Below are 71,532 nucleotides of genomic sequence, written 5' to 3' on the forward strand. Positions count from 1 at the left end.
AGCCCATGCTTTGAAGAGCAAGACCCTACCTAGACCAGGCATCTTTCTGGGCACTAGTGACATTTTGGGCTGGAGAACTCTGCTGTAGGGACAGTTGTGGGCACTGTAGGAAGTTCAGCAGCAACCCTGGCCTCTACCCAGTAGATGCCAGTAATGACATCTTCTCTGTGCCCCAGTTGTGACAACCAAAAATGCCTCTAGACATAGCCCAATGTCCCCTGTGGGGACCAAATTACCCCAAGGGGTAATGACCGGTGAGATGACCACAGAAGAGAAGGAAATAAATGTTGGCCAAGCGCGCTGCCCCGGTCCACCAGGAGCCCAGACAGCCTGATGCTGGGACGTTGGGTTTGTGGATGAAGGGGAAGAACGGCTGAGCAGAGGCGGGGTCCCCGGGAGGCAGTGGGTTCTCTGAGGAGCCAGGCGGCTGCTCTGTGGCTCCCGCTCCCCCGGCTGCCGGGACAGTGAGCGCAGTCGGTGACTCACTGGCGAGAGCAGACCCGCCACTCAGGCAGAAGCCAGCGCCCACTCAGCTCCATGTGTCACCCAACAGGGAGGGGAGGCAGCCTCCCGTTGCGTGTGCAGACTCGATGTGGGTAAGTTTACCGACACGACGTGGGTAAGTTTACGGTTGGTTATGTTGAGGTTGGCTTTGAAGGGAAGCCACCCGAGACAGTAACCAAACAAACACGCCTCTAGGCCAGGGCCCGGAATTGCCAACCTAAACCTCGAGGACCTGTGCGCATGGTGGCTGAGCGGTCGCGTCTCAGCATGTCGTGGGAAGACACGCGATCACATTTATGCACTCACCCTGGCGACCACACATCGCGGGCGGTGACTCTCCAGAAACACTGCGAGGTGGCGTTTTGTTTTACCTGAGATTCGAACCCGTGACCACCCGACTCCATAGCCCAGTTTTCAGAGCTCTGCAATCAAAGCCATGTACCTTCTTTGCCAAAGGGCAGCAGTAATAATACGGCTACTTTCACTGCACGTTCACGTTGCACCTCCGTCACTCGTCACCAGAGTGGCACCGGAAGCGCCAGCTGGCAGGTGAGCGGAGAGGCTGGGCAGCGCCCAAGGCCACAGGCTCCCAGCGGTGAGGCCGGGCTCCCATGCCAGCCTGCCCCATTCGCAAGTCCAAGCTCATGATCACGACACTGCTCAGGTTTCCCCTGGACCCGAGGGCCTCCCGGCTCCAGCGTGGTCCCGGGTACGAGCTTTATCACAGGGGAGCTTCAGAAATGCAGACACCTGGGCCCCTGGACCTGCGGAAGCACAGCTTGCACTCCGACCCAACCATCTGAGGTTTATGGGGTGACAGAATGACACCCTGACTCCTGGGGTCCCACAGTCACTCATCTCCACGTATTAAGGGGCCCTTGAGATTCAGTTTTCAAAAACTCATCCAAGAAATTTATGCTCATAGTTTAAAGAACACCACATATGGTGCAGGGGGACTTATGACAACAGGCAAAGTCTCCCCTCCCCTTCCCTACTCGGGGACAACGCCTAGAGGACGGGCTCTTCCCAGCTACCTGTCTAAGGAACGTGCGATGGCCCAGGCCCCACGGTGGCGGTTGGAGGTGGATGAGCATTCGGGTCACGTCCATAACCACCTGCGTGTGCGTTCTCACCACTGTCCCGAGCCCCGGCAGTCCCTCTAAGTGCGGATGGGTCATCAAGCTCGTGGTCCTTGTTTCCCCACGTGTCAGTGGAGCCCCATCAGCCCACTCCTGTGAGATGGGAATACTGGTGCCCCCCCTCTCCTTTCACCTGTCCTTTCCTCTCCTGCAGTGGATGGGGGGCTCGCCGAGGGGCAGCAGGGGACAGCTCTTAGGGCTGAGCCAGGTGAGACGCTGAAGTCAAGAGCAGTGACAGAGGACTCGGGGGGGGGGGGGGGTTGAGTCCAGTCAGTTCGTTTGTGTCTCTAAACCTGATCTCCAGGCCCGATGTTCTCATGCGAGCTCTGGCTCCCCTCTGCTCCCTAGTGGGCAGGACCCTTCTCCAACCTGAGCCTCAGTTTCCCCATCTGTAAGATGAGAGGGGGTCCGGGGTTGCTCGAGTCAGGAACAATGGCTCTCACCGTTTCCAGCACTGATACTGTGATCTTGCAGCCCCTCTCTAGCTACAGCCCCCACCCTGGCCTGCTGTCCCTGAGGCCCACTGAGACCTGTTCCTTTCTTCCACCCCTTTGTGCCCTGACAGCCAGGCTGATGCCAGTACGGGTGCTTCTGTGATGCGGAGGGCAGCCACAGTTCTCTCCCCCGGCAGGGGATTGTGTCAGAGTTAAGGGAGAGAGGCGTGTCCTCTCAGCACCTTTGAGCACATTCCTCCGGGCTGCTCCCAGCTCACCCACCTGAGGCGGGCGGCAGGGAAGCCTCGAGCCCTCCCCCCCGCGCGCCTCTGCTTGGCGGCTGCCGTTCGCTGACCGGAGGAACGCTGCCAAGCTTTGTGTGGGTATGTCACATCATCACCCGGCTCGCTCGCTCCCAGGCAAACCAAAGTGCTCTCAGGGCCGACTTGGCTGCAGGCTGCGGGCTGTCAGGGAAAGTTACTTGCAGTGCTTGACTGTCCCTTATTGAGGAAACACTAACTGGAACATCTTCAGCTCCTGACGTGGGCTTTGTGGGCTGCTTTAAGATTCTCTTGTCCCTGGATTACGAGTGTTAACCATCCGTGTGGGATCTGTGATGCCCTTGCTTGGTGGGATGGCAGGTTTGCAGGAGGGAAGCTGAGTCTCTCTGCGAGACCGACATCAAGGAACAGGCCAGAAGTGGACGGGGGAGAATGCCATGTGTCCAGACCCCTGCCAGGGCTCCCGTCTGGCCAAGCAAAAGCTTTGCCAGGGCCTCCAGAGCCCGACAGGGTCCCCTCACTCCCCTTGCTCTGCGGCTTCAGCCACACTTGCTGCCCCTCTAACCTGCCTCAGGGCCTTTGTACTTGTTGTTCTGTCTGCCTGAAATGATCATCCCCACAAAAAGAACATGGCTCACTCCCTGCTTCTCGACCCTGCAAAGAACAGGAACCCCACCCCACCCTGGCGCTCCCTGTGCCCCTCACCCCCTTTATATCGTGTGGGGGACCATCACCCTCCACATGTCATACACAGTCGTTTATTTGACTTTTGGCTCACCAGTTATATGCTCTGAGAGAGCAGGTTATCGTGTACTTAGTTCATTGATGTTCCCCAACTCTAGAATGTCTGCGCAGTGGACACTTTGTCAAAGGAACGGATTCAGGTTGGCCGTTTAGAGTGAGAAGTGGAGATTATTTAAAATAAGGAGAGGGCTGTCCGAGGGCCCCCGGGCAGGCCGGTTCTGGGGGGATGGGGAAGACTGGCTGGGTGTGACCCTTCTTTGTGGAGTTAGCTCCACTGCCAGCGACAGCCCTTGACACACAGCACGCAATGACCACTGACTCCCAGCTCACTGCACATCCTCGGTCCCCAGGACGGAGCTCCCACATGGTGACACCATAGAATATTTGTCTAGTGACTGAAATTGTTTCATTTTCAGTCCCCACAAATCCCCATGAGGTGGGGTCTGTTATCTTTGTCTTGGAGATGAGGAGACTGGAGTGGTGGGGCCTGGACGCCAAGCCTGCTCATCAGACTCCAAAGCCATCAGCTGCCACTTCCATGTGATAAAGTCTATCAGGGTGGTCCCAGTTTCAGGGTGGGACCCCAGCCAGACCCGGGATTTAGGGCAAGGTGTAGTGACTGTGGGGCTGGCTAGGCAGGCCCAGGATCCACGAGGCAGGCCTTCGGGGAAGGTTGGAACCCTCAGACACAGGTGAGGCTGCTGTCCACATGCAGTTTCTCCTTCACCCGTGAGCCCAAGTCCAGCTCCTAAAGCCTTTCAACTGATTGGGCCAGGCCCACCCAGACCATCTAGGAGTCTCCCTCACTTAAAGTCAACTGATTGTGGATGTTAATCGCATCTGCGAAATACCTCCAATGCAGCACCTAAGTGAGTGTTTGATTGGATAACTGGGGGCTGTAGCCTTACCAGTTGATATCTCAAACTGTCCTTAACAGATGGCAGGGCCTACAGCGCTGCCTGGCTCTGCTCCCTGCCTGCATCTCCCACATGCACTCCCTGGCTCATCTCCCCCAGGCACACTGGCCTCCTGCTATTCCTCCAACCAGCAGGCACACTCCCACCCCAGGGCTTTTGCACTTACCAAGCTCCTGTTCCCTCCCAGATAAAAGCAGGGCTCCCTCCTTTACCTCCTTCAGCTCACCCACATCCCTCTTTGCCTGCAATATTTTTATCAATAAGCGAGAATCACTCCCTGACGTTATATATTTATTTGCCTAATACTGATTCTTAGAGAGCAGGCCCTTGTTTTGCAACTAAAGGTTGTATCTTTAGACTTTATTATTTTATTTATTTATTCATTTATTTATTTGTGTGTGTGTGTGTGTGTGTCTTTTGACTTTAGATCTTGGCTCCTGGGAAGAGCATAATTCACATTTTGTGAATGAGCGAATGAATGAATGGGAATTAAAACATGGTTCATATTCACTTGATTGGGTCTTATCAGCTTCTGCCTTTCGCCATGACCATGATCAGACTACTCAAACATTGCCCCCTCCTTTAAACACACACGTGCGCGCACACACATGCACACACACACACACGCACACGCACACGCACATGCACACCAAACCTTTTGCTTCAGTGAGCAAAGCTTTTAAGACATTCAGTAATCAGGGAGGGGAGGAGGCTCTGAGCACAAGATGGGAAGTTGCTGAGCTTTGTCAACATAAAAGCCGGTCTATACTGTGTCCCAACTCACAGAAAGTTCACAGGGCCACACACAGAATTCCCTGTAGAACCGGGTCCCCTCCGCTCCTCAACCCACCTCACCCCCACCCCCTTGACAAATCACCCTGTTTCTCAGCTCTGTTAGAACTCCGCACACCTTTCAAGGTTTGGAAAAGTGGGATCACCAAAGGCCATGGCAGCCCACGTAGGGCCCTGTTCCAGGGGCGGCTAAACCACATATGCTCGTGAAGACTGGGGGATTCTTTCCCACGCCCCAAGCAAGAAGTTCCTCCTTTGGCTCTTGGCTTCTGGGAATTAGTTACCTGCCCTTACAATGAGCTTGAGAATCGAGCCCCTTCCATCCTGGAGATTTTTTGAAGTGAGGTTTTGGGGCTGGTGGTGTGGGGAGAACAGAAATAGCGACATTTACTTATTGGAATCAAGGCACCTGGTCTTCTTGATACTACTGCCCCCCCCCCCCAATCCCCTCCAGAAAGGTCTAGGTCCAACTTTATCTCTCAAAAGCTCATTTTACAGAAATCTACTTCAAAACGCTCCCTGACATGAAATAACAAATATTGCAGAGTTAAAACTACTCAAAATCACGCTGGCAGTGAGAGCCACTGTCCTGGGGGAAATGCGTGTTTTCAAATAGGATTCCGGAGGAGAGAGCGGATTGGTCCTGAGATTCAGCCGCTGCTCCTCAGCGGGAGGAGAGAGATGAGAGAAAAGGTTCAGGGGGCTTGGAGCCAAGTCGGGACTTAAGTTCGTCTTTAAAATTCATTCCCCAAAGTTTCTAATTCCGGGGCAGAAGGGACAGGACTCTCACCTTCACATTCAGAATTCATCAGTCCAGTGATTGGAGTTGATCTCCAAGATGGCCCAGCAGAAAGAAAATTCTCTGCCTTTTTCCGCCTTAGACCTAAAGGTGACACCAATGGTGACGAACAGGGAAAGGTATTCTCGGGCCCCAGGTCTGCCGCGTGAACTGCTGTATATTAAGTATCGCCCTTGTGGTGAGAGCTGTCAAAACAGCTTCATGTAATCTTCCCGGGAGAACGATCTCTGTGACACCGCATAACTCAGATCGTACAAATAACTGTCAAAAGCCGTTAAAATCAGCGGCGGGGCGGGGGGTGGGGGAGGAAGGTGCGCCTGGGAACCCTTTCTTCACGTGAAGAGAAAACTCAAGGTGCAGTACCTGTTCACGTCCACGATCAAGAGGCCCTCCTCGTCTGAAGTCCTGGTGGAGCGGTTCCTGGGCTTGCGCCCCTGGGAGAGAGAAGGTTGAGCGCAGGCGAGGAGCGTGGGCCCTGAACGATTGAATCCTGGGGCCAACCTGTCTGTGGCTTTGGAGGGGCTGCGGAAGCCCTCCTGCATCAGTTCCTCGTTCCTGATACGGCTGTGATCCCAGAGTTGCTGACGCCTCGGTGTGAGAAGGAGCTGGGCTGATGGGGGCGCTGATAGCCGCTGATGGCCCCTCTCCCCTCATATCTGCACCCCGATCCTCGAGGCACGGCCGGGGAGATTCGCCTGGTGCAACGCAGACCCGGGGCTACCTTTCTTCTCCATGCTGTGTGGTCCAGACAGACTCAGACTTCTAGGACATGTGGGCCACAAGCCCGAGAAGGCAGCGAACATCTTTGCTGCCACTGACCTTTCAAGCATGTGGTGTTGTCGGGAAGTGGAAACGAGGCCTGGACCTCGAGATGACACTCCCTGGTCCCTGGGTAATGAGAGCCAGTCCCGGTGCCCGAGTGATTGCGCAGCAGACTCTCAGGACACACAGTTCAACTTGAGGCCTGGCTTCCTTGACACCAGCCCCCAGGAGGGATGGGGGAACTGGTCCCTTCCCCGCACTCCTGCTGGGTCTCAAAGCAGAAACAGCTGTGGGAATGGAGCCGGCTTTCGTGATTAAAATGCTTCCATGCAGCCATATAATCTTCCACTCTGGGTGGTTAGGCGCTGAATTCCTTGCTGTCCCTCTCGGCAGGTGTATCCCCATGTTCTTTCTGCAGGAGCCAGGGCTCAGCCTGGTCTCTGAGCCTCAGCAAGGCCCTCACCCTCCTCTGTGGACCCACCCCTAGCGACACACAGGCTGGCCCGGTCTCTGCCCAGAAGCCAGAGTGATCATTCCAGAACAGAGTCCCACGTGAGTTCCCTCCCTGGGATAATCCAGTGGCTGCCTGACATGTGGGGGCAGGCCTCAGAGGAGCTGACTGCCACCAGCCTGGGGTCCTCTCCTGCAGACCCCGCTTCACTCTTAGCCTCCAGCGCCCCCTCACCAGGCCGGGAGTGCAGCACCTCCCCCAGGCGCTCCTTTTCATTCTGGTTGCCTTGCCCTTTCACCCCTCCCCTTGGAATGCTAGCCCTCAGTCTCCACCAACTTCTCTGGTTAATTTTTACTCATTTTATTGCTGAACTGGGGACCCTCTGTGAAAATGCCTTCCTGACACCCCCAGTCTGGGCCAAGCCTCCCTCTCCCCCAGGACAAGTGGGTCTGGACCCCAGGGAGCTTTGAACTGAGCCAGTGCTGGGACTGCGGCGGGACCCTGTGGCTGTCAGTGCAGTTAGAGTCTCAGGGCGGGCCTGGCACCCCGTTTCCCAGGCCTGGCTATGGGGGAGCGGTGAGGCCTGCGAGCCCAGCCTCCCCAGGGCGGAGGCTCCATCCCCTGAGCCAGAGCACACCCCGAATCCTGCCCACAGGGGGTGCTCAGCGGCCACTGGGAGACGCCGGAGGAGGCAGGGAGGGACCTTAGTCCACAAGCGGAGGATTGAGAGAGATCCCTGCTCATCTTTAATGAAACTTCACTTTTTACTCCAAACCCCCTCTCCTGGGCGAGTAGTGAATATGCCCTGGTTCGAGGGCATGAGGGAAAGGGACACATGGCTCTCAGTGAGTCACGCATGCCGGTTGCCATGGCAATGTGGGCATCCCTGTCCGAGGGCCCCTTGAGCTCTGGTTTTCTCCTGCTTCGGTGCGAGCTCCAGCCCGGGGTGAGGACTTCGGGAGGGTGCTGACGGCTCCACGTGCCCGCCTGCCCCGGGCCAGTCTTGTGGCTGCAGCGGCGCCCAGAGCACAGCTCTCTCTTCTCAGCCTGGGCTCGGGGGCAGCATTCCCCTCCCGGTTTCTCAGGGACAGTGTGTGCCTGTCCACAACCCCCCCTTTCCGCTGCTCTGTGATCTCTCTACATCCCCCTTTGCCTTTGGGGAAAAAGCCAGAAAGACAAGGAGGCCCCTTCTTTTCTTGTCACTCCTCTGGGACAAGGGAGCACCGGGGAGGGAGGCAGAGGGGCTGCAGGGGGTAAAAAGGCAAATCCCTAAACGTAACACCTGGCCGCAGCACAAGCCGTAGCTAACAGCATCTCATTCCATCCTCAGTCCGTGACAGTTACTAGTATTATGCGTAGTTGGCAGGTGAGGAAAGCTGGGGCTCAGAGAGGCGGAGTCACCGGCCCAGAGTCACACAGCTCACATGTGGAAGAGCCCCTGTCAGCGGCCATGCTGTCCCGTCCTGGACAGGAATCAGCCCCTCCGGTGTCCCTATTTTCAGTGAGAATTTTCTGTTTTTTTTCCGTCCTTGATTTATTTTTCTGTTTTTACTTTATTTATATGTGAATGGATTGGCAGTCATTCTTTAAACAATTCACTGGCATCAAGATAACATCTGGAATGTGAGAGTAAAGGACTGAGAGTAATTTTTATAGCTCAAAAAAGGTTGCTGTGCACATTAAAATGGTGAATAGAGTTTCCAGCGTGTCTTCCCTGAGACTTCACCTGTGAAAGTCTGTGTTTGTAAGAGTTCTAATTCAGTCCCTTTCTACGTCAGAGAGCGAAAAACCAATTTATAAAACCGCCGTCTTGTTACTACCCTTCTTGTCCCCATTTAAAACCCTTCTCTCTCCCCCTCTCCCCCTCTCGGTGTTCCCCTCTCCCCCCCATCAAATTATGGTTAATCTGAGTTGCACATGGCTCACTTTTATTCCCACAATACTATATAAAATATTTGTTTTCAGGAGGGCAAAAGTTTTTAATTGTTTTTTATTTTGTTTTTACAAAAGTAAATGTTTCTCTGAGTCAGCACTTTCCCCCGTGTTTTTCTTTCTTCTTATTTTCTGATTTGAATTCCTTGGTTGCTTAAAAGAAATTGTTTTGGTTTTTTTGCCCAGTTATTTCGGTCCATTTTAGCATCTCTTTTTCCAGGTTGTGGAGTTTGAGAAAATGCCAGCTAGGTCAGTGAGTACCTGCTGCTGGGGAGAATCTTCTGGAATGCCATTTTGATTGGGTGTGACCTTTGTCAGCAAGTTCATGCCAGAGGGTCATGTCAAAGGGGTACATATAGTGGGGGGTCCACCAAAGCCCAAACAAGTGGCTGTCAAAAGCAATTTTTTTTGAAAGTGCTTCCCTCACGAGCAAGCTGTTGGCCCCAGCGGTGCGTGTCCCGTTGCATTCGAGATGCTTCTCATTGGGGCTGCAGGAGCCACCCCTCCAGCTGTCTTCCAGAAGGTCCCAGTGGTCACCTGCTGTTCTCCAGCGGGTCACTGCACTGCCTTAGCGTCAGCTGCCGGGGGGTGTTTACTGAGCTGAGTTTGCTCGCAGTTAATTTACTCATGAAGTTAGTTGCTGCCGCCCAGGGACGGACGTTTCTGCCAGGACTGCACCCAGTGCCTTTCACTTGGGCATTTCCCTCCAATCTGCTGGCAGTTCTCATGCCTCCCCTCGCCCCCCCCAGCCCAAATGCTGCACCCCACCCCTAATGGCTTCAAATCCTTTGTGTGGATAGGGCATCTTGTATTGCGAAACTCCATTTACTTCTTTGAATAGATAAATTTCATATTCTTCAATGTTCAAATGTGCTAGAGAAGGGAAAAGACAACTCCATGCTCCCTTGCACTTCAGCGGCTGGCTCCTCGCCCCAGCGGCAAACACTGCGAACAGGCAGTTTCTGGTGCCTTTCAAGGATGCCTTGTGGCTGTGCCAGCGAGCCCGGGTCTGTATTCTTCCTCCCTCCTTTCTGCACCCTGGCAGCCTCCTTCCCACTGCCCACGGAAGCTGGGTGGTGCCCTGGGCGGGGGCTCCCTGCCACGCCCGCACGTCTGATCACCACGGCGGCCGTTTACAGGGCCTCTGGGCCCAGCAGGGGCTAAGCCTCCCGCGTTCGTTTTCTCACTTCGTTCTCACCGTAACTAATGAGATGGCCGCTATTATAATCTCCACGATGGAGGTTTAGAGAGACTCACTGGAGTATCTTAGTGATGCAACACACGGCTAAGAAGTGGCAGAGGTGGGATGTGAACCCAGGTCGGTCTGATGCCAGAGGTTTCAGTAATATGAAATGGGAGTCCTCAGGCAGGCCAGATTCTTAAAGTTTGCATAAATCAGAACAGACCTCAGGGATACAGCTCTGTATCGGGTATTTATTGCTCGCCCGCTGTGAGCCAGACATGGAGCTGAGGTTCAAAGAGTTGGCTTCTCCAGAAGGAAAGCACCCCATGCTGCCAGCCTCTGTCTAGCAAAGACAAGTGAAGTGTTAGACATCGTGGGTAAACGTTAAGAAGTCCTTGCCTTTGGACCGGAGCCAGGCGAACTCCAGGCCACTTCCTGGAAATCCCAGTGAGTTCAAATGAGCATAAGCCTTAGGAATGTGGAAACAGAAACTTTGGAAAAGGCCTGTTGGAACTAGAGTCATCTTTCCAACGGCCCTCAGAAGGAAAGGAGGGACTCAAGTGAGAGCCCTTGGATTTGGAGGAATAAGTGGCGAGTCAACGCAGGAGCTTTTCCCTCTCTCTCCCCCTCCCAGTGACGATCCCCTAGGGTGTGCGGTGCAGGAAGCAGACGTGGGGTTGATGCAAGAAGAAAGTTGACATCGTGGGGCCCTGAATCTTGGGGATGACCTTATTCATCTTTCCCATTTCAACGTCCTTACCGCTTCCTCCAGGAAGCTTTCCTTCCTGAGCTCCAGGTGGAGCTGCTTTTCCCCCCTCTGAGTTCCTGGAGTGGTGTACTTTTTAAAGTTTAGCAATTGTCTTTTAGAATGGTAACCGACTAGTACTTATGTGTGTTACCCTAAACCAGAGGACTGCAGACTTTGTTTTCCTGTGAAGAGCCAGATGATAAATATTGCAGGCTTTGTGGGCCATATGTTCTCTGTCACAGCTATTCAGGGCTGCCGTCACAGCATGAAAGCAGCCCCAGACAAAACAAACAGTCTGTGGCTCTGTTCCAATAAAACTTTATGTGTGGACAACGAAATTTGAATTTCATATCATTTTTACAAGTCACAAAGTCTTCTTCTTCTTTTGATCCCTACCCCCCGCCATTTAAAACTGTGCAACACTTTCTTAGCCAGGGATTGTCCAGACGCAGGCCATGGGCTGATCTGGCCACAGCCCTGGATCCCTGGTCTAAGCCGCAGCTCAGCTCGGGGAGGGCCCAGATTCAGGTGCCGCTGTGACTTCAGCCAGTGAATTCCCGGTGATCAAGGCTGCACGTGGAGTGCAGCTCGACAAATAGTTGTTGAAGGAATAAATTACATAAAGGGGTGGGGGAGGTAATGGTTGGAGACATTAACTCGTCAGAATAATGTTAAATTTGCAAATGGGTTTATTTGCTCTAGAGAGTCATTGCTTTTTCTCTCCCGCTGAATGTTATGAAATGCTAATTAGTTCCCATCACAACCGTGGTTTGCAAATCTGTTTGATCGGCTCTGTGGGGTGTGCACCCCACGCCCTGCACTGCGGACCCAGATAACTCAGCCCAGCTCCCTGGCACAGACACTGTCCAACCAGGGAGGCGGCGCAGGGCGGCCCCCCAAACGGAAATCAAATGCACCTCAGAAACATCTTCCAACTTCACGGGGCCGGGCTATTGGTGCGCTCCCCCAAACGTCGGGAAAGTAGGTGCCGGCATGCAAAGGTCTCCCGGACCAAGTTGGGGGGTCAGAGGACCAGGCTTCCTTGCCCCTCCAGTGTGCATGCGGAGTGTTGATGAGTCCGTCCCCCCCCCCCCCGCGGGCGCTGCTGACATTTGGGGAGTGATCCTTCTCCATGTGGGGCGTCCTGTGCCCTGTAGGGTGTTCGCAGCATCCCTGGGCTCTACCCACTGGATGCCAGCAGCAAACCCTTCTCCCACCCCCAGCTTGTAAAACAAAAAACTGTCTCCAAGCATTGCTAGATGTCCCCTAGGGAGCAAAATCCGCTGCTCACCCCCACTCCAGGCCCAGACTGGGCAGCAGTTCTCGCAAATGCAGATCCCAGGGTGGGTCTGGGATGGAATGTTCCCCAGGCCTTGAGAAAATGAGAAAGAAAAACACGGGATACCAGAATGAGTTTTATAAAGTGAGATGTGATTGATGTAAAGAAATGCCTTTTCCGGGCCTTTCCTTCCTATGTGCTCCTGCAAAACTATCTTTTATGAAATGAGGACACCAGCAGATGCCAGCCTGTGTTTTTTCCGTTAAGTGCTCATACCTGGCAAAACCAAGAGCTGGCAATCCTCTGTCAACCCGCTCTTCTTTTTGAAGTTTTACTGGTGAAATTCCAGAATCTAGGAATGGCTGCGTTTGTGAAAGAGAAATCAGGTTTTCCATTCTCCCAAGTCTAGTAATTCCTAGAGAGTCACCTCCGTTTTCTCAACTATAAAGCGAACACAATCACTGTGCCCATCTCCTAAGGTTTTTTTGAAGAGAAAGTGAGAAATCGCACTTAAACCACAGGCCTTAGTTTATATCCTGAAGATCCTTCTGCTTAGAGCCTGTAATTCTCCTGGATTCCCGTAAGCCTGGGATAAATGTTAGGGATCATTATTATTAAGGATATTGTCCGACTCTGTAGGATATGTAGTGTGGTTATATCTGCTCTGTGGAGAGGCTCCAGTTCTAGCAGGTTCTACAGCCCGACAGGCACCGTTCGGTGCAAAATAAAACAAGGAAGGTCCCTGTGTGTCCCAAGGTTCCGCACTCGTGGGAGGCAGTCAGCAGTGGGATGTTTCTACCAGTCCTTTCTCCCTGCGAACTCGCCCGCTTAAGCGCAGCAGCCGGGGAGAGAAGGGGAGAGGAGGTGTGATTACCAACACCGTGGTCCCGAACAGCCAACATGTCTGCACTGGAAGCACCCTTTAAAGAGGGTGTCATTCGGATGTCGACACCACTAATTACAGGGATTGGGAAAATGAAAGTTGGAGGGGAGTGGGGAGGTGGTCAGCCAGCGCCCTGCCCCCTTCCTTTTAAGTGCTCATTATGAAATATTCGTTTCTCAGGGGACTGACAATCCTGACAGCTCCACCTCCTTGCCGACTTCTGTGAAGGCTACTGAAGGGCCTCCCCACTTGGCTGTGCTGTCCCTGAGCCCCGACCGGGAGGGAGGGGACAGGGCTGGGGTGGGCCACGGGAGGCACGAACCCTGGACCTCCTGGGAGCCCAGGTGCCAATGTCACCCGACGTTTGGGAGCATACTTACCCACGTTCAATTTTGGTGTGTTTCCCCGAAGGAAGGGTGCTGGATAGACAATATGTATCCACCACATGATGAAAACCATCAACACAAAAAGTGCATGGCTGGGAGTGGGTTGTGTTTTACACACACTCATGCTCACCCCTGCGCACACCCCTGTACACGAGCCTCTCTCCACCCTGAGGCGCTTCTAGCTGTGAGCGGAGGGCAGGCCTTCAGGGGAGCTGCGGGCTCAGAAGGCCTCACAGGGTGCAGCACCAGAGTTCTGTGGGTGCCGGCAACGGCAACGGCAACGGCAACGGCAACGGACGGATCCTCGCTAACAGAGAGGAGAGAGCTTATGCGCAGGGCGTAGGGAAGTTATGGAACTGTGTTGAAAGGATGAACGAACGAACGAATCTGATGTCTCCTTGGGAATCGAGGACTGGCTGCTTGAGGAACCACCGAGGTTGTCCTGGTGAGCAGCTGCTCAGTTTCCCCCTTATATTTACTGTATGTGGTTGTGGCCTCGGAGTCATTCACTGTACACACAATAAGGAGGCATTTTCATCTGATGCCCTCGCGGTCACTGCAGATGGCTGTCACACCCTCCCCAGAAAGGTGCAGGAGGTGTGACTGTCCCACCGCCTTCCCACCCGGAGCAGAGGTGCAGCTCCCGGCTCAGCCCCGCGTGACTCCGGCCTCGGTTTTGAGTGCTTTATCTGGAGTAGTTGAGTCCACGCCTTAGATGCCACCGAGATCCCAGCAAGGGGGGGAGCATTCGTGGCTTTCCTCCAACTGTGTCATCCCCCTGGGGAAGTGGGGGTGGGAGTATGACCCCCCAAAGATCCCAAGGCATTCTCAATGAAGTTTCATGAGTACCCTCAACATGTGCTCCAGCTCACCAACCCTTCCCAGGCTACCTCGAGAACCTCAGGGACCCGACTACTCTTTCCACATGACTTCCAAAACGTGCTTGGTAAAAACAGGCAAAACCCAAACAGACACACAGACGCTTCCCAGCACGCCTCGGCTGCGCAGCCGAGCTCAGGTGCAAGCCTGCAGGTGTCGGAAGGACGCTTTCCTTCTCCCTCCTCAATTTCAAGGCTTCACGTGACTTAGGTGGTAATTCACTTGATAGATGAAGAAAAATTTAAACGTTCAAAGAGGCCGCGACGTCCCTTCATCAGAGATCTTTGCGAGTAATTCTCTGTGTCTCCCAGTTACAATCTCCAAATCTCAACGCTGCACACAGAGGAACACCCCTTGCCTCAAAAGATAATTCTCGAACCACGTTGAAATCCGGACTCCAGCAGCTTTGGGCTTGTCCCGGAAGACACAGCCAGGAAACGGTTTCCATGGGTACCGATTCTGACATTATCAACTGCAAATGTTCACCACCCCACGATGACAAAACTCCAGCAACTTCAAAGCTGCGAAGGATAGCTGTAGGGCAAATTTTAATTAAAATGAGCTAGCGTATATGAAAAGCATCCAATTTGTACTCTATAAGAGTTTGGGGAGCAGCCTGCTCTCGGAGCCTCAGGACGGGCTGTGACAGTTCTGTTGCGACTTCTCACAGCACAATCACAACATGTTAATTTGTTAACGAGTCAGTCAGAGCAGGAGAGAGCTCCTGACGGCCGGAGGAAAACTCACAGCTTCTATTTCCATTTCTATTTTTAAATGAATTAAATGTTTCAAGTCAAACTCAAACTTCACATCAAAGTTTTGAATTTCTACTGATTTTTGTTTAGACTCAGATTTCCCGCTGAGACGAGAGTATTAAGGTGGGATTTCTCAGAGAGAACGCAGAGATTTCTTTATTGGATCCTGGCTGCAATGACCCACGTGTTAAATGGGGCCATGTGGAGGGGGAGGGGAGGCTCTTTTTTCGCTCTCCCTCAGTGATGTTCTGGCCCTTACCATCACGGGGACTCAGGAAGGAGAGGCAGCAACAACAGGGACCGAGAAGTTTCCTCGTTAGTGACTTTATTTCTCAATGTGATAAAAAGAAAGAACGTGGAAGGAGAGAGGACACAGAGCCACTCAAACTAAGCGTATCCAATAACGATCCACCGTCCTCAGAGTCACCTGACACGGGGGGTGTGGTGAGGGGACTTGAAGTGGGAAGATTTAGTGAATGTCTGCAGAGTTTACATAAAGCACGTGGCTGCGAGATGACACGGCAGAGGCCCCTCCCAGGGCCTCGGAAGGACCCGTGGGCCAGGAGCGTCCAGTCAGACCACCTCTGTGTCCATCATCTCACGGGTTCTTCCCCAGACCCCGGGAGACAGACACGGTCGTTAGCCCACGCAGGGCGGGGAAGAGACTGAGGCCCACACCGCTAGTGTTTGCAGAGCTGAGCTTTGAGCTCAGTTGTGCGGAGCCAGAGCCCGTGCTCTCACCTCCGCTGGCTCTGTCCCCAGGGAAGGACCTCTGTGCACGCTTTTTCTAAAAGGAAGAGCAGAGGGTGCAGTTGCGCAACGCACACGGGGTAGCAAGCGGAGGTGCGGCCAGAACAGGAGACCGGGAGAGCCAAGCACAGGTGTGCCAAGCGCAGGTGTAACACACACAGGAGCGCAGAAGAGTGTGACCAGCACAGGTGTAACCCGCAGAGGTGTAGCGAGTACGGGAGAATAGAATTGAAGCTGTTGTCACTGTGTGCCATTGAGTTGACTGACTCCCGGCCATCCTATGAGTGCCTGATGTGATGTCCACGACATCCTGTCCTCAGCAGCCCTTCCCAGCTCCTGAGGACGCGTGTCCGTGGCTTTTTTCATGGAGTCGTCCAGCTCATAGTGTCACCCCCAAAGCTGATGTGAAACCAGACTCCAGCAGAGAAGAACCATCTTTCCCTGGCTGGTCTGATGCGGGATTAGGAGCAAGTGAGCGGCCCAGCCAAGGAGATGATGGGCTGGAAAGGCTGGGCAGGGAGGAGGGAGGAGCCCTCCCTAATCCTGGGGCTGGTTCTTAAATTGTTTTTGAACCTCTATGTTCCTGGATTAACCAGATATGATATTACTTATTTCTGAAGGAAATGGGAAGATTAAGTTAAGGAATCTTAGTGTAGTGGAAAGGTTATTTTTTCTTCCAATCTTTCAGCATCTACTCCTTGGAATAGCTGCTTCCCCCTGCTCTTTGCGGTCCAAAGGGCGGGCGCAGAAGCGCTGGCCAATGAGAGTGCTCCGTTTCCGTGGACTCAGTGGTTGACCCAGAGGTGGGTCCAAAACCCAAGCAGACTGATCAGAGTCCTTCCCCGGATTGAAATGCAGATGTGGCTGAAGAAGGTTGCTGCAAGGACACCTTTGGATCGGGCCACCAAAGCCCGCCTTTCCTTGCCTGTGATGGAAGCCTGATTGAGGCTGAGTCACAGAATTGAGGGAAGCACAGCCTGAAAGCTGAGAGACACGAGAGAGCCCTGGTAACGGAGCCACGCGGGAAGCTTCTCGCTGAATCCGCACACAGCCTCCGGGAGGAAATGCCATCACCATCAACCTGGTTCCCAAATGAGGCAACACAAAGCCAATTATCTGCTCAAAGGTCCCATAGCAAGTAAATGGTGGTGGACGGGGTTGGCCTGCCTGCCTGCGAGCCCACGGCCAGCCCGTTGAATTGTTCTGCTGGTACCTACTGAGACCCTGCAGGAGCCCACGGCCTAGTGGCAGGAGATGTGTGAGCCAAATGGTAAAAGTGAGACGTTATGGGGAATGCGAGGGTCCGTGGAGGAATCAGCCCACTTTGTCCAGGGAGTTGGGGGGGGGGGCAGGGCAGGGCTACTCCAAGGAGGAGACGTGTAGACTGAGTCTTTGTTGTTGTTAATCCTCACATGAAGATATTTTTTTCCATTGCTTTTGGGGGGGGGGGTGAGAAACATCGATGTGAGAGAGATACATTGACTGGCTGCCTCCCGCACGCACCCAGACTGGGAGTGGGGAGCAAACCTGCAACCCAGGTCCTGCTCTTGACTGGAAATCAAATTCTTGACCCTTGGGTGCTTGGCTGATACCCTAACCACTGGGCAACAGCAGCCAGGGCTGTATACTGAGTCCAAAGTTGGATTTGGAGAGAGGGATGTGGGCAGAGGACACAGAAGAGTGAGGGCTTGAGGGAGGTGGGGACTGAGATGCATACCTGCGCTGACAAATCAGAAAGAGGAGACAGAGGCTGGGAGGACCCATCAAGGTGGTTTTATTTGCAAGGAATCAAAATCCACCCCCAAAAACTGAAGGAAAGAGGTACTAGACCGGTTGTGTTACTGGAGAGGGCCTGGAGCACACACCCAAGATACGGGATCCGGAAGGCACCAGGTCCCTGGGACTACAACAGGGGATTCCCCACCCCTCTGGCTCTCTCTCTTCTCTGCTGGTCTCAACCTGCTCTGCTTCTCTGCCTCACTCTTGGCTCCAGCAGGTGAGACTTCCTGTGGGGAAGAGCACGGTTGCCTACTGGCCAGCTTCAGTGGAAACAGAAGTCTTTCTCCCAGCAAGTGCCCATCAGTCCCAGAGAGGTTCTCATGGGTCACTTGGGTTACATGACAACCCACTGGACCAATCACTAATGCCACGGGCGTGGGCTACTATGGCCAACCTAAACCTTGGAGCAGACCCTATGACCTGGAGGGAAATGCAAGAGTTTGCTGAACTGGTTAAATAAATAAAGAAAATGACCTACCTAGCTACCTACCTACTGGCCAATTCAGTCCACTGGGTAGAATAGGACAGTAAGGGACTCACCATCCTTGTCCACAGGGGATTTGTAATAGAGCTTGAGAGACAAGTAATATTTAGTGATTTAAAATGACCTCCAGCCTTGGATAATTTAGCAATGGACTTTTAGGTGTGACACAAAAAGTGTGAGCAACAAAAGAAAAATACGTACATTGGATTAAGCAACATTAAAAACTTTTACGCATCAAAGGACATTATCAGGAAAGTGAAACAACCACCTATAGAACGAGAGAAAATATTTGCAACTCAGGTATCTGATGAGGGTTTCTTTATCCAGCATATAGAAAGAACTCCTACAGCTCAACCACAGAAAGACAAACAACCAAATTTAAAAAGTGGGCAGAGCGCTTGGATGGGCATGTCTCCAGAGAAGGTATGCACGTGACCAACTGGCACCTGAAAATGTTCTCGATTTCGTTAGTCAGTAGGGAAATGCAAACCAAAGCCATAATGTGGTACCACTGCACACCCACTGGGATGGCTATAATTTTTTTTTTTTTTAAGGAAAATAAGTGTTGATGAGGGTATGGTTAATTTGGGATCCTGGCACATTGCTGGCGGGAATGCAAACTGGTGCAGCCACTGTGGAAAAGAGTTTGGCATTCCTCCCAAGTTAAACATAGATTTACCATATGACCCAGCAGTTCCACTCCCACATCTATGCCAAAAAGAAAAAAAGAAAAGAAAAAGAAAACAGGCCCAAGCAGATACCTGCACACCAGCACTCACTGCGGCATTATTCACGACAGCCAAGGGGGGAGGTAGCCCAGTGTCCAGCGACAGACGCAGGGACAGACGAGTGTGGTGCCTGCACAAAACGGAGTATTATCCTGCCCTAAAAAGGAATGAAGTTCTGATCCTGCTACACCGAGGCTGAATCTTGCAATACCAAGTGAAATACGCCAGACACAAAGGACAAATATTGTATCATTTCACTTATGTGAAAACTCAAGTAGGAAAATTCATAAATACAAACGTGGTGGAATTGGCAGGGGCTGGGGTGCGCAGGAGTTACTGCGTAACCGGTACAGCTTCTGTCTGGGGTGATGAAAAAGTTTTCGGAATCCTAGGGGTGGTGATTGCACAGCATTGCAAACTTAATTAATGCCACTGAATTAAACAGCAGATCTTATGTTGTATATGTTTTACCATAATAATAACTTTTTTTTACATGATCTCTAAGGGTTGTGCTAAAGAGTCTGGTCTTATTGCACATTCAAAAACCCCACAGAGTGTCCCAGGGGGTAGTCTTTCGGTGACTTGCTTTTCCTCTCGGGGCAGTGAATTGTTTTGGTCCAACTACCTGCATCCCACAGTGAGTCACAGAAGAAAATCCAAACATGAGCACACAGGCGGGGTTTTGTTTTGCCGATGCTGTCCTCAGTGAGCTGCAGTTGACCTGGAAGGAATGAAAAGAAACAGACATTTTGGCCAAATTCTGTTGAGATGACAGCAGATCTGGTGGGGCGGGGGCAGACTGGCCTGGTTAGCTGGACACCCTCTCGGCAAACCCCAGGCTCCTCCTACAGCAGCAGCCCCTCCATCCGAAGGTAGACCCCCGGACAACCCTTCCTATTTGTTTTTGGTTTTCACTGCAGCATTGTTTATTTAAAAAACAAACACAATTTCAAAAGTTCGATAACAAAAGGTTGAATAAACAAAGCATGGCACAACCAGGTAATGAGATATTCTGCAGCCAAGAAACAGCGTTGCAGAACCAAAATCAATAACCACAGTGCATCGACGTCAACATGCTACGTCCTGAATAGGCCTTATCATATTTAATCCCCCCAACTACACTGTGGTGAAGACACCACAAACACCCCGTCTACAGATGGGTAAACTGAGGTGCTGAGAGTCTACAGAACTCAGTGAGCCCTGTCTCATTCCAAATCTACCACTCCTAATACCTGCTCTGTAGTCTTTAGAAAGGCATCCATTGAGCTGGAAAGCAGCTCATAATATATTTACTGGACAAAGTTTAAAACGTTATTTATTTCTGAAAGAAGTTTAGTAGTGAGTTGATGTGCACAGAACAAAACACGCAAGGATATAAACGGAGTTTAATGTTAGTTGTGCCTTTGAGGTCATGTCTGTGTTGAAGAGCAATGGGTGTTTCCCAGGAGCCCTCGGCAGCCTGTCTTTGTGCCTCACTGGCCAGAGGTCCATCAAATGCCCACATCTGAGCAATCACAACTCAGTGGAATGGGATTGCCGCATCTGGCTTAGGGGGCCAAGATTCACCCCTAAGCTGGGGATAGGGTTGCTTCTCAGGGGTTCATGAGATTGGGGAGAGCATTAATGTTTCTGAACACCAATAGTGTCTGCTACTAAGTGCAAGCGACAGAAAACTTGTGCAGCCTGGCTTAACCCAAAAACAAAGTGCAGGTTCACCCACTGGGAGCAGATGCCTCTTAATTCCAGACTCAAACAATGACACCAGGGTTGGAGTATTTGTTTACAAAGTGGCTGCAGAAGCTCCGGCTGTCATGTCCTGATTACCATCCCAAGAAAGAGAGATCTTTTAGCCCCAGTAAACATCTCAGCAGGCATTATTAATTCTTCCCTCCTTGGGTCACTGGGTGGCCCTGAACCAATCAGAGAAGCCTCAGGATTTCCCCAAAGCAGTGAGCTAAGAATGAGGGAGGGGCATCCAAAGACAAGTATTGCACTTTCTACTAGAAGCAGAAAAGAACAGATCTAGGCAGCTAGCGCTAGTTCCACTGCGAGCTAGTGGAACCCAACAGCAAGATCAGGCAAGCACAGGTTTGGAGGCCACCTGCCCTCCTCTCCTGAGAGTGGGTCCCCCTGGCTGTGGACAGACAGGGCCAGTTACAGGGGGACAGTGAGAGTGGAGACAGAGAGGGCTGAGGACTTTGTTTCTAAATTACACCAAGGAGGAGTTTTCAGAGGGCACCTGAGCAAGGGAAGAAGGAAAGAACATCGCCGAGCCTCCCATCGGAGAAAGGGCCCATTTCTTTGAGTGTTTGTCTAACCTTTTCTTTAACCAGGAAATCACCACGGGATTAGCAATTTTCTGCAAGAAACTTTTTGGGTGACCTTCTCTAGGAACAAATTTGAGTGGCACCATATGCAAGCTGCATTTTTTTTTTTTCACCTTAATGGATTAGGCATGCCTGAAGAGAGATCTTTCCATACACTTGTATATCTGTTTCTATCTCACTATCTCACTGATCGCATATCCACCCACCCATTCGTCCATCCATCTGTCCGTCCACCCACCCAGCCACCCATTCATCCATCCATCCATCCTTCTAAATGTTCTATCTGCCCTTCACCTTTATGGATGTCATCTGATCTGAGGGTCTTTGGGGGGTGGTTGACTCCCTCTGCTTTGCCCCCGAGTAGACAAGAGTCTATGCCATGATTCTTCATAGTGAGAGCTGAGAACAGGCTGTGAATCATTTATTCTCAGACATTTTTGCTGCTTCACAAGCTGAGCACCGTCCTCCTAGCCCTCAAGCGAGTTCTCTGGAGCATAAATGTGGCTTTCCGGGGCTTCGGGGATTTGGCTCATATCTCCTCCGAGCGCAGCACCATGCGGCCCCCCACTCAGAGGTGCAAGCCAGGGCTCCTTTTAATTTGCGACAGAACTAAGGTGCGCCTTGAAGTCAACAGGTACAGTTGCTGTGGAATTGCCTCCCGGCCCCAGCTGCAAGAGTTCTTGTTAAATTGAAGTCTGAGTTACCATTAAGGTCTCTTAGAATCAAGGAGACACAGCATGTATGACTCTAGAAATGTATTAAGGTCTCTTAGAATCAAGGAGACACAGTATATATGACTCTAGGGATGTATTCAACCACAGTTCCTGTGACACGTTCCGCCCTGAGTTAAAACATTCCTTTCTGGGGCAGCAGATACACAAAAGATCCTCTGCACCAACGTCCCAGCAAAGGAGGGAGACAGGAAGGAGCGTGGACTGACTGAGCTCCCCCACCTCCAGGCTCAGCACCCGGGCCTGGCACCACAGTCTCCCTGGGGTCACAGAGCCCTCAGGCAGCTCATGATTGGCCCAACTTACAGATACAGACACAGCACCCGAGGCTCAGAGAGGGGCAGGTCTTGGCTGAGGTCCTGAGCGTAGCTGGGGTCCTCTCCCCTGTGTCATTTGCCTATAACAGGTCTCTCGACCACGGCACTGTGACACCGGGACAGGATGATTCACTGTGGTGGAGCTGTCCTGTGCACTGTGGGACGTTCAGCATCATCCCTGACCTCCACCCATGGATGCAAGGAGCATCTTCCCCAAGCAGAGACCACCAAAGTGTGTTGAGGTACTGCCAGATGTGCTCGGGGGGGTGGGGCAAAACTCCCTGCCTCCTTGCCCTGTGCTGAGTACCTTGGGTGTTGCCAGGTGTTTGACCGTGGGAAGGGCGCCTGCCCACTCAGCGCTCTCCCCTTGCCCCCACCAGCATCCAGAACTGCACTTTAGAGAGCAGGTACTTTAATAAACTTCAGAAATGAATGCGAAAATCAACCCTCCCTAACTGGAAGCCGAAAGGATTATAACACACCAGCAAAGGGAAGAACCCTGTTGGTGCCTCAGTTTCCCCATCTGTAAAAGGGTGATAATAACAGTATCCACCTTGTTAGGCTATTATGGGAAGTGAATGAACTAAGATTTGTCATGCCCTTAGAACCATATCTGGTCTGTAGTAATTGCTCATTAAATAAAACCTACAGGTATGTCCCAGAGTAAGAGGTCAACTGGAGAAGGCCAAGAGAAGGCCAAAAGAACACTGATGGCCGAGGTGGCAGCCCCCAGACCCCAGGGGGTCCGGTGGTGCATTTGGTTGGGCCCCTAGTGACATCATGACATTTGAAAATTGGAAGGCTTCATGCAGAATGTAAATTCCTGGTTTTGTCTGAAGAATCCGGAAGAGCTGGCGTCCATCCCAGTGCCCGCCTGTCCACTGGCTGCATCTGAGTGTGGGCCCTGCTGGGCCTTAAATGGAACAGGATTTGGGCAGCCCCACCCCGTGTCCTTGAAAACATCCATGGCCTCTGGAACCCCAGCCCTTCAGGGGACTCTGGGCTGGGAAACAGTCCCTGGCTCAGAAGGAACACCCCTTCCGGCCCCCGACCCGTCGTGGCCCTCATCAGGCCCAGGTAAACCCACATGCTGGGCACTCGGGGAGGACAGTGCCGGCGACCCCAAGCTCCCTCTTTCCATTTGAGCTTCCCAGGCTCTCTTGGCTCTCAGTTTATATTTGCACGATTTTATCTCATCAGGAGAGCAAAACATGCTGAAGAATTTGGAGAATTGAAACCAAATGGGCAGGGAGAGAGCGTGCGTGGAGCGGTTCCTGTTTATCCTCACAAAGGCTTAGAACTTCACCCCGGTTTGCACAGGCCACAGCCCAGGAGGGGTGGGCGCTCGCGGTCCGGGTGCCCCGGGAACGACGGCTGGTGGGAAATGCAATCCACACACTTCGGAGCTGCAAGGACATTCAGAGGTTTCCTGCCACCTTGGCGTGTTTGAGAGGAAGAGACTTGCCACATGTCACCCAAAGTGGCAGAGGGAAGAGCTGCTGCGATTTCTTCAGCTTCCTGGGGTGGGGATTCTTTCAGACAAGTTCCTTCTGGTCCGTTTTGTTTGGGGTCAGACAGGTCTGGGTTAAAACGCCAGGGCTGCCTCTGAAGACCTTGGGAAGGTCATCTTACTGTCCCCAGCACTGGTTTCCCCACCTGTAAGATGGGAGGGATAATGTCCCCCGTTAAGAAGGGGTTGTTCAGGCCCAGTGGCTGCTCTCGGGTAGGATGGCTCTGGCTGTAAGTGACAGGGAGGCCAAGGGCCTGCAGAGTCGGGTGCTGGTGCGGGCAGGAAGAACACACGGCCGCCCGCAGGAGCCCTGCCCTCGCTCGGCAGATGCTGACTGAGCATCCTCTGTGTCCTGGGCGTCACCTAGGCCTGGGGACACAGCTCTGTGCTGCTGTAGTGACATCGAGGAACAGGGGTTCCAAGCCTGTGTGGGCAGCACTAGCTGGTGGTGGCAGCTGGGAGGCCAGAGAGGAGGGAAGGGGACAGGGAAGGAGAAAGCTGGGACTGAGGTAATGGAGCTCATCCAGGGACAGCTCTGTACCCCCACCTCCACCCCAGGGGACATCTGGCCATGTCCGGAAACATTTTCAGTTGTCAAAACCGGGGAGAGGGAAGCGTTGCAACTGGCACCTGGTGGGTCCCCCACAGCAGAGACCCCTCCCACCTCAATGTCACTAGTCAGAGTGTGCCTGAGGGACAGCAGAGGGTAGAGTGAAGGGGTCCAATCTGGGAGACCAGAACTAGTTGGAATAAACGGGACGTGGGCTGTGGGCTCCCTGGGTTTGTGCTTGCATTATATCATGTGTCCTTGGCTTGCCGCTCCTTCTTTGGCCCACTTTCCATTCTTTCTGGAAAGTACCAGCCGCAGGAGCTCTGGGAGCCACAGCCCGAGACTCCTCCCCTCCCCCATCCTGGCTCCTGCTGCAAAGGGTGGCCCAACTCCCGGGTGCAGTTTGGAGCTGCTGGGGAAGAGATAGCATCAAACATTTTTTAAGAGTCAAACTCAGGTCTTGTTTTTCAGGTTACAAATAATTGGTGGTGGGCAGTTGAGAGCATATTACCTAGAAAGGTGTTTGTGTCTCCTTTGAGATGAGCATGTGCTTGTGCTGAGGAAAAGGGGGGTGGGTGCCCTCCGACTATATTCCTGGGGAGACTGGACACTTTCTTACTCCCCAAAGACGTGAACCCAAACAGCCATGAAGTACCCAACCCAGAGCTGAAACAACTCAGTAAGTGGCTTTTAGGAAAATAAAAACAAATGGGAAGACCCCAAAGAGGAAATACACTCATCCCGTGGGGCGTTTGGAAGGTCTGGGACCAGAAAGCAGAAGCCTTGGCCCTGCCCTGTGAATCTACGCTTTGCACACGGGGACAATGAACACGGTGACGGATCATGGCCTTCACTAGCTCAGTAGACACAGTGACATGGTGCCCGGGCCCAGGACAAAGATGGTGGCACACAGCAGAAGCCACAGCCCCATCCTTACGCCTGTGTGCTCCTCTGTCACTTGACAGGTAGTGTCCAGCTGGAAACTAAGCCTCGAGAGAAGCCACCGAACAAGGACAGGGCGGGTGTCCCCCCGAGGAGGCTGCCGGGCTTTGCTCCGGCCCCAGAGGCTGGTCTGTCCCAGGGCCTGAGCTGGATGCTCCTGCCCCCCTTTACCTGGCTAACTGCAGCCTGGAGGTGACTTGGGCATGCACCCCACAGGGCTGTGTCCTCCTGGGTGGCACTGAGCACAGTCCAGCCAATTGTCTTGAGTGTCGCTGGGCGATGAGGTTCATGGGGCCAAGGGGCCAGAGGCCACGAGTGTTCTGTTCACTTCTGGGCCCGGCTTCAGAACTGTGCTGGGATGCTCGCTGAGTGTGTGTTACATGAATGAAGGAGCAAACGAATGAATGAATGAGTGAATGAATGGAGAGCAGGAAGGTAAAACCAGAGCTTCTGAGAACCAAGAGAGCCCGAGGATGACTGCACGCACAGAGGACGTCCCTCACCCATCCTAACGACCCGGCCTCTATTCACCACCTGGACCCGTCCTCGCCTCACCTCCCCTGGCAGAGAGCTGAGCCATCTCCTAGAAGACAGGGAGCCAACATCGGCCTGTCATTGGGGGAAGATTCAGGGAACACCTTTCAGTTGCCATGGCAACTTTAATTGTCAGACCTCCCTGCGTAGCCTTTAGGGGTGTGTGTGTGTGTGTGTGTGTGTGTGTTTGGGGGGGGGGGGGTTATAGTTTAGTATGAAGCTAGGAAAATTCCAGGACAAGCAGAACAGGGAAACTGAGACAGTTAAACAGCAGTTTGCAGCCACCCAGTAAATCCTACCTCCCCTACACCCAGGGCACAAGAGTAAATGGTTTGCACTTCTCCTCCCAGCCAGAAGGTAAAGAGCTTAGATCACCCCACTCAGGGAGACAGATACAGTTCTTGTCTTCTTGAGGGAAATATTTCAATCAAGAGACAAAGTGTAGGAAAGAAAGCAAGAATTGATTGACAGTAGCAGAACCATCCTTAGGACAAGGAAACAAGGAAGGGCGTAGAAGTAATTGGGGACCCGGGCTGGGCTGCTCTGGCTCCCTGGGAAGTCAGAGAGAGAAGGGGGCCTTGGAGACAGGTTCAGAGCGTAAGCCCAGGACGAGCTGCCGCTGCCCATTGCTCCCCTGGTTGCAAGTGTAGTGGGTCCCCTTGGAAGGGAGGAGATGATGCTAGTGTGCTTTCTGGGCGGGAGAGAGCACATGCATTGGGACCTTCATTTTCTGGGGTTTTGAAGGCTGGGCATTTAGGGGAGGTCTTATATTCATCAGCTTTATGCTGACGTACCAAAATGAGGCTTATTCTCCTAATTCATCTGTCCTTAGGTGTGGTTGGCAATGGCGTTAATTGGATTTCTGCTGTCTGTCTCCCTGAGTGGGGTGATCTAAGCTCTTTACCCTCTGGCTGGGAGGAGAAGTGCAAACCATTTACTCATGAATGTCCTGGGTGTAGGGAAGGGAGGATTTACTGGGTGGCTGCAAACTGCTGTTTAACTCTCTGTCTCGGTCTCCCTGTTCCGCCTGTCCGGGAATATTCCTAGCTTTTACTCCGCTATAACAGGGTGACTAGCACTTTTGAGTTCAGACAAATACTGAGACACTGGCAGGGCAGGTGAGCTAAGTCTTTTGGATCTTGAAGGGTGTCAAAGGGTGAACTTGAACTTGTTTCCCAAAACCCAAAGCACCAAATCTCCCAGCCTTGTTTTGAGGTAAATAAATAAATAGCTAACGAGTAGCAATCTCACAAAACCCAACATTAAGAGTGGCTTGAAACAGAAGTTAACATCCAGCTGGGAGGCAGGGGTGTGGCAAGGAGGCGGACTTTGGAGATAGGAAGATGAAATTCTAGCCCCCGACTCTACTTCTTATCAGCCCATTGACTTCAGGCAAGTGACTTAGTTCCTCCAAATCTCAGTTTCTACACTTGTAAAATGGCAGTAATCACTCTACCTCCCTCCCTAGGTCATGGGGATGGGGTGGGGCAGGGTTCCTGGCAGGAGACAGCATGTGCAAAGGCCCTGTGAGGATGTGGGAAGAGTTTTTTGAGGACCTGCAGGGAGGCCAGTGAGCAAGGGACAGCAGTGGGGGATTAACTAGAGGGGGTGCCAGGAGCTGGACCACAGAGGGCTGTGTGGGGCACGGGCGGGAAGGATGTTGGACGGTCAGAAGATGTGGACCTGGGACCAGCATTCCCCTCCAGGAACTCGTTAGAGATACAAATTCCCGGGCTCACCCCAGGCCTGCTGAGTAGGGAGCTAGCAGAGGGACTCAACCACTCATCTTTGAACAAGTCCTCCGGTGCATCAATTTCACACATACTCAGAGCTTGCAAAGAACAGCAAACTCTGAGCCATGGTCACGGGATTTTAATCAAGGCAGCGAGGAGATAGATTGGTTTTGGAAGTCCTCTTCTGTCTTGTAGAGTTTTGCTAGGTGTGTGTTTCCTTTGCTCAGAGAAGGAGAATGGTGTAAGGCAGGGTTGCCAGATAAAATATAAGACGGGATGCTCAGCAAAATTTGAATTTCAGATGAACAACAAATACTTTTTGGTCTAAGTATGTCCCATACATAGTATGTATGTTTTATCTGGCAACCCTCCCCAACTGCTGAATTCAGACATTCTCCCCTTCTCCCCACTGCCCCCCGTTCCACGCCCCGGGCTGGTTGGGTAATGATTTGTTTCCTTGGAATTATCTGGAAGCTGAGCGTCCACTCTGAGATGTGCTGGTTGCTCGATGCACTGTCACTTCGGGGGAATGGTCTCAGATTCTGCAGTGACTCATGCTGAACTGATTAGTTTCAGAAAAAGATAAATAAAACTGACGGAGTGGTTGCTGGTGGCTGGGCTGGGTGTCAGACAGCTCCGTGTTGCAATCACTTGATTTACAGCTTTCTGCCCGGCTAACCTGAGAGGTGTGCTCCGCCCCGGAGCCCTTCTCTCTGTTGGGCACCTGTGGAGCTGTTGACACTTCCCTTGTTTACAGAGGCTGGCGTGGCTCCCAGGGGGCTATGGCCTTGGCCTCCCTGCAGACCCACCCTGGGCAGTGGGCATGTGCAGTCCATCACTGTGATCTTTGTTTGCCACCCATCAGCCAAACTAAATATATCCCTCGCTTCATAACGCCAGAGTTTTTACCTGTTTTCCAGGTAAATGTCAATCCAGGGCTCCACTCTCATCTGCACAATTCCACAAAGGTTTGGCAGAAGAGAGATTGACACTGAATATTGCCTTCACCTCTTTCTGGCTGGGGAGCGTGTGCCATCTCCTCTATCCCTCGGAGCCTTGGTTTCCCACTCCGTAAAATGGGAGTAAGGAATCTGGCACTCGCTGCTGTGAGGTCTGAATAAGCGAAGGCCATCCTGTGCGTCTTTGGTGCAGAAGCATGTGGGAAGGGGGATGGAGGGGGGGCCCCCTTGGGTGAGGGCGGGTCACAGCCAAGCGCTCAGGGGATCAGCACTGGGCTGAAAACGGGCTTCAGGGACACGCTGGTGAAACCCAGGACACCTTAAAAGTTGCCGCAGCTTGTTCCGGTTCCAACAGTAGGAGGGGAGGAGGGAGAAGGGAACAACTTAGCAAGAAACTAAGATAAAGTCTCGTTTCTGTGCTTTTGAAGATCTAAGGAGATTCAGCTTTTCTTCTAGTTGGCATTTTGTTTTATGTGCTTTGTGGTTTAATATCTCCCAGGAGCTCAGGGTTGTGAAGGTGCCGATGCTCCCAAACCCGCCTTGTGCCCCACCTTCAGCGGCGAACTTCTTCCCGCCGCTGATTAGGTCCCTTCCCCTGCCCCCTGAGCTAGGGGACAAACGTTCTGTTCTTTCCCCAGGAAACGAAATGAGCCGCAAGCTTGTCCTCTACACTGGAAGTTAAAGAAGACATCGCTCGGATTCCAACCACTCAAAGATACTCATCCTTTTAAAATAACATTCTTGTTCCTGATTATTATCTGAAGTTAAAGGTTATTGAAGTGGAACTTCGGAAAATAAAGATATAAAAAATAAAATAAAATTCCACTACCCAGAAATAATTACCGTTAAACCTGTTCAAGCTTAGTTACTTCCATCCTCTCTCTCTCCCTCTCTCCACATTCGAGATGTAATTGTATAAACTCCTTTCATTACTTACAGCTTAGAAGGCAGTTTTTAATCATCTCATTTCAAACCAGGAGAATTTTCCCATGTCCTTTTGTCCTGGAAAACAATCCCTCCCGCGGTTGCACAGGGCCCATTCCTTCCTGTGGCTTGGCCGCAATGTGAGCATCCCCACTGCTGGGCTTTTAGCTTGTTTCCAGCCTCACACCACTGCTCGCCGAGCCCGGCCCACTCATCTTCGCCTACGTTTCTCACGATGGCCCAAGGACAGATTTTTCAGACATCTGAGTCTTCAGAGAATGAATGCATCTATTTTAAAGTTAAAAGGAATTAACTGGGACTCTTCTAACTTTCTGCTGATGCTTGCGGAGCGAACTGGAATTCCTGGGGTGGAGCAGAGTTAGGGGATAGAGGAGAACAGGGCTGGGAATCCCTCTCTTAAATCCGACAATTCACTGTAGGAATTGCCAGGAAACCGACCTGAGGACAGAGAAAGGGGATTTGGTTCTACCTGAAACACCTGCGCGTATCTCATGGCCTCCAACACAAGCGCTGGTGCAAGGGAACCACAAGCCGCCTCGCCAGCCCGTCAGTGCCTCAGAGGGAAGCAAGGCAGCTGGGCTTCGCCAGGAGATATTCCTGGGATGTTGGGCTCTGTTTCCAGAAAGACACTTGCAGAACAGCCCCTGGGGTTCCCTTACCCGGCCGCTGTGCCCCGGACTCCACCCCCGCTGCCTGGAGCCAGCGGCAGGCAGCCACCCCAGCATTCAGCCAGTTGCAGTCTGGAGTGGGCTGAGCCGCTGATCTGTATCTCGCACGAATAATGCCAGGTTCCTGGGATGAAAGGGAAGCACAGGGGTGAAACTGCTGACTGGGGAGCGTGATGTGGTCCTGCCCCAGCCCGCAGCGCCCTGCCCAGGACCCCCAGCTCAGAGCGCCTGGGCCTCCCCGAAGACGCCCGAAACGCCAGGCACTGTTCCCACGCCCATGCCACCTTCATTCCCACCCCTGAGAGGCAGTAGGCTTAGCGCGTGCTTTAAGCGCCAGGTCCTGCTGTGTGACCTTGGGTGGTCTCCTGACCTCTCTGATAATTCTTACACCCATCTTAGAGGGTTGATGTGAGGGTGAGGCGGGTTTGTGGATATGAAGCACTCCTAACAAGCTGTCATGGAGTCATATTTGCACGGGGGTGTGAGTTCCACGGGACAGGCACTCTGTCCTGTTGGTCCCAGCGTGCCCGGTGCCGAGAACAGTGCGGGGCACAGGGCAGCGTTCCCTAAGTGTGCACCAGATGCATGCGCCCTGCTCACCAGCACCTAGTCTGAGCACAGTGCTCGGCGTGCTCTGGGTGTTCAGTTGGTATCTTCTGAAGCCAGGAATGTGTGCCGCCTCCCCTCGGGTGTGGGCCTCCAGGTCTCTGGTAAAGACCAAGGATGAACTGGTGTTTGCTGTGTGCTCAAGAGAGAGCCTGAGTAGATTCCTTCAAGCCACCCTTGTTTGAGGGTCTTTGCTTCAAGCCACAAGCAAAGACCCTTGTTTCCATGTCCTGAGCACTCCCCGCCTGCCAGCCCTGGGCTGGACACCAGGATCTCTGTTCTCCAGGGAGCTCTTCCCCTCGTTGTTGACAAGCACATACAGGAAATGGTGGCATTTAGACAGTGCAGTGGGTCAGGCCGACAGGCTTGGGGACATCTGCATGGAGCTGGGTGAAAACATGCATTACATTTAAAATACTCCATAATTATGACAAGGAGGGCCAAATACAAAGGCTTATAGGGTACATTTAATACTGAGTTACAGTGAAAACTTTCAGTTAAAGCCCTGTCACCTTTTAAAAGAAAACCTTGACCTTGTGCCTGGTTTATGGTGGAGTTCATGATTGACATGACAACACAATCCCTGAGCAAGAATTTTGCTGGAGATATCTTCAAATTCTTCAATGTTACTATCTTTAAAAATTTTTGAATAAATAAGGAATAGAATGTTAAAAATTTAAGAACAACCTTCAAAAAAGGAAGAAAAAAACAACAGGTGAAATTACATTTAAAGAATTCAAAGGCCTGGTCACTGTGGCTCGGTTAGAGCGTCATCCTGTACACCAGAAGGTCACAGGGTAGATTCCTCATCAGGGCACATACCTAGGTGGAGGGTTCGATCCCTGGTCAGAGCACATATGGGAAGCAACCAATCAATGTATCTCTCTCACGTCGCCCTCTCTCTCTCCCTCTCTCCCATCCTCCTTCCTCCCTCTATTAAAAAACAATTTAAAAAAAGAATTCATAGATGTTTTTAAAATGACACCTGTGAAATACTGCATTTTCCTATGTTCGTGTGAAAGAATTTCCAACGTGATCCAACTTTTCTGTATCTCATGTTACAAAATAAAGTTGAGGCTCCAATTTTCAGAATGCACAGCGATCCTGCCGCGGCTCGGGTGGGATTCCAGGCTGCCCAGAGCTCCGGGCTGGAGCCACGGCCCAGCCTCCTGCCCCACCTCCCGCCAGCTGCATTAGGCGAACACCGCGCAACACTCTCCTTGTTTAATAAGCAGATAACAATGTCTGTGTCAGATGACAAGTTTTGAGTTAGAAATAAAGCATAATGAAGGGGTTGCTCTGGTGTTGGGGGTTGTTTTCAAGAGGGTGTCCAATGCAAAGGTGCAGGGGGGCAGGGCAGTGTGGCTACACCAGCGGGGGGTGGTGGTGAGGGGGGTCAGAATATTTTTTCATGGTTATTTATGGTTCTCAACTGAGGGTGATTTGGCCCCTCAGGGAACACTTAGAAATGTCTGGAGACATTTTTGGTTGTCACATCTGGGGGAGGAGTGCAACTGGCATCTAGAGAGTGGGGTGCACAGGACAGCACCACAATAGAGAATGACCCAGCCCCAAGTGTCAAGTTCTAGGGGCCTTATAAATCTACAATGACCTTGGCTGTCACCGAGTCAGAAGGAGCCCATTGCAGGGGTTCCAGCGAGTGACATGACCCATTTCAACAGCGCCCCCTGGCTGCTATGCTGGGCACAGACGGCACAGGGGCCCTGATGGCGGCAGGGAGAACAGGGAGGTGGGGGGTGCGCAGGTAAGAGGAGGGTGGCCTGGGAGAGGTGACAATGCACCAGAGCCTCTCCCTACCTGTGATCTCATCTTCTCACCCAGTTATTCCACACCTGGGAACCAGGCTAAAGAAATAGCCCCAAAACCCACAAAACTCAAACAAGATTTAAAAGGGGTGGGTGAGGTTCAGAAGAGATCAGATGAAAATGCCAGAATTATGACATAAAGAAAAAATTGGGTGCAACATCCACATCCCATAACAGGGCCTCACTAGGTAAAGCTGAGGGTGTGAAGCCGGCAAAGGGGCAGCCTGTTGGTCGCTGTGTCCCCTGTGCTTGGAGGGGGCTCCATCACTGCATGTCACCTGACCGATCAGAGCAGGACAGTGCGCACAGTGCCACGGCTGTTAGAGCATCTAGACAATATGTCCTCACAAAGGAGAGACATGCGGGGGCCCCCGCAGGCAGCAGCTTGGTGGTCCCAAGAGAGCAGCTTCGAGGGAGTCAGGGGCTGGCAGAGTCTGAGTCCAGGTGGGCAGGGGTCTGGGCAGGGGGTCAACACTAGGCCTCGCCCACTCAAGGCGTGGTCGCTGGAGCTGCAGGGTCTCTCCCCCCCCCCCCCGCCCCCATTCCTGCCCCCAGCCCCCGCACCCTTTCCCAGCCCATCTGCATAACTGCAGTCAGCAGTTTCGTTATGGGCTCCCAGAGAACAGGCGGGTGCAGGGCTCCCGGTCTGGCCTGCCTCCCAATGGGCGGGAGGTGTTTCCAATAAATTTCGGCGTTTTTAATGAGTTCTTTACAACTGCTAAATGATTAAACCCGAGATTGACAAGAGTAACTGGTAGCCCAAAATCTTGGCAGCAAATGAGAGGAGCAGGGCCCCGCCCTGCCCGCCCCTTCGGCAAACGATGGCAGCAAAGCACAAGTGAGAGCCGGCGGAGCCGGGCGGCTGTGCAGTTGAATTAATCAACCAGTGATCACCCACGGCTCCCATCGGTACCTGGGAGGCCTCGCTTTCTCTCCCTTTGGTTCTGAGGCAGATGAGCTCGGGGAATAACGTCTACCTAACATGTACATACAACTGAGCACGACAGACCAGGAGACCCACTGCTCTCTGGGCGTCGGGGACACGGCCTGTCCAGCAGAATGCCCAGGTACATGTGAACCTCAGGTAAACGGCAAATAATTGTTTTAGTCTAAGTATGTCCCAAATAGTGCACGGGACACGGTTATACTTAGAAAAGTGACTCACTCTTTATCCGAACTTCAAGTTTAACTGAGCGTCTGTGTTTCATCTGGAATCCTAGTCCCAGGATAATACTATTTGAAATTTTTTTTACCAGGGGAACAGTCCAAGCGGTGCTCCAGTGACCTTCCTCAGTGCGACCTTCCTTGTTGTGACCTTCCAGGGTGGGAAGCATCAGAGAGCCTGTCCCGTGAGCCTGTGGCAGGCAAAGTGTCACGTGGTGGTTAAGAGGGGACTGTGGAGCCCTAGCCAGCTTGACTCAGTGGTTAGAGCGTCGGCCCACAGGCTGAAGGGTCCTGGGTTCGATTCCACCCAAGGGCACGTACCTCGGTTGCAGGCTCGATCCCTGGCCCTGGTCAGAGCTTGTGCAGAGGCAACCAATCGATGTGTCTCTCTCACATCCATGTTTCTCTCTCTCTCTCCTCCTTCCACTCTCTGGAAAGCAATGGAAAAAATATCCTCAGTGAGGATTAAAAAAAAAGAGGGGACTGTGGAGTCCGGATGCGAATCCCGACGCTTCCCCTCTTTAGCTGGGTTATCTTAGGGACATCACTTAATCCCCGTGAACCTCATTTTGTCCCTGAATGAAATGGGCATGATGTTAGGACCTAGTTCCTAAGGGTGTTTTGAAAACGTCATGATATGCTTCATAGGAAGCGCTTAGCAAGACCGAAACCCATGTACCCGAGTATTATTTTGTTAAACTTCACTCCTCTGGAATCCATTCCGAGTCCTCTGATGGCCTTCCTGTTGAAGGGTAAAGATCAGAACGCCTGTGCTGGAAGAGAACATGGCCCCAGGGGCAATGGCAGGACCCTCAAAGGCTGGGACCTTCAGCTCTCAAAGCCAGAGAGGGTTGACTCAAAAGGTATCAAAAGGACAAACCCATCAGGCTCCTCTTGAGACTCGTACTGGGACCATCTGGGTAGAGACAGCATTCCTGAGCTTGAGACCGGGTACGAGGTTATCCGGACTGACCCCAGGGACAGGTCCCACCGTGAGCCTCCCTGCTGTGGAAGCCCCCCGGGACCCGGCTGCCGGTCCCATTCCACAACTATTCGAGTCACTTGACTCTGAATTCCCCACAGCTCTGAGCCCTGGACCGGGTTCAAAGTAGAAGCAGAGCTCTGCCCTCTAGCAGCTGACACTGTGGGAGGAGAGATAAGCCTGAGTGTGAGTAACGGGAAATCAGGGCAGGGAGGGAGCAGCTATCACCTTTAATTCATTGAGCAACTATTACTTGCCAAGCTCCACTTGCATATGACCCGTCATTTAAGCAGCTCTGAGAGGTTGTATGCGGAGGGGACCGAGGCTCCAGGGGAGGACACACTCCTAGGGATGGAGGTGGGACGCCAGATTTGACCAGGGATCAAGGCCAAGCTGAGGTCTAGCAGAAGCGGAGGTGTTGAGATTCAGGCAGGAATTTACCCCTCTAGAGCCCTAAGGGGACATTCTGACCATCTACAGGAAAGAAGCCAGGGCTGAGCAATCCGATACGGTGGCCACAAGACACATGTGGCTATTTTCATTTAAACTAATGAAAATGAAACGTAATTTAAATTTCCATTCCTCGGTGGCCCTGGCCACTTTTCAAGAACTCAACGACCATGTGTGGCCAGTGGCTGCCATAGTGGACAGAGCAGTCGCACAGTAAGTCCATGCCCCAGACAGTTCTCTCGGCAGTCCTGCTACTCTAGAGACTAAAGAAAAATTTCTTGATCTTGCTGCAAAATTTTCCAAGATCTTAAAGAAAAATATATCTTGGGCCCCAAATGAAAGATTCAACCCTAAGTAAATATTTGGGTTCCTTAATTCTAAGGACAAAAATCTAAGTTCTGTATTCCTGAGAGGAAGGTTCTAGAGGCCTAAGAAAAAGTTCAGGGTGGAGTATGTATGTATGCTAATAAAGACCACCAGAACCCTACAGCTCCCATCCTGAATGTTCTAGAACTCTAAGAAAACAACCTAGAACTCTTGAAATAGAGTATATTTCAATTTCAGCCTTTTTTTTTTTTTTTTTAAATCTCTTAGTGGATTGTCTGATGAAACAATCTGTTAAGATATATCAGGGGACCATAGAAACCCAGGATTCACTAGTTCCTAGGCACAGGTTTGTAAATTGACTTTTGGATGGCTAGATCCAAACTGCAAAGCTGGAAACTATGAACACCTGGAGGTGAATTGCAACATACATCCATGAGGAAGGGAAATGAAGGTAGAAAAGTATAATGTTAGAATTACATTTGGTTGCCTATAACAAGCTCAAATAGGTGACTTAAATAAGGTAAACCTGTTTCCTTCTCAAAGAGACCTAGAGGAGAAGAGGCCTGACTGGCACTTACACCCCATCAGTGGGAATCCAGGCTCCCTCTGTTTTTCTGCTTTTCATTCTTAGCATGAGGCTTCCAGTCTTAGGCCTCCTCATGGTCCAGGATGGCTGCTGGAGCTCCAGCCATCATGACTTATTCTAGGCAGGAGAAAGGAGCAAGGGCGTTGCACTGAGAAAAAGGGCCCATTTCTCAGCTGAGTCAGCCTGCCTTTAAGAAGCTTACCAAGCAGCCCCATGAAAGGACTTCCCCTCAGGGGTCACTTCTACCTGCAAGGAATCTAGAAATAAAGTCATTTAACACATTACGACTCAGAATAAAAGCAGGGTTCTCTTATGAAGGAAGAAGAAAGGAAAAGAGAGAGGAAAGGAGGGAGGGAAGGAAGAGAGAGAGGGAGGAAGGGAGGGAGGAAGAGATGAACTACACACAGCAGTTCCAGTCCCACATGGTACAGGTCACACAGGGTAGCTATTTTGCCCCCAAAGAGAGGAGCAGGTTAGGAAATTCAGTCCGCTCAGTGAAGCTGCAGTGCCTGCAGAGGCCAGGTTGAACGACCGGGAGCGGCATGGCGTGTGGCGGGCTGGGGGAGCCACCTCCCATTCCAGAAGGCCTCTGCCCCTCAGCTCTGGCTGATGGCTGGAGCCGGCCAACTTGGTTCCAGCTTTGTTTGTTTGGGTTTTTGTTTTTTAAGAGCATCAAGAAATCTAGATTGTAGTGTGTGATCTCTCAATTTTTAAATGCCAAGTTAGCAACTATTTTTAAAACTTAAACAATATGAGTGGCAAATAAGTTTGGCATGTTTTGACCCAGAGGAGGCTACGAGTTTTTATCTCCTGATTATAAAGAGGAAGATACAACACCCTCATCACCTGGAATTATTAAATGAAATTGTATCAGTTGTTAAGAAGTGTAATTAAACATAATGAAATTCAGGGTGGGGAGATGTTTGTAACCTTGGGTGCTCGCCATGACAGCCAGGAGAGGGGAGCAGGGTACCCCGTGCAGAACTGGGGGCCCGGGCCATGCAGAGTAGTGATCGGGAGCCCTGGGCCTCAGATTCAGCCTCCCTGTATGTTGCAAAGTTTTCCAACCCCCCAGCTGTGCTGGGGCCAGGGCGTGTGGAGGGGGGGTCACACCGCCTCATGTCTCGCGTGCCTCTGGGAAAGGCAAAACCTGGTCGAGTCTGAGCCTGCCTGCCTGCAGCCGGGCCTTGTCCCAGATTCTGGGTGGATTCTGTTGGGATTGAGCCAAGTCTCAACGTCAGCTCGGAGACCTCAGGGTCCGCATTACGCATACAAGTCGAAGGTCAGAGGGTTGACTTCGAAGACAAGTTACAGGGAAGGGGGTCCTAGGCCTCGGCCAAGGGGTGAGGCACCGCACGAATGCATCGCTTGCCCTTTCTTTCATCACGAGCTAAATGCCAGTCACAAACATAACCATTCTGTCCTGAGCTCGCAGCATGGTTCCAGCTCCTGGCCACATGAAGGCAGCTATGAGCCCTCAACAGAGGCCACTGTCCTGGACATCTGCGTGCAACTAACAATGTTGGCATTGACCGAGCTCCCAGGAAGGAACTGACTGCTCTTTACCCGGGTGACCGCCCGTCCTGCTTTCCCCGGGACTAAGAGATCTCCAGGATACAGGGCTTTCCTCTTTAAACCAGGCTGAGTTGGCCACCCTGTCTCCATGGACAGCCTCTGTCCTTCGCCAGGATGGAGCAGGGACACCCGTAGCTGCCTGCAAGGGTTGGGGAGCACAGGATCCTCCCGGGGAGTCTGAGAACAGCCCAGGCAGCAGGGAAGGGGCGGGCGCCTTCCTCTCCCTGGCAGCAACGTCAGGAACATGGTGGGAGAATCTCGCTTCAGAGGCTTAAAAAAAAGTTACCTCTGTTCAGGACCCAGCAGGTAATCCACAGAGCTGAGTTTTCCCCTTGTTCTTGGCACAGGTACAAACTGTCTAAAGCGTGTTTGCTTCAAAACAAAACTAGAGAAGCAGGTTCATGGGTTTGCTAAGCCGAGAGGACCCAGAGCCCTCGGGGGTGGGGTCCCGAGAGCCCCTGAGGCGGGCCTTCGGTTTCCCTGCCCTGTGTTGCTTGTTTGTGCACCCATTTTGGAGACCTGACACCTCGAGGATTTAAAACAGAACTGTAATTTCCTAGAACTGAAAATGCTTTGTACAGAATGCTGAGCAGTTATTTGCAGGAAAGGGTGCTGGACATCCAGGGTCTATTGTTCAGCAGAGACCGCAAGTCGCAGATAGAATGCAGGATAACTGCAATAAAAATAGATCTATGCATTGCAGGTATTTGTAAAAAAAAAGTTCTGGGACAATTCATACCAGGATTTGAACGTCGGTTTATACCCGGGAGAAGTTAAGGTGTAAACTTGTGAGTTTAAATCCACTCTCTGCCATTGGCTCACTTTCTCCCCCTAAAAAGCCGGTACCTCTTTCTTCCTGTTGAAAGGCCTAGGTGGGATTTCCCACTAACGGGGCAGGTGGGCCTCCTTTCAAACTCCAGCTTTCACAGGCATGTAAGAGGGATAGGGCCCTTCCTCCCCGTGGCCACCGCCCTGGTGCAAAACAGGACATTTTATACACCTTTTTAAGAACAAATCCCTCGTGTAATTAATTAAGCCTATAATTATAGACCAATCTTTAAACACGTAATTTGTAGCTTCCCCGCAGCCCTCCTTTCGAGCCTGACTCTGATGTGGGCTCAATTATATTGGAACCAATTTTTAAGACTCAGAGACTCGGGAGGGGCCAGGCTTCATCTGTGGTTGGTTCAAATACATTGTCGTCTCCATGTTTATTTCTTCATGGCAACTGGCATTTATGGAGCCACGTGACACCCCAGGCCCTGGATATAGGGCTTGGCAGCGATAATTTTATGTAAACCTCATGGCCACCTCCATTCTAGCTTTTCTTCGCTGTTAGTCATCGCTGATTTCCTCCTGAGGGTCAATAGCTTTAGGGAACAGGCTTCATTCTGCTTGTGCCATGAAACACACATACATCTGGGTTTGAGTAGGACCCCTGCACATGAGTAAAAGAAGGGGACTTTTTAAAAAGAGAGCAAGGGGGTTCTGACGTCCCCGAGTGACCGCTTTCCAGCCCCTGCAGGTCTAACCCATCCATTCTGCTTTGCTCTGTAGGAAAACGCATGGCCCCGGCCCTTCGGGGTGTCTGTGGTTTGGGACCCTTGGGCTGTTTGGAGTAGAAGGTAAGGCTGGGAGATGCAGAGTCTTCTGGAAGATTCAAACGGAAGCGCTCTCAGGGAAGGGCCAGGGGACGCAGCTGGTGAGCGGGGCTGTGGCATCACTAACTGTGCCTCCGCCTGCAGGGGACTGGGCTGAGCTCTTATTGACTCGGGATCTTACACACAGCAGGGAGCTGAGCCCCCGCTTCCCAGCTGCAAGGCGGCAGTGCCGACCTGTCAGGGCAAATGCAGGTTCCCTAGGTCAAGGAGAGCCGTGTGAGCACTTCTGGCTGGTGGCACAACCCACGCCACAAGGCTCTGCAGCCCACGGGCCTCTCGCCTCCAAGCCAGCGACTGGGGGAGTCCCTTGTCCTTTGGTTCTGAGTAAAGGGTTAATTGGGGGAGCTTTCTTTATACCTGGGGAAGGAGTCCCTACCTGTGAACAGGGGCATCTTAGCCAGACCTCCCTATCTCAACATTTCCTTATTTTGGACTTTCACCTGGAGACAGTATTCCTGTTAGATTGCGTGCAGCCTCTCAGAGGGATTATTCACGCCTACCTGTGGGAGGACCCGCCCCCCAAATACCTTTTGACTCACTTGGGGCTTCTGTCACCTTGCATAAACTTTGAATTACTGCTTTTGTTGAGCAGATTATAGTTAGGAAACATCTTTGCAACCCATAGGTACATGTCATCACACTTCCCCGCCCCAGAGCCCGCGAGTTTGGGGGAGCTCGGCACGGCAGGTTCAGGGAGAGGGTGGCACCTCTAGCTGCTCTGGCTAAGCCTGGCCCAGTCACCTGGCTGCAAAGTTCCCAGGTGGGTCTGCTCAAGGCGCAGGCAGGTCGGGGAAAACTAGGGCAGCTGCTCGGGTGCCCATGCTTCAGGGGGACAGCGCTGGCCACCCCCAACCCTGCTGCCTCCGCTGGAAGGTCCTGTTTGTGCTTTGCTGAAAACTGTCCTCTGAGCATGAAATACAGATACTTGCCCCAGGCAAGAAAAACAAACCCAAACTCCAAACAAAACACTCTAACAACTATGAACAGCCACTTTTCTATGGCCCGTGTATTTGGTAGGAGTTCTCCTATTAGAATCAGAACCAGGGAGGTGGCTGAGGTGGCAAAAGATCTGATGCTCAGGGCCCTACCCCTGACGGACAGAATCAGAATTTCTGGGCATTTTTGTTTGCGTCTGGACAGCCTGCCACGTGAGGTTTTAATATGCAGCTGAAAAAAACACCGATTCGAAGCAAGGACAGTGCGAAGTTCAAAATGTCAAAAGGAGTAAAGAGTCACCAGGTGAGATCTCCAAATCCTCGATCTCCTCGCTAATTAAGGGCATCCCAGGTGGCTGAGAGAGGGAAGAGCCAGCCCCAAATTGCATGGGGCCCGGCCAAGGGGATTCCGTATTCCTGTGGCCCCCTCTGCTGGCCGGGAAAATCAGCCCGTTCTCTCCAGGAAAGGAGGGAAAATGACCATGCAAAGGAGCCCCCTGATGGGACAGGCGCTTCTCAGAGACTGGGGTACACGCAGCAGGAAAATCTCCAAGACAGACACCAAAAAAGTTGGGGGTGGGGGGAGGTCAACCTTTTATTTTCCCATCTCTGCTATTTCAGAAGAGAGAAGGCCTTTCCCAAAAAAACGTGCAAGGAAAGCCAAGGCAGAACAGAAATATTTAGGCTTTAGGAATAAATGCAGCCTTCAGAGAACCCTTACTGCCTTTCCCATAGTTTCTTATTTTGCTTCAAACCAGAGAGCTGTCTACTGGAACCTGAGCTTGGGGGCAGTGGCTGGAGTCGCATGTGTCCTGCCAGCGTTCATGAACGGCAATTAGTTAATAGGCAGGGAGTAAGTGGGGTGGGGGGTCATTGCTGTCCCTGGAGTAACCAAAGTTGTGGAGTGTAGCTATGTAAAGGCTGGTAAAGAGGCGCCTGAATCCCATACCCGAGGGCATGGCACACGAGGTGCTCAATGGAGGGCGGCGATTTGTCTGTGGCACAGGGTAGGAGCTGTAAATCTTTCCGTTAAATAGCAGCAGCACAGATCACACTGGCTTAAGCAAAAATTGCACTTGTTGGTTCACCTAGTTGAAAAGTCCAGCAGTAGGCTTCAGGCACAGCTGAATCCAGGTGTTTGAACAATCCTGCCAGAAATCTGTCTCCTTCCACCTCTGCTTTTGTTTCTTAAGCTGAGTTCATCCCAGGGACTTCCCACTGTTCCAGGCTTCCCTCCCTGCCCCACTCCAGCTTCTCAACCTCAGTGAAGGGAGAAGATCTCTTCAGTATTTCTGCCAAGTCCTGGGATTGGCCATCTTTGGCCTTGCTGGGGTTATATGCCCTTCTCTGAACCTCCCTCACCCTCCATGAACTTGGGGGGAGGGGCAGGGAAGCCGGGCAAACACCGAACATGCTCACCTTGGTCTGCGGAGTGAGAAGAAAGCTGTGGGGCTTAGCACAGCTGAGGTGGGTGGGTGGGCGTAGCTATGGCAGCCGAGCCCTCCGATCAGCTTTTCCAGGATTAGTAAGCATTTCTTCCCATCTGGCTGAAGGGACATCGGCGTTTGTCTGCCCGGTTCATCCCTCTCTGTCCCTTGTCCTCTGGGGTCATTTGGCCTCTGTCCAGCCCTTGGGTTCTTGGCCCTCTCAGTCATCACAGTGGGTGCGGAGCCAGGGAGGGGCAAGGCCCTAGGGCTCAGCCTTATGGTCAGACGGAGCCCCAAGGGCCTTCAGACTGCGCTGCCGGTTCATCTCCATCCTGCAGGGGGCGCTGGGGCCTACGGGGCACCTTTTCCTGTGTAGTGACCGTGGATCGCTGTTGGATTTTTTTCTGTGAATTATTTATTGGTCAAGCCTTTGTCCACTTGGGGCCCATGTTTGTTGACCATTTAGTTTTCTATTTGGTTTTAAAGGTTTTCTTTACAAACAGGAATGGATGTTGCATTTATGAAATTCCTCTTTGACATCTGTCAAGATGGTAGCCTTCCTTCGCTGCTTAGTGGGAATGGTATCAAAAAATTTCTTGCTATTGAAGCCTTCTTGCATTTCTGGAATGAACCCACTGGTCATCCTGCTGAGCTCTTTGGAATTCAAAACCCCTTCTCATTCCTTTAACTCATAACGTTTCCTTGGGTTTTATTGGCAGTGACAAAATTAATGTGGAAAGCCTATCATGTTCTTTATCTTCTATTAAATAATTTTAAAATCATTTTACACAAAAAATAGGACAGGCTTCTATATTGTAATTTCTTTTTTCTGTTCAAACACGACACATTTCCAGGCAGAACAATAGCTCCCGACCTCATCCCGTTTCTCTGGTTGGTCGTTTGGGGAGAATCTTCCATTTTCCTGTGGCTCTTTCAAGGCAGATGTTCCCAGGATTTTGTCCTTAGACGTCTCTTCTCACCCTGCCCAGCCCCCACATCAGCTTCACCTCCTCTCTGTGCTGCCTAGTGACCCCAGTCCAAGACCTTAGGGACAGGCTCAAGGGACAGACAGGCCAGGCCAGGCCAGGCCGGGGGCCCAGCGGACCAGTCCTGCTCCCTTGAACAGAGGCAGTCAGCTCGCAGAGGAAAACCAGATTTTGTTTAGTCTTTTCCTGACCCAGAACGCCCAGTATTTAATAAACCCTGGAGCCAGCCCTGGTGCGACTGGCTTTCATGGGCTCCCGCCATCCCTGCCAGTTCCCTCCCTACGCTGTGGGGGGCTTGACCTGCCCCTGCCTATTGGGAAACTGGTGTTTTCTCCCAGCCCCATCCCCCTGATGTCACCAGCTTTTCCACCAGATGAAGAGACCTGTGCCTCTGAAGGGTCCTCCTTCAATCCCAACTCTATGGGGCAGCTTCTCCAGCTTAAAGGGCTGGACCTGCTCCAGGGCCGACCCCAAAGGAACTCAGGGTGACCGTTGACCTCTGGTTAGTCCCCATCAGGGTTCTACCAGTCACACTTGGGGTCTTGCTGCTCCAGGGATCGAGCTACTGCCTGAGAAGTAGCAGTGGCTCTCTTTAAGGTGGGCCTAGGGATTTTAGGGACTGTTCCTCCCGTGCTTGAGTCACAGCAGTCCTACCAAGACCATGGCTCCCATAGCCAGGCCCTGGAGGCCCTGGGGTACAGAGCTGGACCAGACACCAGGCCCTGGGGTGCAGAGATGGGCCAGACACCATGGGCATCACCACTGGCTGCTGGGAGTCCTGGCAGGCACTGACTCATTTCTACCCAGGGTCCGTGCAAGAGTGGGAGTGGGCTGCAAATGGACCATTTCCCTTTGAAGTTGCCCCCACCCCGCTGAAAAGCAAGCTTCCAAGAGCTGGAGCACCAGTGGAGGGAGTCTGGGCGGTGGAGGGGATGCTTGCTGGGAGGTGTCCCAGGGAGGTTACGTGGGTTAAAGGGACCACTGGCTGAATTCTTCCTTTCTAATGGCCTATTTCCCCTCAGAGTGGGTCCCGAATGCACACACTTTAACATAAAGCAGTGTTTTTTTAAATAAAATATTACACACTCAGAAAATGTTTCCAAAAATTGAAAGAAGAAGATAAAACTTAACCAGAGTTCCAGCACTGAGCCAGCACTGTTCTGTGTTGGGATGACAGCAGATGCTGGTGCAAGGACTGCCCCTGGTGACCTAATTCGGCCTCGCCTGACCCAGTTTATCCCCCCTGAGGGCTGTACACAGAGCTCTCTGTATTTTATTGATTTTTTTTTTTTTTTTTGAGAGAGAGAAATTTGCTATTCCACTTATTTATGTACTGATTGGTTGATTCTTATATGTGCCCTGACCAGGGATCGAACTCACAGTCTTGGTGTATGGGCGATGCTCTAACCAACTGAACTACCCGGCCAGGGCCTCTCGATCAGCATTTTATTTTATTTATTTATTTTTTTAAATCTTCACCCAAGGATATTTTTCCATTGCTTTTCACAGAGAGTGGAAGAGAGGAAAGAGAGAGAGAGAAACATCGATGTGACAGAGATCCAAAGACAAAGAAAGGCTGAAGAATTGACCAGATTAAAGGAGGCCCCAGAGACACGAGAACTAAAGGCCTGCAACCAAGGTATGTGCCCTTGGTCAGAATTGAACCCAAGACCCTTCAGTCCAAGGGCCGATGCTCTAACCACTGAGCAAAACCTGCTAGGGCTCCATCAGCATTTTAAACAGCTCCCGAGCAGTCCATTGTATGGCTCATGAGGTCGCTTCCACATGATGTCTATTAATGTTAAAATGAATGAATGAATGAATGAATGAATGAATGAATGAACAAGTGAAAAGGTAGATGGATGAATACATGAAGAAAGGGGAGGAGAGAGGGAGGGAGGGAAGGAGGGACGGAGGAAAGAGACCCAGTTAGGACATTTAGTAATTTTTTAAAAAAGAGAAAAGAAAAAATATATATATTAGTGAGATAGCCCTTCTCCACACCCCACCCCACGCCCTGCACTTGGAGCCAGTAGATGTCCTGGCGTCCTTTGCTTGGTTCAGAAATGGGCACGAGATCCACGCTGAGCCAGAGCCCTTCCTGGGAAAGGCGCTCTGTGGATCGGCGTGCTCTGAGGTGGACCTCGGGAGGGTGACGGCCACATTTCCTCCCGGGTGGCCCTGAGAAGCGGTGGAAGCCGGTCTTCCTGAAAGAGAAGGCGAGGCAGACATGCAGAGAGCAAAGGTGCCTGGGCCTGACTCCCAGGGCCAGGCCCGCCGCTCCCTGTGGCCTCCGCCTGAGGCCCGGGGCCTGGAGCCCATTCAGGCCGGGTGTCTGTTACTCCAGGCCAGGAGGCCTGGAAACGCAGCTGCAGCTCATGTTCACCCACAAGCTGTGGGTGCAGCAGTCACCACACTCGGGGCCCTGGGGACAGGTCCAGGCTGGCCCCCGGAGCTTATGTTCCAGTTGCGCACAGTCCTCCGTCTCCTGGCTCTGGGTCTGAGCTTGGAGTCCACAGAGCCCTTTCGGGCACATTATCACTCGATCTTCAAGAAAACCCCGTGAGCTGGATGGAGACTGGCTTTCGACATCCTCTCCCACCGCCTCTGTGAGCCGGGTCCTGTGCCAGGCTCCACCGGGCAGAGTGGCTGGTGCTGATTCACTGATCACTGGCCGGGCCCAGGCTGCGTCAGGCGAGCAGATGCGCCGGTATCTCAGCGGCTTCAGGGACCCCCAGGCCCACCTCGCTAATCAGCTGTGTGGAGGTCACGCCCTCCACCACTCCCCAGGGATTACAGTTGTGGCTGCCTGTCTGGCCTCTGTTCCAGCGCCTCTGGGTTCCCATGACCCAGGCCCTAACTGTGACCCCGTGGAACCGACTTCGGAACACCCATTCCGTCTGAGAGTCACGTGCTAAAATCAGCCCCAGTGGCTCCACGGTTCAAGTGTCCAACCGGTTGGCTTCTCTTACGTACACGAGATAGTGGATCTCCTTGGTCCATGAAAGCAGCCGTGTCTCAGGGGGCTGGCTGTATCAATCTTGTCTGCCCTGTGAGATCTACGAGGTCAGCTAAGTTCCTCGTCCATCTGTGCTCATGGCCCTGCCCCACCTCCCACGGAGCTTGCTGGAGCTAGGGACACGGGAAACAAACAGCCAGGACAGTTATATGTTTTAGTAAGGGCTCTGAAGACAGCAGAGCAAAGGAGTGTGGGAAAGAGTGGCTGTGAGGGGGACATCGTGGACTGGGTAGTCAGGGAAGGCTTCCTGGAGGCAATCATTTAGATTGTGAGATCTAAACAAGGAGACAGGCATGTGGCCACCTGGAAGAAAAGCATTCCAGGCAGAGGGGGTGTACTGCAAAGGCCCTGTGATGGGAGGGAGCTGGGGAGCTGAGGCCTGGGCACATTTTCTTGGCTGGGGTGAGGGACCCCGGGGATCATGGAGGAAGATAATACTGCAGAGAGACAATGACACAGAGCTTGGAGGACCGAGGAAGGAGTTGTGGTTTTGTCCTAAGACAGTGAGAAGCTATTGGAGGACTTTAAGCAGGGGTGACAGTGGCCACCCTGACCCCATGTGAAGGTGAGAATGGAAGGCCCAGGGAGGCACCAGCGAGGCAGTGGTGGGTACAGCCATCGGGGGAGAGGCTGCTTTTACAGGAGTTCTCTTCCGTCCAGGAGCTGACCCAGGCTCAGGAGATGCCTTTAGTTCTCATGTCTCTGGGGCCTCCTTTAATCCGGTCCATTCTTCAGCCTTTCTTTGTCTTTGGTGACATTAGCATTTTTGAAGAGGACAGGCAGGGGGTTCCATGGCTGAGTAGCATCTGGCTCACATGTGTCTCACTCTCAATTATTCTGACCAAACATCCCACTCTGCCCCGGTCATTCTGTTTGCATGTTTGCAGTAATCACAATCACACCTCTTAGGGGGTTGAATGGTGGCCCCCAAAAGGTATGTCCACACCCTAATCCCCGGAGCCTGTGAATGGGACCTTATTTGGAAAAACGGTCTTTGTGGATATGATTAAGGATGTCTAGATGAGATCACGCTGGATTATCCAGGTGGGCCCTAAATCCAGTGACAGGTGTCCTTATAAGAGACACAGAGGAGAGTCAGAGGAGAAGGCCACGTGAAGATGGGGACAGAGCTGGGAGTGAAGTGGCCACAAGCAAAGGAACACCGGGGGCCACCAGCAGGTGGAAAAGACTCAGACAGGTTCTCCCCTGGAGCCCTCGGAGGGAGCCGGGCTGCTCCACCTTGATGTTCGACTTGGCTTTGAGGACTGTGAGAGAGCCGCGCTATTGTTTTACGCCGCCCAGAGTGTGGGACTTTGTTACAGTGGCCCCAGGAAACCAATACAACCCTCTTTTCTGTCAGAGATCAGCTGTATGTCCCCTCCCACAATGCCTTCCACAGAGTCCATTAAATGTTTGATGATTGACAGAAACATAATACAACTCCCAGAGTCTGAGGACCATCTTTAAGGGGCAGGGGGTTCCTCCTTGGTCCAAGGACTGATGGGGAGGAAGCCTGAGGTGCAGAGCTGGGCAGTGGGCGGAAAATCAGGCCTGGAGAAGAGCCCGACCCATCTGGGGCGGCAGCCACAGCCCAGGAGATGTGAAGACCTCTTAGGACACCCAAGCGGTTCTGGCATCGGAAAAGGAAGACGAGAGAAGCCACTGGCATCTGGGTGGCCCTTGGGCGGGGGGTGGAGGGGAGGGGGAGCAGCTCTCCCACGGCTAAGAACATGTGCTGGGTGTTAGCTGGGCTCCTCAGGCCTCAGAACTGGGGGGAGGGCAAAGCCACCCCAATTCAGGCACTTCTGCTTGCCTGGGAGTCCAAGAGGGGTCACCCTTGCCTGGTGGCCATGACTGGGGACACACTGGGGCCTCCCTGCAGGCTGTCTCATTGCATCAGAAGGAAGCAGGTTGAGTGGGAGGTGGGGTTTTTCAGGCGTTGGGCAGCTGCCGTGGCCGATTTCCCAGGGCCCCATTCCCAGATGAGGGCACTCGGGGACAGGGATGCGGCCCTCAGCGCGGCAAAGCCTGGGTTCGGTTTGCACCCCACCCTCCTCTGATCCCCGCGCAGACCCTGTCTCGAGGGCCCTCAGCTTCGCCGGGCAATCGGCAACCTTGTAGCTTCGGGGAGGGGTTCTTTCTTGTTTTTAGTCCTCTTTGACGTATTTTGTTTAAAATGTTAATGAAAAGGGGACATAAAAGCCTTAATGAACTGTGAGAAGTGCTTCTTCTGTACCACAAAGAGGAGCTGGCCATGCCCTTGGCAGCCCAGTGGCTCTGCCTCCACTTGTGGGAGGGTCCTGGGTTTATCATCAGCATCCATCCCAGACCAAGCCGAGTGCATCAGCCGGGAGTCGCCCTCCCCGGGGCCCTGCCCAGCTCCCGGCCTCACCCCCAGCCAGACTCTTGCCCACAGAGGGTGCGTCCTCAGGGGTCCTACAGGCCCACAGGGCCCAGGTGGAGCAACGCTGGTCTAGCTCAGGTTGTAAACACAAATCTATGGATGTTTTAACTTGTGGGCACTTGTGGAGATTTTCAGAAATTGTGTCAATAGAATGCAAAACTTAGCATCAGAACAAAATCTCCAGAAGAAATCTTGGGCTGTCTCATCTGCACACAAGGCCTTTGCACCAGCCCCTCTGTCTGTGCGAAGCCCCCTCCCCACCATCGCTTTCTAGTAGCCCCCGCCTGGCGGGCTTGATGGGATGCCTTCTCCTCCAGGAAGGTGTCCCTGACCTCCTAGGACGGCCTGTACTTACTGCCTGGCTCTGCAGCTGCACGGAGGCACCGAGCAGGCAACACCGCGCTCCAGCCCCACTGCCGGCGTGCCCCGCGGGCTAGGCGCCCTGTGAGCTCCACTACCTGCGCCCGCCCGGCGATTTGGGAGGGCAGCCTCCCTGCAGCCAGAAACACCTGCTCTGGAGCTGAGACCCAGACCCATTAGAGCTGGCTTTATAAGGCGAGCATTGCTCAATGCCAATCCCGCTGGGAAGCCGTCCATTTCCGCACACGTCAGTACCTGTGGTTTTGTGCATACTGGGCCAACTCACAGGCTGCAGCTAATTTTCCTTGGGCATGAAGCAGATTGCTGTTTTTTCTACTCAGCACCATATAAAATAAACCCATTTGAGCCAGGAAAACCATGTCAGGAAGTAGGGAAAGAATAAACTTTGGACAACTTATCAATTTGGAGACCTTCAGCTATAATGAAACGAACGCCTACCCGAGGTACTTCAAAACAAACCTTTAAACTTTCACATCACAATCCCGAGGAGGGTTGGCAGTTCCAGATTCTCATTCAGGAACTTGTTAATATCACCGAAGACACAGGCTTCTTCTACCCTCTATAGGTCAGCTTTGGTCTTCGGGCTCATCTCCTCAAGGCACAAGAGGGCTGCACGGGCTCCAACCATCATTTCCTCACCAGCTTCATCCAAAGGCAGAGAAGAAAAGTTTCCACCTAGTATCTCTTTTTAAAACTAAAGAAACCCATTCCCAGAATCCCTTCAGCGACATCCTCTTGAGGCTTATGGGTCAAAACCATAGACCAAACCCCTTCCTACCAACACTTGGCAGGGAGAATTGAGTGCCCTGATTGGCTAAAACAAGGGATTGACAAACTAGGGCCTGGGGGCCAAATCCATTCATCACCCACTTTTGTAAATAGCCACCCCCATTCACTTCAATATTGTCGATGGCCACTTTCATGCTACTATGTCAGAGATCACATGACTGAAATATTTACTACATGGCCCTTTACAGAAAAAGTTTGCACCCTCTGGTTTAGACGGATAAAGATTGATACGGGACAGAGGGTGCCATCAGCCATCCCTGACACAGGGTGAGAGGAGGGAGGGCGATTTGGACAGGACCCCAGTGGTGTCTGGTTCAAACACAGCTTTGCCTCGACAAGCTGAGTGCCTTTGGGGAGCCCCTCATTCTGAGGCTCAGCTCCCCATCTGCAACATGGTAAAACCTTTCTCTGCTGTGGCAAGGATTAAACGAGGCAATAGACCAAAAGCACTGGTACAAAATAGGCCCTAGACTGTTCTGTTCCCTTCAAGAATTTCCTAATGAATTTTATGCCATTAGACCCTCCCCCCTCCCCCCACCAGAAGAGAGGCTGCCAATGGGATTTGTGGTTTATTAATTAGGATCAAAACATTGCTCCTGTTCTTAAAAAAGTCAAATGACCCAAAGGAGATAGGCTTTAGGAGCTTTCTGAAAATCAGAAAGAGCTGACAATAACTCTAAAGGACAGTTGTGCAACATGGTAGTTGGGGGGGGGGGAGTCCATGAGTGTCTTTTCTTGGGGGTTCAGAATCCAAGGGTGTCTTGCTGTCCCAGATCTTTGCTGGGGGCTGGACAAGATGGAAGGCTGTGCCCACAGTGACAAGCATCAAAGGCTGGGGACCCAACTCTGGGCCCCCAAGAGCCTTTTAAAATATCACAGCCACCCCATGTTTTGAAGAAAATGACTGCCAAACAAAATGCTTTCATTAACTAATTTATTTTCCTTTATTTTGTTGAAAAACAATCAAGAACACAGGCACTGGCCGTTCTGGACCTCTGCCGGGACCAGAGGCCAAGGCCATGAAGCAAAGGAGCAGGCTGTGCACTCAGACAGGCTCGGGTTTGGATCCTGCTTCTCCCTTTCGGTGCGTCCACCCGGGGCAGGTGGCCTGGCCTCTCTGAGACTCAGTTTCCTCATCTGTAAAATGGAGATCACAACAGTGCTTCCTTTCTAAGGTTCTTCAGAAGATTTGATAAGGTTGATTAAGATTCAATATGGTGATAAAGTGTCCAGTCCAGGGTCTGGTACATTAGTATATGTTCAATAAATATTAAATATTACATTAGCTCCAACACTGCAACATAAATATTAGTCCCATTTCTCAGAAGGGAGGACTGAGACTCAGAGAGGTCAAGTAATTTGTTGAAGGGCACAAGCCAGGAAGGGTCAGAGCCAGGGTTGGTGCACGGATCTGGGGGGCTCTAGAGTGCCGGGGGTGACAGGCTGTGGGACCATCCAGACAGTAACAAGAACCCCACTGAGTCCTGAACATTCCTGCCTCACCCTAGGAAATGGCCTTCTACCCTTTACAGCACTGACAATAGCTTGTAAGAACACGTGCCTGAGCCCACCCCAAGGTGGGGGACCCAGAGGGACCCCCCAACCAACCAGGAGAACCAGGGAGAGGCAGCCTCAAGGGTGCCCGGCAGGCCTCCTTGTGGCCACCAGAGGGCAGCAAATGCACCTGCAAGGGAGAGCAATCCAGGTCCGGAGCCGAGGGACTCCCAGCCAGGTGCCCCCCCCCAGTGGTGAGTGGTGAAGCAGGGACTGGAACACCGGGGCCGGCTCTGAGTCCCGCGGGGGCCTCTGCCCGCTTGATCCAGGGCTGGGCCCAGGCCAGCTGCTCCTGGACTTCAACAGGGCAAGGCAAGGGAGGTCACCAGGATTGTCCTTATTGTCCCTTCCCTGTCCGTCAAAGTTCCTAACCTTTCCCTCAGCAGTTTCTTTGCAGTGCCTCATATGAAGCCTCCATCCACTCACTCACTCACTCACTCACTCACTCATTCACTCACTCATTCACTCATTCACTTGTGTCCGTTCTTTCAACTTATTTACAAATATATATCTACTGAGCACCCACTATGTGCCAGGCAATATAATAGCGAACAAGTCAGCCTGGCGGGGAGGCAGGCATGTGCGGTGTGATGGGATAGCACAGACCCAGGAGTTCCGAGAGCCTGGGGGCAGGCAGGACATCAAGGAGGGCTTCCTGGAGGAGGGGACGTTTTAAGGACTAGAAGGCTGGCAGCCAGTCACAGGGCAGTGGGGAGATATTTTTCTCATTCAGTCATTTAAGAACCACATACAGCCTGGCCGGGTGTGGCTTAGCGGTTGAGTGTCGACCTAAGATCCAGGAGATCGGGGTTCGATTCCCAGTCAAGGCACATGCCCGGGTTGCGGGCTTGAGGCAGCCAATCAATGACGCTTTCATCACTGATGTTTCTCTCTCTCCCTCTCTCTTCCTCTCTCTGAAATCAATAAAGATATATATATATTTTTAAAAAGAACCACATACAAAGCCGTCGGATGGAAGCTGGGAATGAAGAGATGCCTCAGATTCATGCCTAGCGGGGGAGGCAGGCATGTCGTGCACATCTGCAGTGGGCAGCTGGCAGTGCCCTATGGTGGAGCCCCGGGGCAGCACAGGCAGGGAACAGGGTCAGGAGGCTTACGGGGTGCCCACAGGAGCAGCATGGTGAGAGCACAGGCTAAGGGTAACAACCTGGATTTAGACCCCAGCTGGACCCTCAGGAGTATAGCCGCGGAAGGTCAGGAACGTCTCTGAGAATCAGTTTCCTCATCTGTAAAATGGGAGTGATTCTTGTTACCTTGTAGGTGTTGTGGCACTCCACACATAGTAGGTACTCAATAAATAACTGCTGTGTGCATGACTGAGTAGTCTGTAGGCTTGCTTGGTGAACGGTTGCTGTGTTGTTGTGGTTTTATTAGTATTGCTATCTGTGTGCAGTAAATCCTGCAACAAGTGTAAAATTAAACAATGGCCTGCAAAGACTGAGTAGGGATTTTCCAGGAGGTTTCCTGTTACTGGTAGAGACGGCTCTACCCACCCACCAGGGGGTGTCTGTACTTGCTGCCCCCCCACACCTCCCCCCCACCCTGCGCTCTCCTCTCACGCACATGGTCACACAGACACACACAGGCTTGCTCACGTTCACACACACACGTCCATACCCACACACACTTGCTCCCACTCGTGCTCATATTCCCACACATTCGTTCACACGCCCCCACACGCTCCTTTGCAGACCCAGCATGTCACTTAGGCCGACCCCCACCGGGGGGAAGGTGTCTGGCCTGGGCCCTGCCTCGGAGACGCTGGGGACCGCAGATCCTCAGACCTGCCAGGAGGGCCAGGAGCGTGGACGAGGGCCATGGACTGGCCTGGCGCCTGTCACTCATTTCGTTCTCGCAGCGCCCCCAGGAGGGAGGGAGGGACGGTGACAATCCTCCTTTCCGGGAAGGGAAACTGAGGCACAGAGAAGTACCAGGACTTGCTCAGGCTAGTAAGCGCCAGAGCTGGGCCTCGAAACAGCCCAGCGCAACTCTGAGCGTGAGTGTCCTGTGAGTCCCAGCACTGCCCCAGTGACACCAACAACACAGCCCAGCAACAACACAACACAGCCCAGCAACAACACAACACAGCCGAGTAACAACACAACACAGCCCAGCAACAACACACAACACAGCCCAGTAACAACACAACACAGCCGAGTAACAACACACAACACAGCCCAGCAACAACACAACACAGCCGAGTAACAACACAACACAGCCCAGCAACAACACACAACACAGCCCAGCAACAACACAACACAGCCGAGTAACAACACACAACACAGCCCAGCAACAACACAACACAGCCCAGCAGCAACACAACACAGCCCAGTAACAACACAACACAGCCCAGCAACAACACAACACAGCCCAGCAACAACACAACACAGCCGAGCAACAACACAACACAGCCCAGCAACAACACACAACACAGCCCAGCAACAACACAACACAGCCCAGCGACAACACACAACACAGCCCAGCGACAACACAACACAGCCCAGCGACAACACAACACAGCCCAGCAACAACACAACACAGCCCAGCAACAACACACAACACAGCCCAGTAACAACACAACACAGCCCAGCAACAACACAACACAGCCCAGTAACAACACAACACAGCCCAGCGACAACACAACACAGCCCAGTAACAACACAACACAGCCCAGCAACAACACAACACAGCCCAGCAACAACACAACACAGCCCAGCGACAACACAACACAGCCCAGCAACAACACACAACACAGCCCAGCAACAACACAACACAGCCCAGCGACAACACACAACACAGCCCAGCAACAACACACAACACAGCCCAGCGACAACACAACACAGCCCAGCAACAACACAACACAGCCCAGTAACAACACAACACAGCCCAGCGACAACACAACACAGCCCAGCAACAACACAACACAGCCCAGCAACGACACACAACACAGCCCAGCAACGACACACAACACAGCCCAGCGACGACACACAACACAGCCCAGCGACGACACACAACACAGCCCAGCGACAACACACAACACAGCCCAGCGACAACACACAACACAGCCCAGCGACGACACACAACACAGCCCAGCGACGACACACAACACAGCCCAGCGACAACACACAACACAGCCCAGCGACAACACACAACACAGCCCAGTAACAACACAACACAGCCCAGCAACAACACAACACAGCCCAGCAACAACACACAACACAGCCCAGTAACAACACAACACAGCCCAGCAACAACACAACACAGCCCAGCAACAACACACAACACAGCCCAGCAACAACACAACACAGCCCAGCGACACACAGCCCAGCGCAGTGACCCCACCACACGGCCGGCCCGGCGCCGATGCGCACGAGCGGCCCACAGCGCGGCGAACAGCCGCCCGGGAGCCGGCGCCCTGAGCGTCCTGCCCCGAGTCCGTGTGTCCGCCGGTGTCACCCCGAGTCCGTGTGTCCGCTGGAGCCGCTCCGCTGCCCGGAGAAACCCCCAGACCCTGAGCCCCCAGCCCCACGGGGGTCCCCGGTCGGCTGGAGGTCGTGCCCCGCGTCGCAGTCACCCTTCCTCTCTCTGTGCTGTCACCTCGGCAGGTCCCATCCCTGCTGTCCCCGTGTCTCGTCCCTGCCTGTCTGTGGGCACTTCTCCGTCCCTTTACCCCTGTTCTTCCGTGCATGTCGCTATGTCTGAGTTGCCACCTCTCCGTGTGTCTCCATCACAGCGCCTGTCTGTCCCTGAGCCGTCCTCCCACTCGGCCCCACCTGAGCATGTCCACGCGTGTTCCTGTCTCCCTCCAGCCAGGCCCACCTGCGCCAGCCTGTGCGGGGCAGGCAGAGCCCGGGGGACAAATTCTGAAGTCCCTCGGTGTCCCCGGGCCTCTTAGGTTTCCTTCAATGTGGACCAAGTCCAGGCTTTCGGGTGGAGAACCAAGGGGCCCAGTGGTGGCCTGAGGACACTGGCTTGAGTTGCCTGGAAAGACCTTGTCCCCACGGAAGGACAGGCCAGATCTCTGAAGCAGCCCCGCCCGCCTTCCCTGACCCCTGCTTCTCACTGGCCACCCCCTCCTTCGACCCCACGACCCCACCCGCTGTGAAGGCCCCACCCGTGGCCAGTCCTTCCCTTCCGAAGATTTGGAGTAGGGGGCACAGGGGGATCTCAAATCGGGGATTGTAAAATCGTGCCCTGGAATTCGCTGGAAACAGAAAAGCCCCCAATAAAAGCCTCCCAGTCCCCCATATTCAGTTTCACGAGCCAGCGTCTGGGTAATTGCTGGGAGCAGCCCCGGAATCAAAGCAGCAGCCCCCGAGCCCAGCCCCGTCCTGGCGGGTGGTCAGGGGACACCAGGCAGGAGAGCGTGTTTCCTCTGCTTGAGGATGCCAGGCGCTAGGTGACTATCTGCGGGAGGGTGGCCCTCCCCTCCAGGTCCCTGCGTGTGACCAGGGAGGCAGGAGGGCAGAGACTTGGGTTTCTGTTGACTGAACCTCCACCACAGACCCTGACAGCCCTTGTCAAGCTCCATTTGCACCCTGGTCTGGGCTGCAGGCCTCATTTCCCTCCACAAAATTTTCTCCTGCTCCAGGTTTCCTCACCAGAATAAAAGTCCCTATTGCTAAGATCAAGTGGCAGCTCCTGACAGTGAGGGCAGGATCGTCTGGGGGTTGGGGTGGGGGGCAGTGAGCAGGTGCTGGCATTGAGCAAATTCATTCTTCAAAACAGTGTTTCTGGAGTGGCGTCTGGGAGATGCTGTGTAAACCTGGGCCCAGCTTTCCTCATTTGTAAGGTGGAGATGTTACTTGCCCAGTGGAATTGCAGTGAGGTTTAATTTCTTATTCATAATAATAAAAATCAGCTGCAGATCAGGCCTCAGTTCAAATCTCAGCTCCACCACTTACCAGATGGGGGTCGTGATGGCCAATTTGTGTATCAACCTGGTGAAGTCCCAGTTGTCAGTTATTCAATCAAGCACTCATCTAGGTGCTTTGAGCGTGGAGGTGTTTTATAGATGTGATTAAAGTCCCAAATCAGTTGACTTTAAACAAGGGAGATTGTTCCAGGTGATCTGGTGGGCCTGGTCCAATCAGTGGAAAGGCCAGAAGAGCAGGGACTCCTGAAGGAACTCTGCCTGTGGACAGCAGCCTTGGCCCCTGCCCGAGAGTTCCAGCCACTCCTGCCCACCTGCCCAGCCGCTCCACGATTGCCCAAGCCAGCTCCTTGCAATAAATCCCTTATTATACATCTCCTCCTGGTCCTGCTGCTCTGGTTGGACCCTGACTGACACACGGGTTCTGGGCAAGTTTTTCAAGCTGTAAAATGAGAGTAAGAACCTCTCATAAATGATAAGAAAGATGAGTCCTGGAGAGGGACAGGCCGGAGGCTGAGGTCTGACCCACCCCCAGCCGGCAGCATCTGCAGGAACGTCTCAGGATGGAAAACGGGCACCTGGTTCCTTCCAACAAGTCAGGAGCACACACTTCCCCTCCGAAAAAGCTTTACAGAAACGACAAAGCTTGGTCTCCCTCCTTTCCTTCCCTGAATTCAAAGCCTCCAAGCTGCTCTGCAGACAGTCCCAGCCGCGTTTCTTCCTGTCACACTGAGGTGACGGGCATAGGATGGCCAGAAAAAACACAAAATGCACAGTGCATTGGACCTTCAAGTAAATGACAAATAGTTTTAAAGTAAGTATGTCCCACATATTGCATGGGATACTAACCCAGTATTTGTTGTTAGTCTGGAAATCAAATCTAACTGGGAGTCCTATGTTTTTATTTGTTAATCTGGCTGCCTAAATGGGCAGGCCTGGCTGCATAATTAAGTATTAAGAAGTTCACGAGGGTGACAGGAAGCTTTAAACCGCCCATAAACACCTGAGCTTGGGGCCCGTGTGACTGCCCCAGACACACGCCCATGAAGAGGCTGCACTGAGTGAGCCGTGGCCGTCTCCTCCCCGCCACACGAGGGTGACGTCCCAGGCGCTCCCACTCTCTGCTGAGCAGGACAGGAGATGTGGTGCCTTGGCCGGTGACAGAATTCAGGTGACCTCTCAAGAAACCAGAAGCAAGAAAGGCGAGCTTGAAACTCAGCGTTTAAGTGTGTTTGCACTTTCTCTCATGAGCCGCCTCAAATCCCCTGAGAAAGCAGCTTGAAGTAGCAGCAATTCTTCGAGGAGCCGGGGGCATGGGGCTAGAGAGGGACATGGGCTTCCTTCCACTGTTCCTGTCACGATTCAGTCCTTTTGAAGCAAATCTGAGACACAGAGAGCAGCATGCCTTTGGGCCAAGCTAGATGTCGGGAACACAAATATTCACATATTAGTATCTAAAGTTTTATTAAGAAGACAAAAGCTGTGGTCCACACACTCAGTCTAATGGGTGTCCTCCATGCAGCCTGGAGTGACAGCTGGCTGGGCACAGGTCTGTCTTTATGACTTGAACGTTGGTTTTCACACCCTACCTGGGTGACCAGCCAGCCATCGGAGCAGACACCGAGTTTTCCCTAATCAGTTCTAAATGTTAACATTGGTTTACCAACTTGAAAACTTAGCCATTGAATAAAGGTCTAGTGTCCAGAAAATATAAAGAACTCCTACAACTTAAAGACACAAAGACCAACACCCAATTTAAAAAAATGAGCCAAGGGCTTGACATTTCTCCAAAGAAGACATACACATGGCCAACACGCACATGAAAAGATGCTCAGCATCATTAGGGAAATGCAAATCAAAGCCACAAAATCCCACCCACTAAGACGCTGTAATTCTTAAAAAATGGAAAATAACAAGTGTTGGCAAGGATGTGGAGAACTTGGAGCCCTTACGCGTTGCTGGTGGGAATGTGAAATGGTGCAGTGAAAAACAGTCTTGTTATTCCTCAAAAACTTAAACAGAATTCCCAGTGACTCAGCAATTCCACTTCAGGATATACACCCCAAAGAATTGAAAACAGGTACTCAAGCGAATACATGTACATGCAAGTTCATAGCGTCACTATTCGAAATAGCCAAAGGGTGGAAGCAGCCAAATGTCTACCAACTGGTGAGTGGATAGATAAATTGTGATATGTAAATACGGTGGAATACTACTCAGCCGTGAAAAGGAATGAACTGCTGATACCTGCTGCAACATGGATGAATCTCAAAACCATGATGCTCGATGAAAGGAACCAGATACAGAAGGCTACGTATTCTGTAATTCCACCTGTAGGAAATGTCCAAAAAGGCAAATGTATATATAGAGAGAGCAGATTGGTGGTGGCCAGGGGCTGGGAGAGGGAGAGAATGGGGAGTACTGCTTTCTAGGAACGGGGTTTGCTTTTGGGGAGATGAAAATGTTTCGGAACTAAATAGAGGGGGTTGTTGCACGACATCGTGAATATACTAAATGTCACTGAATTGTTCACTTTAGGATGGTTAATTTCATGTGATGTGAATTTTACCTCAGTAGAGAAATATTGCGAGCATCTTGACCTTGAGGAAAAGGCCAAGGGCGTCACAGAGGCATCGGCGTTGGCATCGCTGCACTCCTGAAGCAATGACAGCTCCCTCTCTTCATCCTTCTTGTCACAGGAGCAGAGGAAGCCCCTCTGAATTGGGGCCCCTGGCCTTGGAACTGCAGGGTGACCCCCTGCTTTGTAACGTGTCCCTTGGCACTCCCACCGATGCGGTGACCAGGGTATTGATCGGGATCCTTCTGCTCACAAGAGGCGGAAACCCAGCTTCAGCAAGGAAGGAGGCTGGCCACTGGAGTCGAGGGGACGCCTGGCTGGCAGCAAGCAAGGCAGCTCAACTTGAGTCCTACGCCAGGGACTTATTCTGCCGCTGCCACAGCCACAGGTGCTCGGAGGCGAATCTTGAACCTCAGCAGAGGACGCAGGCAGCGACACCTTGAGCAGCGACCGAGGCCACACTGTGCCTGACCTTCTGTCCTGCAGGCGTGAGCGAGAACAAACAGGTGTTGTTTTAAGCCACTAAGTTGGTGGCAATTTGTTATGCAGCGTTGCAAACTAATACAAAGGGGGTCCTTTCGTGTAGCCATTGAGCTGGGAGGAGGCTCACTGAAGACCTAGCGCCCCCCACTTTCCCCGGAAATCTTCCTTCCCCCCACCCCGCCCCGCCCGGCCCACCCAGCCCCTGCCTGCCTCGATTCCCGGCCGCTGCTCTAATTCTCCTATTTTCCCCTCCGGTACCTGCTCAGCAAATGTGCCACGTGACAGAGCTCTCCTTGCAAGAGGTGAAAAAAAAAAAGGGAACTGAAGCTCTCAAATGAAGGCCCCTAGTCAGAGCTGGAAATACCAGGCCGAGTTGGCACGAGGAGTGGCAGCCCCTTGCCAACGCAGTTGAATGAGGTTCTTTAGTCCCGAACAAAGCCCTGCCTTTGAGGATCAACTGCCAACAGGGAGCTCTTTGTTTGGAGCAGAATCTGAGATGACGGCTGGGATGGGAAGGGGAGAAAGGTGACACCCGCAGGACCGCACCGTGTAAATCTGGGATCACACGAAACATCGCTTTCCCCCTTGTTGGCAAATACGGACGCGCATCGCGCCGACACGCCACAGCATCCATCCGATGCGCCCGGCCTGGCCCCGCTTCCCGGCGGGTGACCCCCGCGCAGATAAGCTCAGGCCCCGCGGGGCTGCCGGGGGAAGGCCGCTCGGCTCGGCTCGGCCCTTTATGTTGGAAAGAGGAAAGCAAATGGCCGTGTGGCTTCCTGAGGTAGGGAACTCGGAGGCGGGACGGAGGTGGGCGACTCCCACGGGGGCTGAGAGCTCGTTCAGAAACACACCCTGGCTGGGTGCTCGCGGCTGTTTAGAGCACGCACCCCGTGTCTCTCACTCTCTCGTTAAGGCTCGGTTCCCATCTCACTGAATAAACGCCGACATCCTAGTCCTGGCCCAGCGTAGTCTTGTCCAGCTTCCCTGCTGCTTCTCTGACCCACGCCCCGGCTCTCTGGGCCCAGCCATGCAGTGCCTGGAACACAGCGGCACGCGCCCGCCCCAGGGCCTTTGCATAGTTGTTCTCTCCACCCGGGATTTTGTTTCCCGCAACATCCACCTGACCGAGTCTGTTTGTTCTTCTAGCTCGTGCTCAGGAATGCCACCTCCTCAGAGAGGACCCCTGACACCCTTGTCTCTGTCCTCTGTTTACCGGCTCCATTTCAAAGGTTTGAGGTTTAATGCTGTCCCTCCTGCCTCGAGAGAGGAGCTCCATGCTTGGTTTCCATACCCCCGCGCTCATCAGAGGGTTCAGGCCAGCAGAGGGATGATTACAGAACAGGGTGGACCTAGCCATGGTCCCTGCCCTCCTGGGGCTCCTGTCCCGGGCATGTCCCCGACACTGGGCTGCGAGAGAGGGTGTGAGGGTTCAGCAGGCGAGGACGGGGAGCTGGCCTGTTCCCCTCTCCAGCCTGCATTTGCCAAGAGGCCCCAGGTTGTGTCGGGTGTTGGCGGGCGGCCCCATGGCTGACCTCCCTCCCGTTAATGATTTTAGGGCCACTCCATTTGTTAGCTCGGCGGCATTTCAAAGCTCACAGGCGTGGGCTCTGAGCTGTGGTCCCTCCTCGGTGATCTCAGCCCAGGGAAGGGAGTCTTGACACAGCTAATCCAAAACAGCTGGGACCCGTGCAACCTCGGATAACAAGACCCAGTGCGGGCTGTACTCCGTCCTGACTGTCCTGGGTCCCGAGACTGTCCTGCAGCCTTACTGTACTTGTCCCTCCCCCCGACCGTACTGGGTCCTGACTGTACAGCCACAGGTGGAGCACTTGACACCTGCTCGATCCTCTTTTCTAAACTCATGTTTTCATGTTCGTAAGTCCACTTCGTATGTAAAGCGTGTCTCCCTGACTAGCAAAATAAGGCTCACTATGCAGCAGAATGTACTGGTAGTGCTGTGAGTTCTGACACCTACAGCCATGTCACCGTCCTCACAATTAAGAGGCAGAGTCCCACCCCCCAAGCTCCCTCTCACATCAACACTGAGAGGCCCTGAGCGGTCCCTGAGCTATGAGTGCCTGGTGGGCAGGGGCTCTGTCCCCTTCGTACCCCGAGTTCTGATGGCCAGCACAGGGCCTGGCATATAGTAGCTGCTCAATACATGTTAGTCAAGGGCTCAGTGAATGACGTGGGTATTACTGTTGAGACCAGTTTACAAGTGAGGAAAGCAGGTTTAGAGAGCACAAGTACCATGACTAATAAAAAATGGGTCTAGGTGCAGCTGCGGGCCTGTGGTTACTTGCATCTCCAGCCCCTGCCCTGATCGGGTCCGAAATTCCATTGTGTGGGACCCCGAGGCCCACCTGGGCTGGGGGTGTCTGCACAGCCTCACTCGAATCCAGCCTAACTATGTGAACCCCAACCTCTGTCTCCTATTGCTTCTCAGGTTCATGGACATTCATGTAAACGATGCTGGGGGGTGGGCACAAGGCCAATTGACCCTCCTCACCACGGGGTGGAGGACAGAGCCCTAAACTGGGACTGCAGCCCCAGGCCCAGTCCTAACTCGGCACAAAGCACTGTGTGACCTCATACAGTGTCATGGCCTCTCTGGGCTTTGTTGCTCCAACTATAAAACAAAAGAGGGGCCCACACCTAATGGAGTCAAAGAGTCCCTGTAGCTCTGCCACTGTGGTTCTGTATCGATGAGGACTTCTTGGCTGCAAGTGACAGAGAACACCCACTCACACTGGTTAGAGAAGGACCAGGAAGGACTTTCCTGGCTAATGGAGGAGTTGGGAAGGATACTGATTCAGGTATGGCTTGATCCAGGGGCTCTGACAATGTCATCCTCTCTCTCCAGTGTTTTACCTCCACCTCTCAGCTCCGCTTTCCTGTGTGTCAGCTCCATTCTCATTTTTTTTTTTTTAAATATCTTTATTGATTTCAGAGAGAGGAAAGGAGAGGGAGAGAGAGAGATAAAAACATCAATGATGAGAGAGTCATTGATAGAGCCCATAACCGGGGCATGCGCCCTGACTGGGAATCAAACCCCAATCGCCTGGATCCTAGGTCGCCGCTCAACCGCTGAGCCACGCCCGGCCGGGCAGTCAGCTCCATTCTCTTGCAGACTCTCCCTGGGACGGCAGGGTGGCTGCCAGCAGCCCCAGGCTTCATACTGTCCCCCCCAGAGCCCCCAACAGGAAGAGCAATTCTCTTCCCCTCAGAGCTAATGCCAAAGGACCCGTGTTGGCTCTGATTGGACAAGCCTGGGTCACATGCTCATCCCTGACCCAATCCCTGCAGCCAAGGGAGCGGATGGAATTCAGGATTGTCTGAGCCTGTGTCGGGACCACACCTGGATGTGGACTGAACCGGGGGAAGAGTGGCTTCCAAAAGAAAATCCTGGAGTTGTTTCCAGACTGAGGGAAACAGATGCTGGACAGGGGAACATTTGAAAATCCATTACAGAGTCTGAATTACACTTTGTGCAATCAACCATCACAGAGGTTTGCCTTCTGTAAATGTGTGATTCTCTGTGGGTCCAGAGGCGCCCCACTGGGCACCAAAGCCAGCCAGGAATTGCCTGCAGGGACAATCCCACGTGGCATGGATTCCTTTCTTCTCTCTACTGCAGTTGTTTCATCTCAAAGATCATCTCCCTGTACCACCCCAGCCTCTGGGAAGCATCTGTGGTTGCTTCCTCAGAAGCAGGCGATGAATGAGGCCCTTCTAGGTGGCCCCTAAAGGCTGCACTCACCCTTAGAAGAACCTGGGAGATGCCTGAATAATTTTTACTGAAGAAGATGCTTACAGGTTGTAGGAGCTTCTTCCAGCTGCTGTAACAAATTACCACAAACCTATCGGCTTAAAATAACGATTTATTTTTGCACAGTTCTGGAGGTCAGAAAAGGGGTCTCCTTGGGCTAAAATCCAGGTGTTAGCAGCCTGTTTCTCTCTGGAGGCACCAGGGAGCATGGGTTTCCTGCCTCTTCCAGCCTTTAGGGGCTGCCCGCACTCCTTGGCTCATGGCCCCTTCTTCCATTTTCAATGCTAGCCAGGTAGCATCTTCAAATTTTGATCCTGCCTCTGACCCTCCTGCCAGCCTCCTATAAGGACCCTGGTGACTACACGGAGTCCACCCGGATATTCTAGGACAATCCTGTCATCACAAGGTTCTTAATCACATCTTCGAAGTACCTTTTGCCATGTGAGGTCATATATTTATGGGTTTCTGGGATTGGGATGTGGACATCCTTGGAGACCATTTTTCAACCTACTACAAGCATCATTACACTCACTCCCCTGCCACCTGGTCCGTTACCCAGACCATGCCAGTCAGAATTTGCTTTGTGTTACATACTGGGGCTTGCAGTGGGCTGGAATGTATGTGCGCAAGCACACACACACACACACACACACACACACACACACACTCTCCTTGCTTTCTTTAGGGTGCCTACAGTGTGTGGCACACGCACAAATTTGTTCATTCATTCAGTGAACATTTATGAAGCATCTACTATGTGCTAGGCACTGAACTTAACACGAGAGTGTGATGGAGACGAAGACAGACAGGTTACCCCTCACGGAGCTTACTGTCCAGTATGGGTCATAAACATCAAACCAAATAAGTACTAACCAACTCATCAATTAATCCATTCAACCAATACTTATTAAAGGCCTGAAATACCCCCCCCCCCCCCGTGCTAAGCACTCATGAGCAGGGGAGGCCCAGTCCCTGTCCCCATGGAGGGTGCAGTCTAATGTGAAAGACAGACAATTAAACATGCAATGACAAAGGAGGGTTGAATGGGAAGAAGGATCAGCCCAGAATGGGGGTGTTGACCAAAGGAAAAGGGAGAGGTGGTATCTATCAGTTACTCACTGCTGCGTAACAAACTACCCCAAGCCAAGAGACTTCAAATAACACCCACTCATTATTTCTCAGAAGTGTGGAGGTTAGTTGGAAAGTGGATGGTCTCCACCGATCAAGGCTTTGACCGTGTGTCTGTGGTCAGCTGGAGAAACAGGTTGAGAGCTAGCTAGTCTGCAATGACCTTGCTCACATGAATGGTGGTGGCTGGAGTGAAGAGGGTGACTGGGCCCTGTGTCTGTCATGCATTCAACCGGCCAGCTTGGGCTTGCTTGCCCAGCAGAGATGGGGGCCCAAGAGGTGGGGTGCAAAGCCTTGCACAGCCTAGGGTTAGAATGAGGGCACCATCCCTCCCGACACATGCTATTGTCCAAGGCAGATTCCAGAGGGCAGGCAGATCCCACCCGGTGTTGGGAGGCAGGACACAGTCACAGTGCAAAGGGTCAGGGGCTAGAGGGAGGGGCAGAGATCAAGGCCATTTATAAAATCTACCACAGGGAGGGTGTATGGAGAACCATCCAGCTCCTTCCAGTCTGCAGGAAGCTTCCAGACTCACTCACCCGGGTCTGACCATGCTGGGAGACCTCCTCTAGTGAGGTCTTCCCGCCACAGCTGCTGTTTCACCCTCTCTCCTTCCAGCCCAGGTCACCTTTGCTGGGCAGACCTACCTTCAGAAGCTGAGAAGAGGCCAGCACGGCCCTGCCAGGCTCACACATCCCCAGCGCTGGAGGTTTCTGGCCCCTGGTGCCAGCTCCTAACTCAAAGGGACCCAGAGGATCCCTGCGCTCAGCTATTTATTTTCCCACGGAGTCAAAAGCTTCCGTGGAAAGGGCCAGGAAAGCCCCCGCCTCCCTCTCGCAGAGCTGGGTTCTGGGTTGGCCTGACCAGCGAGGATCTTTCTAGATTTGCAGTAAAATCTGACCTTTGGTTCAACCCGGCTTAATGAATACGTGAGCTGACAAAGGCCCTGCGGTCCATCCCCAGGGCTGCTTTGGGGTGAGGCCTCTGGCCGGCCTTCCCCGTGATCTCAGTGTCCCCTCCCAGTCCCCACAGAGCCACGGGGGCAGTTGTGGGGCGGCAGTTTGGGAGACAGACTGCATCTCTTCTGGCAGCAGGAGGTGGGAACGCTGAGCTGGGAGCCCGTACAGGGCCAGGGGTTGTCTGGGAGGCCCGCGGGGGCCATTTCGATGGGTACACTACACGGTGGCTCTTCTCAGGGTGGGCCCAGTGTCGGATCCCCTGGGGTTCCCCCCACCTGCCACTCCTCAGCTCTGGGATTTGAATGCATATTGGTCATCTGTGCAGGAGGGCTCAATGAATACTAGCTTTAATTGTCACAGCAGGCTTGGGGCACACCTCGGTGACTGGGAACAACCACGCCCACCAGCAGCGAGAAAGCTTATGTTCTGGTTCCAATTCTGGTTCCAGAGACTCAGGGACACACCCTGGAAAAGAGGACTCATCTCCTTCATCCATGGGAGACCAGGCTGAGAGCGGCCACGGCTGTGCCCGGGGCCACCCACCTTGAGGGTGGTGCTTGACTTATAGCACAAGCAGCACCCACTGCAGCCCACGAGGGCCGGGCGCAGGGCTGGATACTCCTCCTGCATCATCTCATTTCTTTGTCACCACGACCTCCCCGTTCTGCAGATGGGGAGATGGGGCCCCGCAAGGCACGGCCACCTAAGGCTGTAATGACCAGCCTGGGAGGACTTGGACAAGGGTACAAGTGGGGAGTGGATTTTGAGGCTCAGGCTGCTCTGCTCCCACAAACAGGCCCTCTCCCAATCTAGAAAAAATCTTCAGAAAATGGCAGCTTCAATTTAGGGGATCAGTGGGACCGAAACAAGTCTCAGAAGAACAAGGCAGCTCCTGAGGACAGCTTCCAAATGACCACGGTTTCCACCGGGCTGAGCAGGGGCCTCCTCTCCCGCTGTGGTGGTAGCAGCAGCAGTGATGACCGCGACGTGCCGGGAGCCTGGCTTCATACGTGCCAGGCATGAAGTATTCCAGCGCCACCACCCCACTTTCTCTCTGCTCGACCAAAGCAGCAAGGCAGCATTTTTAACTCCCATTTTACAGAAGGGGAAACTGAGCCCAATGGAGGCAGCAGAGCCTGACTGCCACCCAGCCCCCTGAGCCCTGGGCTCTCTGCATGGCGGTGCCAATGAGAACGCTTTCCACCGGGCCCCGCAAGCTGAGCTGCAGATGTGGAGAATCTTGGATGGGCTCCAAGGCAGGGTGGTGCGGTGATCAGGGCTCAGGGTCTGGAGCCAGGCTGCCCGGGGGCCCTCCCATCAGCTCTTCCACTCAGGAGCCACTGGGATCCTCAGTTTCCTGAAATACACCAGGGAGATGATGGAGGCATTGTGAGGATTTAACGGGACCATAAACGAGAAGTGCTTAGAGTTGGGCTTGGCGCGGTACATGTTCCACCAGTGATGATTATCTGGCCTGGTCTGTGCTCCTTGCGGGGGAGCAGTGTGTGGAAAATCCTGGAGGCCAAACAGATCACAGCCTCCTCTGGGAAGTACAGGCTTCAGGGAGCAGGGGAAGGCGGAGGAAGCTGGGCAGGAGCTGGAGATGGGCTGGGCAGGCCATGCCACCCACATCCTGGGGCTGTGCAATGGACATCATCTCAGGGGCAACGACGAGCTCCTGGAGGGTCTTCGCAGGGGCCTGATGGTGGCACACTTGCATCTGCCCATCTGGCGAGGCCAGAGGCAGGGAGACCAGAGAGAATGCTGAGGCCATCCAGGAGAGAGAGGGTGGTGACCAGACGCAGGCTGTGCAGGGGACTTGGAGATGGGTGGCCAGACCCTAGATGTCTCTTAGACAGGAGCCAGGAGCCCTGGCTGATGTGTGAGTAAGGGGAAAACAGGAGGCGATGATTCGAGTCTTTGACCACACTCACGGTGAGGGGTCCGGCTTCACTGCCTCCCTGCCTCTCAGAATGCCCTCGGGTAGGAGCTGCAAGTGTCCAGCCAAAGGCCCCCAAAGGGGGAGCTCCTGAGTCAAGGCCACCGTAGTGGAAGCCGAGACTCTGCTTCCTAAAGAGCCAAGCTTGGGTTGGCACCCCAGTTGCACCAGGGCCAGCAAAAGGAGCTAGGGCGAGTCACTTAACCCCATGGTGCTTTAGTGTCCTGTTGTTAAAACGGGGAAGACTGGATGAGTTTGGATGAAAGGCATTTAGTATCTGGGACATAGTAAGGGCTCCGCGCACTTGAACTCCATCGTCCTTGCTGTTGGCGGTGTTGGTAGTAGCTGTTCCACACCCCCAAATTATGGTTCAAAGCCACTACCTGACAGCCTCTTCCCAGTCCCCAGTTCAGATTCTCAGGAAAGTGACTGATTGGCCCCGCTTGGGTCAATGCCCACCCTTGACCAATCAGCAGTCACCAGAGATGGGAGGAGGTGAGTGGTGTGAGCACAGCTCCTGGGAGCCACTCTGTGACCATGAGGCCAGTAGGGGGAGGGAAATTCCCCCCAAACGAGGGCAGGGTGGGTGCACAGAAACCCCATAGGCTTTTTCTATATCTTTGTTGCTAAATATAAAATATTACTTTCTGATTGTAAAAACTATACACTTATAAAGTAAAAACCAGGTTAATCAAATACTAAAAGGTATAAAAGCAATTTTAAATTGCTTATATTGGCCCGGCCAGGCGTGGCTCAGCCATTGAGCGTAGACCTAGGATTCAGGCGATTGGGGTTCGATTCCCGGTCAGGGCACATGCCCGGGTTGCGGGCTTGATCCCTTATCAGGGGCGTGCAAGAGGCAGCCGATCAATGACTCTCTCATCATTGATGTTTCTATCTCTCTCTCCTTTCCTCTCTCTGAAATCAATATATATTTTTTTAAAAAAATGCTTATATTGGCTGCCCATTTGGTATCTCTCTCTCTACCTATCTATAATTTTCATATTTAATGTGGACGTACACACATATAAGTACATTTGTTGTACAAAAGCAAACCTGAATTGCCACTCATGCTACCGTGGACCTGTGTGTAAATACAGACTAAGGCTGGACACGACGTCAGGAAAACGGCAATGCCATACTGTTTGACCAAATGCATCACTAGATTTCAATGACTGGCCACTATTCTGTTCTGTGACTATGCTAATTTTTTTAAATGTCCCCATTACTAGACACCTGTGGTATTTTCAAGTTGGAATTATTCTGAGTCCCACTACACTGAATGTTTTTGTACCATTTTGTGTGCAGGACCTGTTGTTTGCAGAGCTGTCTTTAACCATGTGCCTCCGCTGGGCCCCCTGAAAGGCAAAGACCAGCCTTTGACAAGGAGAGTCTGTGGTTTCTGACCCCTTCGCTCCCAACCAGGAATCCCATCTGCAGGTGACAGACCTGGGAGCTCTGGAAGCTGAATTTTCATCCCTTCCCCAGGAGGGAAAAGTAGGCATTAGATTCCGAGTCTCCAGGGTTTATGGCTCCCTCTCAAACTTCCTCCCATCGTTGCATGTAAACAGGGCTCCCCCAGCGGAACCTTCCGTGGCCTCTACTCTACACACCCCTCCCTGCCTTGCTTCCCTGAACCCCCGGCACCTGCAATGACCATGGGAATGTGATCTGGCCCGGAGGAGGGGCCTAAGGCGCAGGGTGCAGAAGGCCAGCTGTCAGGACAGGAGGGTGCTGGCGGAGAGGTGCCTCCCGTCCAGCTGGGCTCCATCACTCCTGCAGATGGGGCGGTTCCCATGCCCGGAGTGTACACCTTTCACCCTGAGCTGTGGGGGAGCCGGGAGGCAAGGCAGATGGGAACTACAGAGAGGGGGCAGGACGCAGGCCAGCCAAGGGCGGAGCCAGCCCCCGCGAGTACCTGCCCTGGGCCGGGTGCTGCTCGCTGCTCAGGCGGGGTCTCTGTCCTATAATTCCCGTGGATTCCATGTGGCGGGCTCTGTTTAAATGGAGACCCGTGGCTTCTGAATGCCCTTGCAGCTTCGGGGACAGATGATTGGGGGACCTGAGCTGAGGAGAGATGTGCTGACCTTGAGAAGAATTGGAGCTGGGAGTTGGGGGGCGGTCCGGGCAGAAGGGGTGGAGGTCAGGATGGGCAGGGCTGGAGGGGAAAGGCAGGCTCTGCCCGGCAAACTGCGGCACCGACACCTGCTTCACGCTCGGCCTAAAGGCAGGCCCAGACCCTGGCGTCGCTAGGCGTCACCTGGGAGGAGGGGGCACTGGGCAAGCCCAAAGGGCTTTAATTAGAGATGTATATATACTCAAAATGAACAAAATTTACATCCTCAGGGAACACTCACACAATCCTGGACCGGGACCACATGGATCAGAGACAAACGTCGTCCTCCAGGGGCGGGACGCTCATGTTCCGTATGTAGCCCACCCCACGGCGCCCAGGAGCCCTCGTTCCCGCAGGGGCAGCGGGCCTCGCCCTCCACGGGTGCGGGCCTCCCTGTCCTCCCTGGATGTGCCCGTCAGAGGTCGCTCGTGTCTACATTTCTGGAGGCCCAAGAAAGCCGCGTATTAGAGGTAGGAACACGCGGGGTTGCGGGTCTCACCGCTGCAGGCCAGTTCCCACTGATCTGGGCAGCAGCCCGTCATCCTCGGTCACAAATGTGTGACCCGCACCATCCTTCATCCCACAGGCCTGGGCTCCAGGGGTCTCCAAGTCCGCACTGATCTCAGCTACCTCCGAGCATCCATGGAGACGCAGGGGAACCGGCCCCTCTCGTCCCTTTTCAGAGCCGGGGAATCCTCAGGCAGAGCTGACTCAGCTGAGACGCAGCCACAACCAGCCCCTTGGCTGCTCCGCGCGCCTTGGCACGGGGACTCGCCAGGTGGACCGTCCCCGCCTTCCAGCTGGAAAATGCAGCTCGAGGCTCTTCTGCCATTGAATCCCACCCCACCTTCTCCAGGCCTCTGTCTGTTTCTAAATTGGGGGCCTTCCTTGGAACGCCTGCAGGGAGGCAACACCAAGCCCTCCTGGGGCTTCCCACCGTCCAGACCTCTCGCTCCTCCCCACCCTCGGGTGCGGGCACCTTTCCCTCCTCTGGACAGGAGCAAAGGGCACGTCCACACACGGCCTGTTCCTTATGCGTTCAGCTCTGCTGGGTGAGAGCTTTAAAGAAATTATGCTTCAGAGAAGTTTTTGGAAATGATTCATTGCATCGCTGATGTTTTAGAAGGCCAACAAGCGAGAGTGGTTAACCTATAACTGGATGAAAATCGCTTTATGAAAAAGAGAAGTCAGAGATACTGCTCTGCACACAGAACTCAGGCATAGTCGTGTTTTCCCAGAACAAAATAAAGGGACTTTTGATTAAGCTGGTGGAAACTTAAGCTGGTGGATACATGCTTGAAAACAGACACAACGGGCTGATGTTCTGTTTAATTGCAGCTGCAATGGTCCGGTGTGACTATTGATCCAGTACTAATATCTCAATGAATGGCTGCTTCATTCTTGCAGTTGCTCAAGCAAAAACCTTAAAAGTTATTCCTGAGTCCATTTCTCTGCAGCCCACATCCAATTAGCAAAGCCCATCAAGGCTTCCTTCAGCCCAGCTGGCGTGGCTCAGCGGTTGAGCGTCGACGCTAGGACCCAGGAGATCACTGTTCAATTCCCAGCCAGGGCATATGCCAGGGTTTCAGGCTCGATCCCCAGTGGGGGGCGTGCAGGAGGCAGCTGGTCAATGACTTTCTCATCATTAGTGTTTCTCTCTCTTTCTCCCTCTCCCTTGCTCTCTCTGAAATCAATAAAGACATATTTTAAAAATAAATAAATTCAATGTACTTTAAAAAAAAAAAAAAGACTTCCTTCAAAATGCATCCCACAGAGTGGATTTGCAATCTGGAAATCTCATTTGATAGAAGCCAAGAGGTAGCTGACGACTCCTCCACATGGCATCTTACCCGCCAAGGATTTTCTGTTCCCTTCCCTTTTGTATCAGTTGCAATGTCCTTGGTTTTAAGTGACAAGGACCTTGATTTGGCTTAAGGAAAGAGTATTGTCTCATGTGATTGAAAAGTTGAGAGGCGAGTTGTGGGGGGGTAAGGCTGGCTGGATCGGGAGCTCACATGACATCAACAAGATTTTCCCTCTCTTTCTCTCCCTCTCTCCTTCTCTCTCTCTCTCTCTCCCTCTCTCTCCCTCTCTCTCTCTCTCGTCTCGTTGCTCCACTCTCTATCATTGGTTCTCTTAAAAAGAACTTCCTTCATAGTGACGATATGGCTGCCAGCAACTCTAGAGCTTACATCCCCTCAAGCTCTCGCTTCCAGCAGAGCAGGGCCCCTGCATCACTAGCTCTGGCTGGGCAACACCCGCACGTCCTGGCCGGTCCCTGCAGCTGGGGACCGTGGGAGGCCCGGCCACGCGGTCAGCCTTGGGAGGCGGGGCAGAGGACCAGCTTTGCTCAGACCCTGTGAACTGAGATGGGAGGGTGGTTCTGCAGAAGGAAAGTAGATGGTCACCAGAAGCAGGACAAGTGGGGGTGGAGTGACCACATACCAGGTGGCCTCCCTCACAGGACCCCGCGGCCTCAGAATAAGAAACGAGAGGCTACATCGTGCCGGGAGGCTGGAGGCACAGAATGGGAAACATTCCTAAGGGGAAGACTGCTTGTTTTGAGATTCAGGGACTGTCCCCATGCCTATAACCTGCCCTGCCTTCCAGCCTTTAACGAATGTCTCCTGACAGAGACGAAAACAGCAACTGACAAGGAGCTAAAATACTTACACCCAAACCGTGCGCACGTGTTCAGCAGGAAAATGACCCCCGGAGTCTACTTCTGAACTGATCAGCTCCATAGACTAGAGTGCTAACAAATCTGCCTTAACACAGCAACGTCTTCTTCCAAAGACATGCCAGTGTGGCCGGCATTTGGGGGAGCATTTTAAATTTTTGTTGTGTTTGTGTTGTGTTCGTTTGCTGGGGTTCCCTGTGCTGTGTGGCTGGAGAGAGAGGAGGAAGACGGAGTAAGCAGCGGCTTCCCAGGCGTGCAAAGGAGTAACCTGCACATTTATCACCCCCGGGCTTTTGTTTCTTAGAGAGGCCTAGTGTGGGCGGGCTTCAGAGTCAGTGCCCCCCCAATCCAGTCACTCTCTACCAGTCAGGGGTTTGACCTGAGCCTTAATGGTGTAGTCAATGGAAAATACTAGGGTCAGCGCCTGACATATAGTATGTGCTCATTAAATGGTAGGATTTTTAAAAAGTCACCATTGTGGTGAGA

This window comes from Miniopterus natalensis, chromosome 7 (genome assembly GCF_054644295.1).
Source record: "Miniopterus natalensis isolate mMinNat1 chromosome 7, mMinNat1.hap1, whole genome shotgun sequence".
In the NCBI taxonomy this organism is placed as follows: Eukaryota; Metazoa; Chordata; class Mammalia; order Chiroptera; family Miniopteridae; genus Miniopterus; species Miniopterus natalensis.